The sequence below is a fragment of the Ambystoma mexicanum genome, chromosome 6q (genome assembly GCF_040938575.1).
Source record: "Ambystoma mexicanum isolate Mex_15411 chromosome 6q, UKY_AmexF1_1, whole genome shotgun sequence".
Taxonomy (NCBI): domain Eukaryota; kingdom Metazoa; phylum Chordata; class Amphibia; order Caudata; family Ambystomatidae; genus Ambystoma; species Ambystoma mexicanum.
In genome coordinates this window covers 764,140,826-764,212,914 of record NC_090937.1, presented here as the reverse complement: position 1 = coordinate 764,212,914, position 72,089 = coordinate 764,140,826, and positions in this window count along the sequence as shown.

Here is a 72,089-nt window from a genome sequence, read left to right as displayed (position 1 = left end):
CCCAAATATAGTAATATTTTCTAACATGAGACGCAACTGGCAGACAGCTAATTTGGCTCACATGGTGTCTTTCATTAATAAGACATGCCAGAATACCCCAGTACTGGATCTATGTTCCTTGTCTGAAACTTTGCATGAAGCCGCTGACCTGGTAGCCCCCTTAAAGGGCTCACAGTTGAGGAAACACCCTTCTACCCCATGGTTTTCCAAAGACCTTAGACCAACCTGCTTGAAAGTAAGGCAGGCCAAACGGAAGTGCCGGTCCAACAATCACGATAAGAAGGTGGTCTACCAGCACCTTACCCATGAATACCACACAGCCATCCGGACGGCCAAAAAGGCTTTTTTTACGCATGAAGTAGAATCAAAATTAAATCAATCAAAGGACCTGTTTTCGGTCATCAAATCCTTCTCTTCTGACACTCGCTTTGTACCTAGTGCAATGCCTACTCTTTGTGAATCATTGTCTGCGTTTTTTAAAATGAAGATTGGTGACATTCGTAATTTCATTAGAACTAAAGCTTCAAGCTCTGATTCTAGCGTAGCTGATGCCACAACCTCCAGTTCTCAACTGTGGTCTCACTTCCCTGTTTTTTCTACAGGAGAAGTTTCCAGGATGTAGCTGATGCCACAACCTCCAGTTCCCAGCTGTGGTCTCACTTCCCTGTTTTTTCTACAGAAGCGTTTCCAGGATGGTAAGCCAACTAAAGTCAGCTGCCCCTTCTGACCCGGTCCCCCTTACAGTGCTTAAGGACATCATGCCTTGGGTTACTGCATCTGTCAACCTCTCCTATCAACAGGGCTCTATTCCCAAGGAACTTAAGCAGGCCACAGTCATCCCTCTTCTGAAAAAACCCACACTGGATGTAGTGATTCTGGCTAACTACCATCCTATTTACCTTCTTCCATTTCTTATGAAACAATTAGAATCACTTATTTCCCGCTCTTCTCTCCTCCTTTCTTGAAACCTCTTGTTTTTTGTATCCCTTCCAGTCAGGGTTCCGGCTGAGATGAGAAACAGAGAGTGTCTTGGTATCAGATGTTGATGATCTCGCCATGCTGGTGGATCACAGTGGAGTGGGAGCCCTGATATTTTTAGATTTTTCAGCGGCTTTTGACACTGTCGATCACTCCATCCTTTTGTCCTGCATGGCGTCCGCCCGTCTCTCTGGTCCAGTACTGGCCTGGTTCTCTTCCTTCCTGACAGATGGGGCTCAATCTCTCTCTCCCCCCGTTTGGTTCTTCTTTCCGTTCACTTTCCTGCGGTGTTCCTCAGAGAGCCGCCTTGTCCCCGATGTTATTTAACATATTTGTTCAGCCACTGATTCAGCTCATCCGCTCCCATGGCTTCCGTTGCCTCATATGCTGATGACACCCAGATCCTGGTGCACCTAGATCTGGACCAGTCTGAAGTGCCCTCTCGGTTGTGTGAGTGCCTGGCGGCCGTGGTGGATTGGATGAGCAGAAATTGGCTGAAACTTAATGGGAACAAGATGGAGGTCCTGGTGGAGGGGTCTACAACTGATTCTGCACTTTGGTCTTCATCCTTCTGGCCCACTGCTTTAGGTGATGTTCCTGCTCCTGTGACTATGGTGAACAATCTAGGAGTCTACCTTTCTGCCCCACTTTCCACGTTGGCTCAAGTGAGTGCAGTTTGTAAAAATGGTCACTTCTTACTGCAAGTGCTCTGAGGGGTGCTGCCTTACCTACCTGTCCACCTGCTTCCTCTGGTTGTTGCATCAGCTGTGATCAGCTGGATTGACTATTGCAATGCTCTGTTTCTAGCCCAACCACTTGGGCTGATACATCGATTACAGCTCCTTCAAAACGTGGCCGCCAGGGTAGCCACTTCCACCCACTAAGCATCCCACATTAGCCCAGTTCTTTGATCCATGCATTGGCTCCCAGTGGCCAGGAGGATTAATTAAAATTCGCAATGCTTGGTTCATAGAGCTTTTTACTGTTTAGGAGCTGATTACCTGCGAGAAAAATGTCATCCCTATGTCCTGGGTTGGGACCTCAGTTCTGGAAGTGCACTTTTAGTGTTTATTCTTAGATACCGATTCTCTAGGATTGGAGGCCAGGCCTTTTCAGTCATTGCAGCAAAACTGTGGAATGACTTGCCGATTACCCTCAGACATATAGAGAATAATTTCCACTTTCGTCGACATTTGAAAATCTGGGTATTGTAGGCGATAACATCTATTTATTAGTCTCTTATGTGTTATCCTTACGCCATGATGCCCTTGGGTGAACGTGTGCATTATAAGTTCAGATAACATCACATAACATGCTTAAAGTTGTTAGATATGTCACCGGGGGCAGCATTTTTTGTTTAATTTTCTCTCTGGCATCGATTATTTTTGCTTCAAAGGCCGTCTGTACTGCTATGCAGTCTAAGGTAGAGGGTGTATAGCAAATTAGGAGAGTTTGGGTTTTTTAGAGAAGTCTGAGTGTTTCAAAAAGTTTTCTGGAGCAACTATCTGCTTGTTTAATTTCAAGGTTGTAGAAGTTCTTTTTACTTTCCACAACTTTTTTTTAATAACATTGGTCTGCCTTTTTCCATGCTTCTTTATTTTCTTCCAATTGGTGTTTTACCCAGAGTAGTTCCAGTTTCCGCTTATCCCTTTTTGAGCACACAGTTCTGGGCTAAACCATTTTTGATGCCCAGGGCTGTCTCTAACTAGTCTGATTGTGATAGGAGCAGCCTTATCAAGCATCTCTGTGAGATTTCTTTCATATGAGCAGACCAAGTGATCAACGGAGTCAGTAAAGTTTCAGTCATTAGGATGTTGAGACAATGTGATAGTTCCTTAGAATCTATACTTTTGAAGATGCAACTGGTCACTAATTTAGGTGGCTTAGGACGTTTGACGTGGCCTTGTGGGAGCTGTATATGAAATTAAATGATATGGTGATTAGACCAGAGGCGCAGTCACCTATGTTTGATCTTGACTGTGAGATTTCTGGTGGTCACCCAATCAAGAATGTGATTTTTTTCTGTGGTAGGTTAATTATTCAAAACTTGAAAGCTTATGTTGTTCAATTCTCTCTCGTTCAATAGCTTCCCTGTCTGAATTTTCACCCTTCCATCGATTAACATCGCCTAGAAAGAGTGTTGCACGATTAGGGCCCTCTAAAGGGTAAAGTATTTGAATGATTTCTTCATTGAAATTGGGCATTGCTGAAATTGCTGGTAGATCAAAACCAAGTTTAAGCAGTTATTGGGATTTGGAATGAATTTGACAAGCAGGATTTCACAATCCTGACAATCAATAGGGGAGGCAAATAAACCTAGGCCAGTTTCTGTCCGTTAAAGGTTCATGTATATCACAAGCTTGATTATTCAAATATCTGGTGTTAAGGAGTGCTATTGTTAGAGTGGTACCTGCCTTGTTTTTTTTTTATTTTAATATATAATGATAACACATGTGTTCGCAAGACATTTAGAGCAACTAGTTACGAAACTTAAACATAGGATAACCATAATAACATGTGAAAAAGTTAATAAAGCATAAAACATTAAATGTACTTTATGTATAATTTTGCAAAGTTCTCGGAGCTTAGGTTATGGAAGCAATAAAAAATTAAACATGAGTAGTTATACCAGATGTGCAATGAAAATAAATTGGGGAGAATTGGAAAATGAAAGATGGGGAAACAAACTGGTAGACAAACAGCAGATGAACAAGAAACAAATGGGAGGAGAGTAAAGGGGAAGGTGGGTATATTGTTATACTTGTTCAAACTGTTATTGCAGTTATAATAATAGTATATGACAAACATATGGATGAGATTATACGCCAATATCTAATAGATAGAACATAGGTATATAGGCTCAGGTACCATGTGCAGTTACATTGAAATAGTTAAGATATCGGATGAAAAAGGACCACTTGCCATTGAATTTAGGTATAGTATTCAAGTCATTAGCCATATATAACTTCATTTTATGTATATTACAAATAGAGTTCAACCATCCTCTGGTGGAGAGAGATCGAAAATCTTTCCAATTGGCTGTAATGCATTTCAAGGCTGTTCAGATCAATAAATCATAAAGTTTGACTGAGTCTGGTGAGATATTAGTTGATATTAGTTGTTAAGGCTATACTACCCAGGAATACATTCAAAAAGGACAGCCGAATATTAACAGATAATATAAGCTTAATAATCCTCCAAATGTCATTCCAAAATCTGAAAGTATATGGACATTCAAATAACATAAGCCTATATGAAGCAGGGTTTAGACCACATGTCCAGCATTTAGCATCGAGATTTGGATTAGCTTTTGCTAGTTTGGCAGGAGTAATAAATGCTCTATGAATAAAGAAAAAGTAATGTTGCGTTATATTTGCTGAGACAGATATATTTTTGATTTTAGAAAACAATCGGAGCAGTATATGATCATCAAATATGTATCCTAAATCCTCTTCCCAATTCAAACGAATAGTACAAACATCAAATGTTGAGGTGGTGAGCATCCTGTAAAATTCTGAAGCCCTTACATCATAACTCATGGTAAGCTGTAACAGTCTAAAGGGATCTGGAGAAAGGATCTCATTTGAAAAATGATTTAATGGATCTAGACAGGAGTTAATTAATGTATTATAGTATAGGAAGTCTGCTTTGGGAATGGCAAACTTAGATACCATTTGCTGAAAGATGAGGATTGAATGACCATCAATGATGTGTTGGATGAATCTAATACCTTTTTTTTTATCCATGATTTAAATTCCCGGACTTTAAGCTATACCACTCAACGTTTCTACTAAAAAAATCTCGCCACTGGTTTTCTGATCCCCTAATTAATGATATTCCCACATGGTGTACTTTAGAAAAATGTTCAGTTTCCCCTTATAATATCACGGACCTCATCTACATATTTAAGCATACATCTATGAATGTATTAGATCCTATTAAGGCTTCTATCTCAGCCCTACAAGCCTTTCTCTTCCCTCATTTCAAAACTCCTGCCTTGGTTTTAAGAAGATTGTTACCTTTGTTAACCGATTTTGGTTGCTGGGGGCGGTGAGAAAGCAAATGGTGTGTCACCCGCTAGTCCTCGAGGACTTGTCATCCAGGTGGCCAGGACACGGCCATCGCTTTTGGATCCAGTTCCTGGGGGTAAACCAGTGCGAGAGGATCACCTAGGTGAGGGCCTTTTTTGTTGATCTACCCCATCCTATTTCGTAGGATTATCCTAAATACCAACTCCCTCCTCCTTTTTACAAAAACACTGGGCTGAAGAAGAAGGTGACTGAGAGTAACCAGACTAACTCTCTCACATCATGCTGGACATGTCCCGTTAATTGGGTCAGGCAAAGTCAGGAACTTTACACTAAGTGCATACACTTGATACCAGTTATCTCTCCTCACACGAATAAAAGGCAACACCTAAGGACACACTCTGAGCAAGGCAGAACACGAGTATGAGCAGAACTTCCGGGACGAAGACACACCTACTGGAGCAGAGCAATGGACAAAGGGATGAGAGCAATTGGCTGAAAACCCCAAGGGTTCCCTACTGGAGGTTGGTGCCACCGACAGACCGTGGAAGACACAAGGAAAAGGCCAGATCCCACAAGTAAAGATTGCATGGTGTTTCAGGGACGCCAGCGACCCTCTCGGGTGAACGGCAGAGTTGGGGAGGCGAGGCCAAGCCAGTGTTACTCACCTTGATTCGTGAATTGGAAATCGCAAAACAAGAAAGAAGTGCACACAGCCAGTGAATTGGCAAGCGACCTGAAAGACCGGTGTGTGTTAGAACAAATTAAGTAGCAACATTATATCACAAGTGAAGGCTACAAGCATGTGGATGAGACAGGAAGAAAGGCAGACCTGTGAATAAACTTTGAAGTAAAAGGCAGCTGTGAGATCAGTGATACTAAGTAACGGAGTGGTCCAGCGAAAGGAAGTAGCCCATTCGAAAGTCTCTGTGAAAGGTACATTGTTTTAAGTTATAAAGGGAACAAACAGCGAAAGTGAATTAAGTGAGAGTCAATGTGAACTTTGAGCTGAAGTGGTCCTGTTAAGTTTGTAAAGAGAACCATGTACATTTGAAAGTCTTTGACATCCAAGAGGGGTCCGATCATGATTGAGGGAGAACCAAAGTACAATAAACTTGGGGATGGAAGCCCCGGCAAGTTTGTGTTGATCTGTGACGTGGGAGGTCTGGGAGCGACAGAGGGGGACCTACGTGAACCATGTGCTGTGGGGTCTGGCCCGGCAGAGGGGGACCTTTGTCAACTTTACGTTGGAATACACTTTTGAAAGTCAAGAAAGAGGCTTTAACGTGGAAGGGCAGGCGGGCCTCAATCCACGGTTTGGAACTGCTTAGAATGTTAGAAACAGAGCGGGAGTATATCATCCTGCCTGCAAGGGCAGCCTTACTCTGTGATGTTTAACGTGAGGAGGAGAGCTGGACCTTTAGTCTGTTGAACACTGATTTTTCCTTTGCATACATTTCTCCTTTTTACACTTTTTTTTTACAAGAGACAGGGCAGGCATTAGGTTTTTGTTAGCATAGGCCATTTCGATTTGACGGACTCTACTAGGACTGTTTTTTTATCATTTGAAGGTTGAGACTACTGCCATCTTAGTTATAGGGCAAAATAGGAGTTTCTCCGACCCCAACATTTTCAATAAAGGTTTTACAAATTGTATCCATTGTGTCAGTGTCATACTTGTGATAGCATACCTTCCCTACGGGCCTAAAGTAATGGTATCCTTTGAGCTGTCTAGTGGTGCAATTGTCCCATATGTGCTTGCACTAGAGTTTTGACCACATTGGGAGGGTTCATTTTGATGCAGTATTTTGTGGTCTGTACATCCCTTGACTCAAGAGATGTTTATATCCTAGATAGGAGATGGAGGTAGTGCATTGTTAAAGACATATGGAAAGATATGACGATTAGTAGCGATATCTACCTTATGTCTCAGGGGAGCTGTCAGGGGAGCAGTAGGAGTATTCCCAAAAAGGTTAATATCCTTATTACCTGCCGAGCCCTGAGGTTTGTCCAAGGCATCCATTTTAATTTGTTTTAGATTTGCTCTGAGTGCAGCCAGTGATAATGATTCACCTGCTAAATATCCCATTATTAAAGACTATGTAGGATATATACACAGTGGCAGGATATGTAAACTCACCAGAGATTACCTGTAATGATGGCGAGCATGTAGCGCCGGGACGCCGAGAACGTCGATGACCGGCGAAGACCAGCTGGTCGCTGGAGCGCCTGACGTTTCTTTTAATGCGACAGTTGGTGTTGTGGGAAATGTGGTTGCGGATCAGACTGCATTTCCGTTGATCTAAATGAGAGTGCTTTTCTCTCTGCATCAACAATCAAAACGATAGTATGATCCCCAGTGTCTCAGTAAACAAAGTAATAAAGCGAGAACGCAGGATGCAATATAGAAATCAAAAAATTGTAAATACTTAGCAAAATAAGCAGAGCGAGTGCCTAGCAAGAAACACTAAAGCAGCCTAGTCTATACCAGGGATATCAGCCAGGGTACTGATGGCATGAGTGGTGGCAGGGAAATCATTCACCAGATAAATCATTCATTGGGTAAATCTCCTTGTGTCCATGGAGAATGGTGGTTGTGCATGGACGTCATTCCCAGGCCATGGTCCTTGCTTTTCTGCCCTGCCACCCTCCTCTTGCTGCCTTGGTAAACGACCCCTGCTTCCTCCCATATCGTCACTGCCACTGCCAGCCCCAGAAGCATGCCTGCTCTGGAGGTGTAAAGGAAAGAATGGAAGCCAGGTATTGGCTTTGATGGGGGCAGGATGTCAGGTAGGGTTTTTGATTGGTAGACTAAGCTGCTCTCTAGCATCGCCACGTCTAATTGTAAAAATGTATTTAAAGTGCACTACAGTGCAGACACTGCGCATTCATACAACATTAATGAACGATAAAGTGTGCGCTTATCTAGAGGAATGTTGAGGGAATGGGCATGGGCCGGCAATAAAAAATGAATGAAGGTGTAAGTCCACAAATGAGTGAATGCTGCGGCAGGTTTGCTGAGTCACAAAGAAAGGAGAACAGGACCGACTCCATTGTTTACTGAGTGCAGAGTGAATGTGTACACGTGTATTACGTGTTTCATTATACCTGGCTAAATGCGAGCAAAGTCTTGTGACCCATGTCATGATTTTCCTGACTGCGCACCACTTCTCTCATTGAAAATGTGTACATGTGTGCGCTCGGGAACATGTATATTTTTTACTTTTCCGCTTGCCCATTTGTAAGGGCACTTTCCAGAATATGCACCAGCATCTGTGGTCAAACTGCTTATGTTTTTGTGAATCACCTCAATGTCCATGGGAAAATCATCACATACATTATAAACACTTACAGGCCGATTCATGGAATAATTAGCGCGGCGCAAGTGGGCAAAAACGTGCGAATCGCAGTGGAATAGCGAAAATCGCAGTGCTAGTGCGAAAATCGCACGAAAAGCAGCGCACGTCGATTCATGGAAGTCCGTGCGCGAGAAAACCAGCGGATGTGCGATAAAAAAGTGAGCGGCGCACGTTGGCGCACAGGCCATCTAACAGCGTGCGCCAGGTCACAGCGAAAATCGCACAGGCCACAGCGAAATTCGCACATAGCGCGGCGCACGCAACAAAAGTAGGCGGAACACGGGCGTAACACTCGGAATGGGGAACAACTTGCCAAAACGTGGGCGTCACGGGGGAAGTACAGGGCACAAGTGCGCGGAACGCCCACACGCTCGCCTACAACACGTATTCATGGAATAGAATAGGGCAAAAAAGCGCACGCTCAAACCAGCGCACAGGCACAAACACGACCGCCACAAGAAAGCAGGCGGTAGCGTCTCTGCGGCTGTAAGAAATGTGCGCCAAAAGGTGCGCCAACAAATAGCACCTATATACTGCCATGATGAATGTCCTATACTGTGGCCCTCCAGGACAAATGACGTGCAAAGGGGTACCCACAAACACGGACACCCGCTGACAAAAAATACGTGTGCGTGTATACCGGGGTGCGTGGGAAGTCTCACACGCGATTTGGCCGGGTACGTGGATTTCAGGGGTGAGCGGGAAGTTCCACACGCGATTTCAGCAGGGTACGTGTATTTCAGGGGTGCGCGGGAAGTTCCACACGCGATTGGCCCAGTGCGAGCAGGGTACGTGTATTTCAGGGGTGCGCAGGAATTTCCACACGCGATTTCAGCAGGGTACGTGTATTTCAGGGGTGCGCGGGAAGTTCCACACGCGATTTCAGCAGGGTACGTGTATTTCCGGGGTGCGCGGGAAGTCCCACACGCGATTTCAGCAGGGTACGTGTATTTCAGGGGTGCGCGGGAAGTTCCACACGCGATTGGCCCAGTGCGAGCAGGGTACGTGTATTTCAGGGGTGCGCGGGAATTTCCACACGCGATTTCAGCAGGGTACGTGTATTTCAGGGGTGTGCGGGAAGTTCCACACGCGATTGGCCCAGTGCGAGCAGGGTACGTGTATTTCAGGGGTGCGCGGGAATTTCCACACGCGATTTCAGCAGGGTACGTGTATTTCAGGGGTGCGCGGGAAGTTCCACACGCGATTTCATCAGGGTACGTGTATTTCAGGGGTGCGCGGGAAGTTCCACACGCGATTTCATCAGGGTACGTGTATTTCAGGGGTGCGCGGGAAGTTCTACACGCGATTGGGCCAGTGCGAGCAGGGTACGTGTATTTCAGGGGTGCGCGGGAATTTCCACACGCGATTTCAGCAGGGTACGTGTATTTCAGGGGTGCGCGGGAAGTTCCACACGCGATTTCATCAGGGTACGTGTATTTCAGGGGTGCGCGGGAAGTTCCACACGCGATTTCATCAGGGTACGTGTATTTCAGGGGTGCGCGGGAAGTTCCACATGCGATTGGCCCAGTGCGAGCAGGGTACGTGTATTTCAGGGGTGCGCGGGAATTTCCACACGCGATTTCAGCAGGGTACGTGTATTTCAGGGGTGCGCGGGAAGTTCCACACGCGATTTCATCAGGGTACGTGTATTTCAGGGGTTCTGGGGAGTACCACACATGAATTGGCCGTGTGGGCCCTCCCAGGTGTACGCTCCACAACCTCCACGGACCCTGCAGGCAGCCCACACCACGGGGGACTACCCTGCACCCCTGCTCATGTCCCGCAGGCAGCCCATCCACCATGGGCATGCCCCCCAGCCAACCCACATGTCACCTTGCACTACTGATCAACAATGCATGTCTCCCACCACCCCCACCCCCTGCCACCATGGGCAGCCTCCACCAGGCCCCCACTCATGTCTCCCACCACCCCCACCCCCCAGCCACCAGGGGCACCCTCCACCAGGCCCCCACCCATGTCTCCCACCACCCCCACCCCCCAGCCACCAGGGGCACCCTCCACCAGGCCCCCACCCATGTCTCCCACCACCCCCACCCCCCAGCCACCAGGGGCACCCTCCACCAGGCCCCCACTCATGTCTCCCACCACCCCCACCCCCCAGCAGTGCAGGGGCAGCCTCCACCAGGCCCCCACTCATGTCCCCTATCACCCCCACCCCCTTCGCCACCAGGGGCACCCTCCACCAGGCCCCCACCCATGTCTCCCAACACCCCCACCCCCCAGCCACCAGGGGCACCCTCCACCAGGCCCCCACCCATGTCTCCCACCACCCCCACCCCCCAGCAGTGCAGGGGCAGCCTCCACCAGGCCCACACTCATGTCCCCTATCACCCCCACCCCCCCGCCACCAGGGGCAGCCTCCACCAGGCCCCCACCCATGTCTCCCACCACCCCCACCCCCCAGCAGTGCAGGGGCAGCCTCCACCAGGCCCCCACTCATGTCCCCTATCACCCCCACCCCCCCGCCACCAGGGGCACCCTCCACCAGGCCCCCACCCATGTCTCCCACCACCCCCACCCCCCAGCCACCAGGGGCACCCTCCACCAGGCCCCCACCCATGTCTCCCACCACCCCCACCCCCCAGCCACCAGGGGCACCCTCCACCAGGCCCCCACTCATGTCTCCCACCACCCCCACCCCCCAGCAGTGCAGGGGCAGCCTCCACCAGGCCCCCACTCATGTCCCCTATCACCCCCACCCCCCCGCCACCAGGGGCACCCTCCACCAGGCCCCCACCCATGTCTCCCACCACCCCCACCCCCCAGCCACCATGGGCACCCTCCACCAGGCCCCCACCCATGTCTCCCACCACCCCCACCCCCCAGCAGTGCAGGGGCAGCCTCCACCAGGCCCACACTCATGTCCCCTATCACCCCCACCCCCCCGCCACCAGGGGCAGCCTCCACCAGGCCCCCACCCATGTCTCCCACCACCCCCACCCCCCAGCAGTGCAGGGGCAGCCTCCACCAGGCCCCCACTCATGTCCCCTATCACCCCCACCCCCCCGCCACCAGGGGCACCCTCCACCAGGCCCCCACTCATGTCTCCCACCACCCCCACCCCCCAGCAGTGCAGGGGCAGCCCCCACCAGGCCCCCACTCATGTCTACCACCACCCCCACCCCCCAGCCACCATGGGCACCCTCCACCAGGCCCCCACCCATGTCTCCCACCACCCCCACCCCCCAGCAGTGCAGGGGCAGCCTCCACCAGGCCCCCACTCATGTCTACCATCACCCCCACCCCCCAGCATCCAGGGTCACCCTCCACCAGGCCCCCACTCATGTCTCCCACCACCCCCACCCCCTGCCACCATGGGCAGCCTCCACCAGGCCCCCACTCATGTCTCCCACCACCCCCACCCCCCAGCAGTGCAGGGGCAGCCTCCACCAGGCCCCCACTCATGTCTCCCACCACCCCCACCCCCCAGCATCCAGGGTCACCCTCCCCCAGGCCCCCACTCATGTCTCCCACCACCCCCACCCCCCTGCCACCATGGGCAGCCTCCACCAGGCCCCCACTCATGTCTCCCACCACCCCCACCCCCCAGCCACCAGGGGCACCCTCCACCAGGCCCCCACCCATGTCTCCCACCACCCCCACCCCCCAGCAGTGCAGGGGCAGCCTCCACCAGGCCCCCACTCATGTCCCCTATCACCCCCACCCCCCCGCCACCAGGGGCACCCTCCACCAGGCCCCCACCCATGTCTACCACCACCCCCACCCCCCAGCCACCATGGGCACCCTCCACCAGGCCCCCACCCATGTCTCCCACCACCCCCACCCCCCAGCAGTGCAGGGGCAGCCTCCACCAGGCCCACACTCATGTCCCCTATCACCCCCACCCCCCCGCCACCAGGGGCAGCCTCCACCAGGCCCCCACCCATGTCTCCCACCACCCCCAGCCACCAGGGGCACCCTCCACCAGGCCCCCACCCATGTCTCCCACCACCCCCACCCCCCCAGCCACCAGGGGCACCCTCCACCAGGCCCCCACCCATGTCTCCCACCACCCCCACCCCCCCGCCACCAGGGGCACCCTCCACCAGGCCCCCACTCATGTCTCCCACCACCCCCACCCACCAGCCACCAGGGGCAGCCTCCACCAGGCCCCCACCCATGTCTCCCACCACCCCCACCCCCCAGCAGTGCAGGGGCAGCCTCCACCAGGCCCCCACTCATGTCTACCACCACCCCCACCCCCCAGCAGTGCAGGGGCACCCTCCACCAGGCCCCCACTCATGTCTCCCACCACCCCCACCCCCCAGCCACCAGGGGCACCCTCCACCAGGCCCCCACCCATGTCTCCCACCACCCCCACCCCCCAGCAGTGCAGGGGCAGCCTCCACCAGACCCCCACTCATGTCCCCTATCACCCCCACCCCCCCGCCACCAGGGGCACCCTCCACCAGGCCCCCACCCATGTCTCCCACCACCCCCCAGCCACCATGGGCACCCTCCACCAGGCCCCCACCCATGTCTCCCACCACCCCCACCCCCCAGCCACCATGGGCACCCTCCACCAGGCCCCCACCCATGTCTCCCACCACCCCCACCCCCCAGCAGTGCAGGGGCAGCCTCCACCAGGCCCCCACTCATGTCCCCTATCACCCCCACCCCCCCGCCACCAGGGGCAGCCTCCACCAGGCCCCCACCAATGTCTCCCACCACCCCCACCCCCCCAGTCACCAGGGGCACCCTCCACCAGACCCCCACTCATGTCTCCCACCACCCCCACCCCCCAGCCACCATGGGCACCCTCCACCAGGCCCCCACCCATGTCTCCCACCACCCCCACCCCCCAGCAGTGCAGGGGCAGCCTCCACCAGGCCCCCACTCATGTCTCCCACCACCCCCACCCCCCTGCCACCATGGGCAGCCTCCACCAGGCCCCCACTCATGTCTCCCACCACCCCCACCCCCCAGCCACCAGGGGCACCCTCCACCAGTCCCCCACCCATGTCTCCCACCACCCCCACCCCCCAGCAGTGCAGGGGCAGCCTCCACCAGGCCCCCACTCATGTCCCCTATCACCCCCACCCCCCCGCCACCAGGGGCACCCTCCACCAGGCCCCCACCCATGTCTACCACCACCCCCACCCCCCAGCCACCATGGGCACCCTCCACCAGGCCCCCACCCATGTCTCCCACCACCCCCACCCCCCAGCAGTGCAGGGGCAGCCTCCACCAGGCCCACACTCATGTCCCCTATCACCCCCACCCCTCTGCCACCAGGGGCAGCCTCCACCAGGCCCCCACCCATGTCTCCCACCACCCCCAGCCACCAGGGGCACCCTCCACCAGGCCCCCACCCATGTCTCCCACCACCCCCACCCCCCCAGCCACCAGGGGCACCCTCCACCAGGCCCCCACCCATGTCTCCCACCACCCCCACCCCCCCGCCACCAGGGGCACCCTCCACCAGGCCCCCACTCATGTCTCCCACCACCCCCACCCACCAGCCACCAGGGGCAGCCTCCACCAGGCCCCCACTCATGTCTCCCACCACCCCCTCCCCCCAGCAGTGCAGGGGCAGCCTCCACCAGGCCCCCACTCATGTCTACCACCACCCCCACCCCCCAGCAGTGCAGGGGCACCCTCCACCAGGCCCCCACTCATGTCTCCCACCACCCCCACCCCCCAGCCACCAGGGGCACCCTCCACCAGGCCCCCACCCATGTCTCCCACCACCCCCACCCCCCAGCAGTGCAGGGGCAGCCTCCACCAGACCCCCACTCATGTCCCCTATCACCCCCACCCCCCCCGCCACCAGGGGCACCCTCCACCAGGCCCCCACCCATGTCTCCCACCACCCCCCAGCCACCATGGGCACCCTCCACCAGGCCCCCACCCATGTCTCCCACCACCCCCACCCCCCAGCCACCATGGGCACCCTCCACCAGGCCCCCACCCATGTCTCCCACCACCCCCACCCCCCAGCAGTGCAGGGGCAGCCTCCACCAGGCCCCCACTCATGTCCCCTATCACCCCCACCCCCCCGCCACCAGGGGCAGCCTCCACCAGGCCCCCACCAATGTCTCCCACCACCCCCACCCCCCCAGTCACCAGGGGCACCCTCCACCAGACCCCCACTCATGTCTCCCACCACCCCCACCCCCCAGCCACCATGGGCACCCTCCACCAGGCCCCCACCCATGTCTCCCACCACCCCCACCCCCCAGCAGTGCAGGGGCAGCCTCCACCAGGCCCCCACTCATGTCTCCCACCACCCCCACCCCCCTGCCACCATGGGCAGCCTCCACCAGGCCCCCACTCATGTCTCCCACCACCCCCACCCCCCAGCCACCAGGGGCACCCTCCACCAGGCCCCCACCCATGTCTCCCACCACCCCCACCCCCCAGCAGTGCAGGGGCAGCCTCCACCAGGCCCCCACTCATGTCCCCTATCACCCCCACCCCCCCGCCACAAGGGGCACCCTCCACCAGGCCCCCACCGATGTCTCCCACCACCCCCACCCCCCAGCAGTGCAGGGGCAGCCTCCACCAGGCCCACACTCATGTCCCCTATCACCCCCACCCCCCCGCCACCAGGGGCAGCCTCCACCAGGCCCCCACCCATGTCTCCCACCACCCCCAGCCACCAGGGGCACCCTCCACCAGGCCCCCACCCATGTCTCCCACCACCCCCACCCCCCAGCCACCAGGGGCACCCTCCACCAGGCCCCCACCCATGTCTCCCACCACCCCCACCCCCCAGCCACCAGGGGCACCCTACACCAGGCCCCCATCCATGTGTCCCACCACCCCCACCCCCCAGCAGTGCAGGGGCACCCTCCACCAGGCCCCCACTCATGTCTCCCACCACCCCCACCCCCCTGCCACCATGGGCAGCCTCCACCAGGCCCCCACTCATGTCTCCCACCACCCCCACCCCCCAGCCACCAGGGGCACCCTCCACCAGGCCCCCACCCATGTCGCCCACCACCCCCACCCCCCAGCAGTGCAGGGGCAGCCTCCACCAGGCCCCCACTCATGTCCCCTATCACCCCCACCCCCCCGCCACCAGGGGCAGCCTCCACCAGGCCCCCACCCATGTCTCCCACCAACCCCACCCCCCCAGTCACCAGGGGCACCCTCCACCAGGCCCCCACTCATGTCTCCCACCACCCCCACCCCCCAGCCACCATGGGCACCCTCCACCAGGCCCCACCCATGTCTCCCACCACCCCCACCCCCCAGCAGTGCAGGGGCAGCCTCCACCAGGCCCCCACTCATGTCCCCTATCACCCCCACCCCCCCGCCACCAGGGGCAGCCTCCACCAGGCCCCCACCCATGTCTCCCACCACCCCCACCCCCCCAGTCACCAGGGGCACCCTCCACCAGGCCCCCACTCATGTCTCCCACCACCCGCACCCCCCAGCCACCATGGGCACCCTCCACCAGGCCCCCACCCATGTCTCCCACCACCCCCACCCCCCAGCCACCAGGGGCACCCTCCACCAGGCCCCCACCCATGTCTCCCACCACCCCCACCCCCCAGCCACCAGGGGCAACCTCCACCAGGCCCCCACTCATGTCTCCCACCACCCCCACCCCCCAGCCGCCAGGGGCAGCCTCCACCAGGCCCCCACTCATGTCTCCCACCACCCCCACCCCCCAGCCACCAGGGGCAGCCTCCACCAGGCCCCCACCCATGTCTCCCACCACCCCCAGCCACCAGGGGCACCCTCCACCAGGCCCCCAACTATGTCTCCCACCACCCCCACCCCCCAGCCACCAGGGGCACCCTCCACCAGGCCCCCACCCATGTCTCCCACCACCCCCACCCCCCAGCCACCAGGGGCACCCTCTACCAGGCCCCCACTCATGTCTCCCACCACCCCCACCCCCCAGCCACCAGGGGCAGCCTCCACCAGGCCCCCACTCATGTCTCCCACCACCCCCACCCCCCAGCCACCAGGGGCAGCCTCCACCAGGCCCCCACTCATGTCTCCCACCACCCCCACCCCCCAGCAGTGCAGGGGCAGCCTCCACCAGGCCCACACTCATGTCTCCTATCACCCCCACCCCCCCGCCACCAGGGGCAGCCTCCACCAGGCCCCCACTCATGTCTACCACCACCCCCAGCCCCCAGCAGTGCAGGGGCACCCTCCACCAGGCTCCCACTCATGTCTCCCACCACCCCCACCCCCTGCCACCATGGGCAGCCTCCACTAGGCCCCCACTCATGTCTCCCACCACCCCCACCCCCCAGCCACCAGGGGCAGCCTCCACCAGGCCCCCACTCATGTCTACCACCACCCCCACCCCCCAGCCACCATGGGCAGCCCCCACCAGGTCCTCACAATCCCCAATCATGTGCGTAATGGACAGCCTCCACAGCCAAAAAGCCCTACCAAGTAACCCATTCACCCACATGGAAATGGAAATCACATGTTACACCCCCAATGTTCATTAAGCTAATGAACCCATGTCCGTCACACACAATGGTTGCAATTGAATGGGAAAACACACAACATGACATGCATGAAACCAATGAGATGATACCACACAGTGAAGTATGGAAACAAAATTGTATTGAAAAAAATAAAGAATGCTAAAGAAAGAAAACAAACTACAATGTGAATGAGAAAAAAAAAGCTGCATGTCCGTATAAAAACACAAAACTGCAAATCAGAATCCAAAAAATATTTGGCCAAAGTCAAAAGTTAAAAAATCTCCATGCAATAAAGAACTATGTAAAAAACTACCAAGGGTCCATGAGCCCAACTGAACAAAGGAAACCTACTAAAAAACCTACCTAAAAATCAACTATATACAAAAAGTGGAGCAGTGTCCGTCGACTCCAAATCATAATAATAAAGAAAGGAAACCTAAAACTAAAGAACTATATACAAAGGCGGCGGGCAAGTCCAGCGGCTCACTCCGTGGTGTCCCGGGCCAGGGCATCATCGAACACCTGTTCGATGTCCCGGAGGCGGTCCAGTTCCATGGCCCCGAGGGTCCGCAGGGACGACGCCGTGTCCTCCACAAACCCCCTGTGGATTGCCTCGAGGCACTCGGCCCGCCTCAGGGCCCTCCGCATGGAGTTCTCCGCCCTGACCATTGTGAGCCGCGCCTCTTCCGCCCGCCGCCGCTCCGCACCTAAGGCGTGGCCCAACCGCTGCCACACGGAAGACACTCTCTGTCCTGGGTCCCCCTGCCCTCCGGCCGATGCCTGCCCCTCCGATGTCGAAAGCCCCGAGCCTTCATGTCTCCCACCATGTTGCTGCTGCTCTGCCTGTGCCCGTGCACTGCCTCCTGCTGCCTGCACATTCTCCGCCGGCTGGGGTGCAGTTGTTGATGTGGCCACCCCTGCTGGACCTCCGACTCCCGACTGTGTCAGGGATGCCTCCTCCACCAGCCTGGCCGCACCGTCAGAGGCAGCTCCACAGGGCACCCAGGTGACTGATGGGTGGGAAGATGGCACAGAGGACGACTGGCGCGTAGGGGGTCCAGTTGAGGAGGGGGTCGGAGCAAGCCCCATCAGATGGAGGAATCCGGCCTGGGTGACCTGTCCCAGCAGGCTGACGTGGTCAACGAGCCATTCGAGATGACGTGCAGTCTCTCCATGAAAAGACTGCAGGTCACCTCGCATGGCCCGTTGACGCAACGCCACACCAGCCAGGACAGGCTCAACCCGGACCTGGATGGCCACGACCGCAGGCAGAGGAAGGCCAGTTGACGTCAGCTCATCCCCTGCCTGAAAACGGGTCTGGACGTAGGCATCCCTGCTGGTGCAAGATGATGCAGGGACAGGATCGGGGACAGGATTGCACACAGGCACCTCCGCGGCCGCCTGTGCTGCCTCCTGTCCCTGTTCCTGCACTGCACCACTAGCACCAGTGGGATCCCCACCTCCAGACCCCGTCTCTGGTGCTTGCACGGCCCCCTCCTCCACCAAACCCCCCACCAACCTGGATGACTCCGTGCCATCTTCCCCTGTTGGGCCCTGTGGGGTCCCAGCTGCCCCTTCTGCTGCCGAGGAGTCCAACTGCAACCTCCGCCTCTTGGACCTCCTCCCGGCAGCTGCGGCCTGGGACGCGGCATATGGACTCCTCACTCCCCGACGAGATGACAACACGGGAGGGGAGCCGGGCCTTGCGTCTCCGGCTGGCGGTCGGATCCCCGGCGCTGTGCTCCACAGCACCTTCTCCGCCCTCTTCATCAGTTGACGCTGCAGACAGGGAGAAACAAAACACAGGCATCAGGGCACTGTACAATGGACACATACACGCATGACAGTTGCACATGAGTGGCATTGGCAAACCTCAGACATGTCATCACAATCCCCAACACACATGTCATTGCAACTCACACACATGAGCCATACCACAGCCATATCGCAACTGCCACCACCATCCCTGCACATACAACAGCATCAGCAGCCAAAGGGGAGCCAGACATCACATGCAACACAGGAAGTGCACCACACATGTACACACAGCACCACACTTGCATGCATGTCTACACCTCTGCCAAGTGTTGCACTGTTCAGACGGGCATCCATGTCACATCTGACAATCAGGCTTCCACATACCGCTGTCACATGCATCCATGTTGCATCACTGTTGCACCCTTGACAAATACACACACATGTACACAGTGCTCATACATGCAGCCGAAAACAACATACATGCCTGACATCACGGACATGTCTACTTACATACACATTCATCCAAACATGTGTGCACGCACAACTGCATTTGCCATGCAAGCCCACACACACAAGCACCATCCATGTCTCACACATTACAGCCCTCGCATGTGTCAGACCCATGGCCCTGTACACCCCCACCCATACTCAACCCCATACAAACAGATGTGCAACCGGCACAATGCCGAATGATCACCACACGCACTGCTCACAATCAGGATGCATGTACACTCACCGCTCGACTCCAGACGGGTCTGCTTCTCTAGGACCTGGACGTGGAGCGCTGGGGATATGCGTTCCAGGACCCCCATCTGTTCTTCCGACAAGTGGCCCCGGCGCCCCTTGGCATCCGCTGCCTTCAAGAGGCGCCGGGCCTTGTTCAGGGTCCTGGACCTGAAGTCCTCCCAGCGCTTCCTGACATGTTGTAAGTCCCGGACGTCCACCCCCTCCGCGTTGATGGCAGTCACGATGTCAGTCCAGATCCGAGTCCGTCCTTCCTTGTCGCCGCGGGAACTTCCGAAGAGGGCATCATACTGCCCCAGGACTTGCTCCACCAGGACACCAACTTCGGTGGCACTGAAGCTGGTGCCCCTCTGCCTCTCTGGCCGGGGGTTGTCAGTGGTCACAGATGGTGTTTGCCCCGACATGACAACCCCAGAGGCAGGAGTGGGTGGGCAACTGGGTCATGGGGCTGGGCTGTGGAGCGATGGAATTCCAGTCGGGAGTCTTCGGTTCCAGCAGGGGTGGTCACAGCAACAGCACCCCTGGCTGATGTGCAGGCAGCAAATGGCAGTGCACGTGGGCAGCAGGCAGTCAGGCAGCAGCAGATGGCAGGTGGGAGCGTGCTCGGGGCTCTGGGGGACAGTAGTCCGTCCTTCTGGGCAGGAGCGTGGTCTTCCGTGTGCTTACGCGTGGCCAGCTTGGTACGGAGTGATTTGGCACGTGAAAATCCTGCACGTCAGCGTGAAAACCTAGGAAAGGCCCTTAGCGCGTAAGTGCGTCAGCACGCATACGCGAATCTATTGGACCAAAGGCCCTCAGCGCGTAAGCGCGTCTGTGACGTGACCCGCATGGGTGTTTCCCACACAGCACGTGATGACAGAGCACACGTGGAAAGACTGCACGTCAGAGTGTCATCGCGTGTAATTGGACAGCACGGCAGAGTCTCATTGCGTGTAATTGGACAGCACGTCAGGGTGTCATCGCGTGTAATTGGACAAAAGTGCGCGTACACGCGATTGGCCTATGTACGTGTATATCAGGTGTGCGCGGACACTTACACACGCAAGTACGTCAGCGCACCTGTATCCCGGTGTGCGCGGGAATTTCCACACGCTATTGGACTGGGTACTGGATTTCAGGGGTGCGCGGGTCACACGCTCGCTTACAACACGCGCAACGCATTAATTTGCGCGCTAAAAAAATAACAAGCTCAGACCCAGGATGAACATACCGTTCCTAGCAGCAGTGGGCGTGGCCTACCAAAGGAGGAGGAGGAGGAGGATAGTCAGGGCCAGAATATTCACACCCAGAACCAGCCTTTTCGGGATGCCTGATGACCAGGTGCATGGGAGGTACAGGTTTCCACCACACATCATACTGGACCTGGTGAGTGAGTGGGAGGATGACCTCACATCACCCACCCTGTGCTCCCAAGCACTCAGCCCCCTGGAGAAGGTCCTCAATGTACTGCACTTCTTAGCCACTGGATCATTTCAGCGGACAAGTGCCATTGTGGGTGGTGTATCACAGGCCACCCAGTCACGCTGCCCACACCAGGTCTTGAACATCATCACTGCACGCCCATCAGTCCGCAGGCACATATACCTGCCCAGAACCCCTGCAGAAAGGCATGCTGCCGCCCTGGATTTCTACGCTGTGGCACGATTCCCCAAAGTGCTAGGTGCCATCGACTGCACCCATGTGGCTCTACGTCCCCCCAGGGCATCTGAGCACATCTATAGGAACCGCAAGCACTGGCATTCCATCAACGTGCAGGTAGTATGTAATGCCAAGGGAAGCATCACCTCAGTATATGCCAACTATCCCGGGTCCACCCACGACAGCTTCATTTACCGAATGTCCACCCTAAGCCGGGACCTAGAAGCTGGGCGGCATGGCGATACATGGCTGCTTGGTGAGTATGAATGCCACTGCACATGCATGCATGTCAGATACTGAGCAAGGTCACAACCCCACCAATGATACCAATCACCACCTCCACAGGGGACAGTGCCTACCCTCTCAGCCCCCACATGAGGACGCCAATTCGGAACCCCACCACGCCACCCCAGGTAAGATATAACGCAGGCCACATTACAACCCGGGGCATAGTGGAGCGCACATTCGGAGTGCTGAAGTCACGCTTTTGCTCCCTTGACCGTTCTGGCGGGCAGCTGTTGTACGCTCCCCCAGTAGTGTGCAGGATCATAGTGGCAGCATGTGTCCTGCACAACGTTGCAACACGCCGGGGCCTGGCCGTGGACATGGTGGTGCCCCCCCCATCCCCAACCACATGCACAGCCGCTGCGCATGGGAGGGGAAAGGGCACGGGGGGAGGCAGCCCGTACACAGCTAGTGGCTAATTACTTCACATAGAAATCACACCCCTGTGGAGTGCACACTGCCCTGCCACATTCCATCTGACAATCAATGATGACTCAACCTGACACTGACCCTGAATGTCTGGAGAAAGAACCGTGAAAACCATATCAGCCTGAGATTGTTCACCTGGAAGTGTCACAATGTGTGCATCCCTACCCACACAGACACCACCAATGCAGTTTTGTGAAGTTGCACATTCAAGCAGCTAAAATGAATGCCCACTTGCAAAATGCAACAAGAGGACAGTGCCATGTCAGCCAACCCAACCCCAGCACCGCCACACCACACACCGTGCCATGTCATGCTATTTGCAGGTAAACAAAGTAATCCACACAACATGACACTAGTGTCACAATGTACAGTGTCCCTATTAGATACTTGCAACACCTGAAATGCCCACAGTAATGCCGGACCAACAACAAACTTGAGCACGTACTACCATTAACATGACATCACTAATGTTAAATATTAGTAGTCTCACCACCTGGAAATGCCTGCACTCCCACCACTACCAACTGTGCAGTGTTGGCGCCATGTAGAGTTGTAGGTGCACTGCTGCCAACATGGACCACATCTCCAGACTAGAGGTCCTTGTGTAGACATGAGGAAGGGATCTGCAAATTGGGAGGTAGACACAGAAGATGAGTTACACATCAATGCAACATGCAGTGTACAACACAACAGCAATATGCACTAGGAATGTATACACAGTATTGACTACAGACTGCCCACACAGCTCATGGGAGTCCAACGTCACTGTGTAATTCACTGTCACTTGGGCACACCCTTTGCAAGCCCATGGCAACGGGAAGCAGGAGGGGTGTGTGTGACTCAAACCCAAGCATCTGAACCAAATACATTACAAGCCTGCATGTGCCCAGCCACAATGCAGCGTATGCCCACAGGAACCACGGAAGCCAACAAATCGTCCCAAAAAAATAGGGAATAAAATAAATAAAAATAAAAATAAAAATAAAAAAAAATAAAAAATGGCCATTGAAGGGCCCGGGGGGGGGGGGGGTTGGGGAGGCCACCCAGGAGGTCCGAGGACAGGATGCACACCAGAACCCACCTGCGTGGATCCTGGGGAAAAAAAACACCTCCATGGGCTCATGGCCCACACGGCTACCCTATTGTGGGAGTATCACTGCTGTCGCTATTATCACCCTGTGCAGCTGCATCCGGAGGTGGTTGCACTATGGGAGGCAGCCCACGCAAGGCCCTAGTCTGCTCCTCCATGGCTGCAAGCATGCGGGTGTGGTAGGTCTGGTTCTGGAGGATGAGTGTGCGGAGGTCCCCATGCAACAACTCACGGGATGCCCGGACCTCCGCCCTCGTTGCCTGCATCTCAGCTGAGAGCGTACGGGTGAGATGCTCCAGCTGCTGTTCTGTCCTTTGGTGTGTTGAAGCCTCAAGCTCAACAAGAGTCGTCCTGAGGTGAAGGAGCTCCTGCCTCAGGGCTTCCCTGTGGCCCTGGGACTCAATGGAGATGGCCTCCTGCAGAGTGGCCAGTGCCGCCCGCCTGTCCCTGTTGGACCCCAACATGTCCTCCCTGTGTGACTGGCAGATGGAGTCAGTTGCCTGCTCTAGTCGCTCCATCAGCCTTTCAGGGGGGACAATGGAAGTGGCCACCCTATCCATGGCCTGAGCCATCATCTCGGATGATGCTGCCTGTTGGGTTGCCATACCGTAAATGGATTGCTCCCATGCGGTATTGCCAGGTGGCGTACGGCCACCACGTCGGCGGGCACCACACCTGTCTGGGGCAAGGCGAACTGCGCCTTGCTGTGCCAGCACTGCCTGAGGCTGCAGGACTGCATTCCCCCTCTGATCTGCTGGCCCAGGAACAGGATCAGATGTCGCGGAGTGTGACCCTGCATCCGTAACCACCAAAGGCGTAGCTGCCAACACTGACATCCCCATTGAGGGTTCTGACCCTGGTGCAGGTGGGTGAGACAGAACAGAATCCCTCCCTGGAACACTCACCTGCGACGGCACGTAGGTCTCATCCGAATCAACACCCGAGTACAGCTCGGGGGAGGTGCAGCCAGAGACACCCCTTGAGAGCAGGACCTGCAGCACTTGTGGGTTCTCACCCACCACCACACCACGTCCCTCACTGGTGGTTGGTCGGCCCTCGGACCCCTCCTGGGTCTGCACCATCTCCACAACCCCAGCAGTATCAGGTGCGTCTTCCCCTGCAAAGACATAAAAACAAAGAAATGGAAACAGGCATTAGCACCATGGCACACAATGAGGGCTGAGAAGCAAGAGAACCAGTACTTGTTTGACACATGTCCCACATGACTAAAACCCTCCCATGCATGCACCCTCACTGCGTATGAAGGGCAGGCAAATGGCACACACTGATGACACCAAGATGGAAGATGAACACATTTTCTGCATGCTGCCTGGCAGTGGCATCACACATTGGCCTGTGATTGGCAGGTGAAACACACATGCCATCACACAGATGCCATGTACCATTGCTATTGAGTGAAGATGGAGAGGAGGGCAGCACCTATTCATTCAGTCCAGTTCCCGCATGTAATAGCTTTTCTAATTCAAACAGGTCAGATTCTTCACCTGGAGCTGCCAGTCCGAAATGGTGCAATTGCACAGGGACATGTTTGTACAAATGATATCCAGGTAACAAAGTCACTCCACTTTACCATAGCCATGTCAGACATGTGACTAGAGGACTGCAACATGCCTAGTAATAGTGGTGGAATGTAAACAATCTGACTAAATGAACAGTGAAAAATCAAGCAACAATGTTGTGGCAAGGTGACACTTCAAGGGCAACTGGCGTGCAGTTGGGCTAGATGTCTACTGTTGGCAGAAGAGATACTGCTATGGCCAAATGCAGCTGCGCAGGATGTATTGCATGAAGCACATGGCTGACCCATACGACTCAGGCGCACACACTCTCACCTGTCACACAAACAGAAGCCCTCACACACACCATGCACATGGATAACACACACATGCATGTGCACTCACCGGACAATGCCTCGTAATCAGCCAGATCTCCCCTGCCTTGGATCTGTTCCTCCGTGACGTAGGTCCCAGCGACTGACTCATGTGGAGTGAGTTCCATGTCTACTACTGGAGACCCACCTCCAGTCACTAGAGTTGCGGCATGACTTGAGGCCAGCTTACTCTTTGCCCTGCGCTTTAGGTCATTCCAGCGCTTATAGCAATCATTGGCTGTGCGCCTCATGATTCCAAGGGCACTTACGATGTCCGCAACGGTCTGCCAGTGTGCCTGGCGTTGTGCAGGTGTGGTCTTGGATCCTGCAACAATGACCATCTCGTTGTCATGTGCGGACACATACTCGACAAGTGCATTCAGTTCGTCATCCATGAAGCTGGGCTTCCTGGATGGGCCGGACTGTGTAGCCGTGTCTGGGGCATCAGCCTGTGCCGGACGAGCACTCTTCCTCTTCCGCTTGGAAGGTGGTGGTGATCCTGAGTGTCCTGCGCCGCTCTGGACACTAGGGGCAGGAGCCCTGGTGGACTCTGTATCAGGAGTGTGGGATTGCACACTCAGCATGGGAGTTGGGGCAGGCATTGGCTCTAGTGTGATGGTGTCAGGGGGAATGTCAGCAGCATGGACTAGGACCGACACTGTCCGGGCTGGGTGTGTGAGGGCTGGGGTGGATGGAGCCACAGCTGCCCCTGCAGCCTCTCCGCCCTGCCTACTTGGTGCAGCAGATGACCTTGCTGCCCCAGATGCACGTGGCATGGTGACATCAACGTGCACCAGCGCACGTGTCATAGGCCTGCTGACCTGGAAGTCAGCCATGGAGTCAGCCAGGTCTGGTGCCACAATGGGCTGGTCCAACAAGGGCTGAGCATGGATGGTGTCAGCCACATCAGCCTCAACAGGAGGGTGGGGGATTATGGGTGCCCTTGACTGGTCCTCCACACATGGGGGGACAGGCTCACCCTGCAAGTAACGACCACGTCCCCTACCGGATCCACCACGGCCACCACTTGTGGCTCTTCCACCTTTGCCACCCTTACGGAATCCTCGCCTCCCAGCCATGGCACTGATGTTAATGTACGTATGGGAGTGGCTGTAAAATATTGTCCTGGGCAATTGGGGGTCAAAGGGGTTGGGTACCAGATGGTAATTGTACCCTAGTGCTCTTGCAAGGCTGATTGTAACCCCTGGGGAAAGATGACGGGTCACGCTACGCACAGGAGCCCCAAAAAAGGGAGATGACGTGCACGCAACCCCTCCTAGACCACGTGTGCAGAAAGAAAAACCTGCACTACGCTGTGGCACCCAGTAACACAAGAATGAACGTATGCGTGTCACACGCAGCCTAGAATGACCTCTGAAGGGGTAGGCTACACACGGGGCAAGCACAGATGTTAGATACGTGCGTGACTCACCGTCTGCCAGGTAAAAGAGCGTGAAAAAGGAGCGCGTTTGGTTGGCAACACCCCCGTCAAAAGAAGATTTGTACGCTGTCTGAGGAGACAGGACAACAGTAGAAGGGAACACTGTTTGAGGGAACAGGCCCAGGTAAACCAGTAAAAGAGAAAAAAGAGAAAAAGCTGTCAGAGGTAACCGGGAATACGAACTTGAAACGCCGTGAAGTAAATCGCGTGTGAAACGACAAGAAGTACAGAATTCACCCACTCGCTCTCCATGAAAAGCACGTACAAGGAAATGGTGTTCTACACGTACCTTTTATACAGGCCCACACGTCCAGCGTCACTTACGCGGCGTGTATGCGCTAGGGCCATTTCCACCAATTACACGCTTTGTCACTTCTGCGTGTAGGGCCATTTCCACCAATCACACGCGATTACACTCTGACGTGCAGTCTTTCCACGTGTGCTCTGTCATCACGTGCTGTGTGGGAAACACCCGTGCGGGTCACGTCACAGACGCGCTTACGCGCTGAGGGCCTTTGGTCCAATAGAATCGCGTATGCGTGCTGACGCGCTTACGCGCTAAGGGCCTTTCCTCGGTTTTCACGCTGACGTGCAGGATTTTCACATGCCAAATCACTCCGTACCAAGCTGGCCACGCGTAAGCACACGGAATACCATGCTCCTGCCCGGAGGGCTGAACTACTGCCCCCCAGAGCCCCGAGCACGCTCCCACCTGCCATCTGCTGCTGCCTGACTGCCTGCTGCCCCTGCACTGCTGGGGGGTGGGGGTGGTGGTAGACATGAGTGGGGGCCTGGTGGAGGGTGCCCCTGCACTGCTGGGGGGTGGTGGTAGACATGAGTGGGGGCCTGGTGGAGGCTGCCCCTGCACTGCTGGGGGGTGGGGGTGGTGGGAGACATGAGTGGGGGCCTGGTGGAGGGTGCCCCTGGTGGCTGGGGGGTGGGGGTGGTGGGAGACATGGGTGGGGGCCTGGTGGAGGCTGCCCCTGCACTGCTGGGGGGTGGGGGTGCAGGGTGACATGAGCAGGTGTGCAGGGTAGTCCCCTGTTTTGTGGGCTGCCTGCAGGGGCCGTCGAGGGTGTACAGGGAACACCTGTGAGGACCCACCCAGCCTAATCGCGTGTGGACCTTCCCGCGCACCCCTGTAATACACGTACCAAGCCAAATCGCGTGTGATAATTCCCGCGCACCCCTGTAATACACGTACCCAGCCGAATCGCGTGTAAAACTTCCCGTGTACCCCTGTAATACACGTACCCAGCCAAATCGCGTGTGATAATTCCCGCGCACCCCTGAAATACACGCGCCCAGGCTATTCGCGTGTGGAACTTCCTGCGCACCCCTGAAATACACGCGCCCAGGCTATTCGCGTGTGGAACTTCCCGCGCACCCCTGAAATACACGCGCCCAGGCTATTCGCGTGTGGAACTTCCGCGCACCCCTGAAATACATGCGCCCAGGCTATTCGCGTGTGGAACTTCCCGCGCACCCCTGAAATACACGCGCCCAGGCTATTCGCGTGTGGAACTTCCCGCGCACCCCTGAAATACACGTAGCACGCTGGGAGACATGAGTGGGGGCCTGGTGGAGGGTGCCCCTGGATGGTGGGGGGTGGGGGTGGTGGGAGACATGAGTGGGGGCCTGGTGGAGGGTGCCCCTGGTGACTGGGGGGGTGGGGGTGGTGGGAGACATGGGTGGGGGCCTGGTGGAGGCTGCCCCTGGTGGCGGGGGGGTGGGGGTGATAGGGGACATGAGTGGGGGCCTGGTGGAGGCTGCCCCTGCACTGCTGGGGGGTGGGGGTGGTGGGAGACATGGATGGGGGCCTGGTGGAGGGTGCCCCTGGTGGCGGGGGGGTGGGGGTGATAGGGGACATGAGTGGGGGCCTGGTGGAGGCTGCCCCTGCACTGCTGGGGGCTGGGGGTGGTGGGAGACATGGGTGGGGGCCTGGTGGAGGGTGCCCATGGTGGCTGGGGGGTGGGGGTGGTGGGAGACATGAGTGGGGGCCTGGTGGGGGCTGCCCCTGGATGGTGGGGGGGTGGGGGTGATGGGAGACATGAGTGGGGGCCTGGTGGAGGGTGCCCCTGGTGGCTGGGGGGTGGGGGTGGTGGGAGACATGGGTGGGGGCCTGGTGGGGGCTGCCCCTGCACTGCTGGGGGTGGTGGGAGACATGAGTGGGGGCCTGGTGGAGGGTGCCCCTGGATGGTGGGGGGGGTGGTGGGAGACATGAGTGGGGGCCTGGTGGAGGGTGCCCCTGGTGGCTGGGGGGTGGGGGTGGTGGGAGACATGGGTGGGGGCCTGGTGGAGGCTGCCCCTGCACTGCTGGGGGGTGGGGGTGGTGGGACACATGGATGGGGGCCTGGTGGAGGGTGCCCCTGGTGGCGGGGGGTGGGGGTGATAGGGGACATGAGTGGGGGCCTGGTGGAGGCTGCCCCTGCACTGCTGGGGGGTGGGGGTGGTGGGAGACATGGGTGGGGGCCTGGTGGAGGGTGCCCATGGTGGCTGGAGGGTGGGGGTGGTGGGAGACATGAGTGGGGGCCTGGTGGGGGCTGCCCCTGCACTGCTGGGGGCTGGGGGTGGTGGGAGACATGAGTGGGGCCTGGTGGAGGGTGCCCATGGTGGCTGGGGGGTGGGGGTGGTGGGAGACATGGGTGGGGGCCTGGTGGAGGGTGCCCCTGGTGGCTGGGGGGTGAGGGTGGTGGTAGACATGAGTGGGGGCCTGGTGGAGGGTGCCCCTGGTGGCTGGGGGGTGGGGGTGGTGGGAGACATGGATGGGGGCTTGGTGGGGGCTGCCCCTGCACTGCTGGGGGGTGGGGGTGGTGGGAGACATGAGTGGGGGCCTGGTGGAGGGTGCCCCTGGATGGTGGGGGGTGGGGGTGGTGGGAGACATGAGTGGGGGCCTGGTGGAGGGTGCCCCTGGTGGCTGGGGGGTGGGGGTGGTGGGAGACATGGGTGGGGGCCTGGTGGAGGCTGCCCCTGCACTGCTGGGGGGTGGGGGTGGTGGGACACATGGATGGGGGCCTGGTGGAGGGTGCCCCTGGTGGCGGGGGGGTGGGGGTGATAGGGGACATGAGTGAGGCCTGGTGGAGGCTGCCCCTGCACTGCTGGGGGGTGGGGGTGGTGGGAGACATGGGTGGGGGCCTGGTGGAGGGTGCCCATGGTGGCTGGGGGGTGGGGGTGGTGGGAGACATGAGTGGGGGCCTGGTGGGGGCTGCTCCTGCACTGCTGGGGGGTGGGGGTGGTGGGAGACATGAGTGGGGGCCTGGTGGAGGGTGCCCCTGGTGGCTGGGCGGGTGGGGGTGGTGGGAGACATGAGTGGGGGCCTGGTGGGGGCTGCCCCTGCACTGCTGGGGGGTGGGGGTGGTGGGAGACATGAGTGGGGGCCTGGTGGAGGGTGCCCCTGGATGGTGGGGGTGGGGGTGGTGGGAGACATGAGTGGGGGCCTGGTGGAGGGTGCCCCTGGTGGCTGGGGGGTGGGGGTGGTGGGAGACATGGGTGGGGGCCTGGTGGAGGCTGCCCCTGCACTGCTGGGGGGTGGGGGTGGTGGGACACATGGATGGGGGCCTGGTGGAGGGTGCCCCTGGTGGCGGGGGGGTGGGGGTGATAGGGGACATGAGTGGGGGCCTGGTGGAGGCTGCCCCTGCACTGCTGGGGGGTGGGGGTGGTGGGAGACATGGGTGGGGGCCTGTGGAGGGTGCCCATGGTGGCTGGGGGGTGGGGGTGGTGGGAGACATGAGTGGGGGCCTGGTGGGGGCTGCCCATGCACTGCTGGGGTGTGGGGGTGGTGGGAGACATGGTTGGGGGCCTGGTGGAGGGTGCCCCTGGTGGCTGGGGGGTGGGGGTGGTGGGAGACATGGGTGGGGGCCTGGTGGAGGGTGCCCCTGGTGGCTGGGGGGTGGGGGTGGTGGGAGACATGGGTGGGGGCCTGGTGGAGGCTGCCCCTGGTGGCGGGGGGGTGGGGGTGATAGGGGACATGAGTGGGGGCCTGGTGGAGGCTGCCCCTGCACTGCTGGGGGGTGGGGGTGGTGTGAGACATGGGTGGGGGCCTGGTGGAGGGTGGCCATGGTGGCTGGGGGGTGGGGGTGGTGGGAGACATGGGTGGGGGCCTGGTGGAGGGTGCCCATGGTGGCTGGGGGGTGGGGGTGGTGGGAGACATGAGTGGGGGCCTGGTGGAGGTTGCCCCTGGTGGCTGGGGGGTGGGGGTGGTGGGAGACATGGGTGGGGGCCTGGTGGAGGGTGCCCCTGGTGGCTGGGGGGTGGGGGTGGTGGGAGACATGGGTGGGGGCCTGGTGGAGGGTGCCCCTGGTGGCTGGGGGGTGGGGGTGGTGGGAGACATGGGTGGGGGCCTGGTGGAGGCTGCCCCTGGTGGCGGGGGGGTGGGGGTGATAGGGGACATGAGTGGGGGCCTGGTGGAGGCTGCCCCTGCACTGCTGGGGGGTGGGGGTGGTGGGAGACATGGGCGGGAGCCTGGTGGAGGGTGCCCATGGTGGCTGGGGGGTGGGGGTGGTGGGAGACATGGGTGGGGGCCTGGTGGAGGGTGCCCATGGTGGCTGGGGGGTGGGGGTGGTGGGAGACATGGGTGGGGGCCTGGTGGAGGGTGCCCCTGGTGGCTGGGGGGTGGGGGTGGTGGGAGACATGGGTGGGGGCCTGGTGGAGGGTGCCCCTGGTGGCTGGGGGGTGGGGGTGGTGGGAGACATGGGTGGGGGCCTGGTGGAGGCTGCCCCTGGTGGCGGGGGGGTGGGGGTGATAGGGGACATGAGTGGGGGCCTGGTGGAGGCTGCCCCTGCACTGCTGGGGGGTGGGGGTGGTGGGAGACATGGGTGGGGGCCTGGTGGAGGGTGCCCATGGTGGCTGGGGGGTGGGGGTGGTGGGAGACATGGGTGGGGGCCTGGTGGAGGGTGCCCCTGGTGGCTGGGGGGTGGGGGTGGTGGTAGACATGAGTGGGGGCCTGGTGGAGGCTGCCCCTGCACTGCTGGGGGGTGGGGGTGCAGGGAGACATGAGCAGGTGTGCAGGGTAGTCCCCTGTTTTGTGGGCTGCCTGCATGGGCCGTCGAGGGTGTACAGGGAACACCTGTGAGGACCCACCCAGCCTAATCGCGTGTGGAACTTCCCGCGCACCCCTGAAATACACGCGCCCAGGCTATTCGCGTGTGGAACTTCCCGCGCACCCCTGAAATACACGCGCCCAGGCTATTCGCGTGTGGAACTTCCCGCGCACCCCTGAAATACACGCGCCCAGGCTATTCGCGTGTGGAACTTCCCGCGCACCACTGAAATACACGCGCCCAGGCTATTCGCGTGTGGAACTTCCCGCGCACCCCTGAAATACACGCGCCCAGGCTATTCGCGTGTGGAACTTCCCGCGCACCCCTGAAATACACGCGCCCAGGCTATTCGCGTGTGGAACTTCCCGCGCACCCCTGAAATACACGCGCCCAGGCTATTCGCGTGTGGAACTTCCCGCGCACCCCTGAAATACACGTACCCTGCTGAAATCGCGTGTAAAAGTTCCCGCGCACCCCTGTAATACACGTACCCTGGCTAATCGCGTGTATAACTTCACGCGTACCCCTGATATGCACGTTACCCGCTTTGCGTTCCTTGTTTGGCAGCCCTGTAAACTGGTCCAGGGTTAGCGCAGCCCTTTGCGATGATTTAGCGATTTTGATGGCTTTTCCTTGCGCGAGGGCGTTCTTGTGGGCGTTACTGCAGGGTCGCTGCGATACTCTGTGCCACGGCTGGTTTGGGAGCCTAAAATCCATGAATACGCTGTGCGCAGAAATCGGTTTTAGCGCACGTGCCTGGCGCAGACAATCGCACGCGGACACTCTGCGCCAGCCGCTTGCGACACTTTTCTGCGAAATTCTATGAATTACCCTGTTATTCTATAGTCGATACGAATCAGCAAACGTGTGCAAAGGCGTAAATTATCCATGTTTCAATGTTCTCGTGTATTTGTCTGCCTTTGTGAATCCTGAAGGTTATGCGTTGAAGTGCAATGACATTGGAAGGGCCATTGTGTGCAATGATTGGACAATTAAGGAAGAACTAGATAGGGCAGAAGTTTTTTAGTTATTTAACCAATCTGGGCTGGAAGAACATGTGTTCTTTTTCTGCTATGTGGTCTAGAAATGGGCCCCAGATCTTTTGGAATTTGGCTGACCGATTTTCTATTGCTGCCGTTAATTTCTCTATTCCCAAAAGTTCCCAAACCTTAACACACCAGTACGCTATGTGGGGTCCCTCCAATACCTTCCAAAATCGGGCTCGCGTAAGGCGGGCCGCCACAAGTAATTGTGTGATTAGCCGTGCTCTAAGGCCCGACTGTGGATAGGACTCATCATCTGGAGCGTCACCCAACAGCATCTCTAATGGGTCCATGGGGAGGAGGGTTCCACAAATGTCCTTGATTTTGGACCTAATCTCTAACCAAAAGGATTGAATGATCGGACAAAACCACCACAGGTGCCCCAAGTCTCCTTTTGCCCCGCAGCCATGCCAAAATACATCAGGGTAATCTACGTTCATTGCATGCAACCTCTGCGGTGAGAAGTACCATCAGTAGCGGATCTTAAGTGCGCATTCCCTGACTGTCATGCATCTAGAGGACCTATGTGCTCTGTCCCAGATTCTCTGCCAAGACTCCGAGGAGACCTCTATCCCCAGCTCCCTCTCCCATGCCAACATATAGGAGATTTTCTCATATTCTGGGACGATTTCAAGGAGGCGATAACATTTTGCCACTTTATGAGAACGTTGACCTTACCAAGGCCTCATGGCAGCCTTTTTAACTACAGGGTTGGTGATCCATTGTCTGAGCTCTATATATGTAAATCTCTCTGTCTCTGGGAGGTCAAACTTCTCCCTGCACTGGGTGAAGGTCAATGGGTTATTATCAGCATAGAGCTCTTTCAATCTCAGTGGCCCCGTTCTTGAGCAGTTTTTGTATGAACTGGGTTGAAGCCCTGGGGTGAAGGTCGGATTCTGCATGATTGGGGGAAGGGGACCCAGTCCCGGGGAGATCTCCCTTAACATGCAATGCCTGTCCCAACAACGGAGCGTGGATTGCGTGGTTGGGAGAATCGGCCTCCGGGAAGCCCGTGCCTCCCGCGGCATGAAGGGGAGATAAGAGAGGGGAGCCCCGGACACAATTGTTCAATGTCATGCAATTTGGGCTGCTCGGTAGTATTTCAAGATGGAAGGGAGCCCAAGACCCCCTAGCTGCCTGCTTCTGGTAAGAATCTTACGCTGAATTCTAGGAGTTCTTCGCTGCCAGATAAAGCGGCCTATTTCGTTCTGCAACTCTAGTAAGTTGCGCTCTGAAATTTGGACCGGAAGCGCTTGGAATGTGTAGAGGAGCTGGGGAAGCAAGGTCATTTTAACGGCACTTAAGCGCCCCAACCACGATATCTCCTAGAGGGACTCCTTAGCGTCTTTTAATAACAGAGGAATGTTAGCTCTCGCCAAGCCTGAATAAGTCGGTGTCAAATGCACCCCCAGGTATGTGATTTTGGAGTTTCCCCATCCAAGGGAGTAGGTGTTCTGTAAGGCATTTAACACCTGAGTTGTTTCGGACAAGTTCAGGCCAATTGATTTGGCCGTGTTTATTGTGAAGACCGAAATCTGAGCAAAGCGGTCAAGCAGACTCATAAGCGGAGGAACCGAGGTCTGAACCTCTTTTAAGAAACAGAGCACATCGTCCGCATAGAGCGCCACTTTGTGGGTCTGGTCTCCCACTTCGAACCCCTGAATTTCAGGGTGGAAACGTTTGTGTTGGGCTAGTGGTTCCATTGCTAGGGCAAAGACCAATGGGGATAGGGGGCACCCCTGCCTGGTTCCCCTGCCGAGGGGAATCTGCGGTGTCCAGTGGGTGTTGACTCGTATTCGGGTGGAGGGAATCTGAATATTGGACATGACTAGTTTAGAGAATTGTGGGCCAAAACCAAAACCCTTCAGGACCAATTGCAGGTAGTCCCATGACATGCTCTCGAATGCCCAATGGGCGTCTAGGGATAGCAGTGAAAGGGGACCCGGCATAGAGGGGGCTAAAGCTATTAGGTCTATTGTTCTACGAATGTTGTTGTGGGCTGCTCGGCCCTGGATAAAGCCTGTCTGATCCCTGTCTATTAGTGTAGGTAACACCTCCCCCAGCCGACATGCTATAATTTTGCTGAACAGCTTGGCATCCGTATTGAGCAAGGCTATGGGCCGGTAGGATGCACAGTCAGCCGGGTCTTTTCCGGGTTTTAGAAGTAGGGTTGTATTTGATTCCGACATAGATTGTGTGACGGAGCCCGTTTCCCAGATGACATTTAACAGCTTTGTAAGGTGCGGTATGAGTTCTTTAGCGAAAGTTTTATAGAACTTATTTGTGAACCCATCTGGGCTCAGAGCCTTGTCGATAGAGTGAGCTTTGACGGCAAATTCAACTTCCTTGGCTGATATTGGGGCTAACAAAGATTCTAGTGAGGACTGTGACAGCTGGGGGAGGTCAGCCTTAGCTATGAATTCTTTGGCGGACTTCAGGTCCCCCCTGTGCGTGGTAGCATGTTCCCTGAAAAATTCCTCCATAACACGGCATTTGCCCTCTTTGGAGTGGGTAACTTTGCCTGTTTTATCCCGCAGAAAATCTATTCTGTTTTGCTTAGTCTATTTACCTAATTTGGCTGCTAATAATTTGTTAGCCTTATTACCTTTTGTGTAAAAGAATTGCTTGGTACGCATCAAGCCGTAGGCCGCTCTCCCCATATGATGTGCCTCCAGAGCTTTCTATGCCATCCGCAGGTCTCTCAGTGACCTCTGTGAGGGTTTCTTCTTATGCGCTTCCTTTAATCTAAGGGCTTCCCCTTCTAAATAATCCAGAAGTAGTCTCCTAGCTCTCCCCCGCTGTGCTGCCTGTTCTATTACGTGGCCCCTAATCACTGCTTTACTTGCTTCCCAGATCGTTCCCCAGCCCACATCCTCCGTATCATTCTCTCTATAATATAACTCCATGGTTTCTCTAATGTTGGCACAAATTACTGGGTCATCTTATAGGAAGTCATTTAGTCTTCATGTGGGTTTCATGGGGGGAGTAGTTCGAAGAGGAGTCATGGACAGCGCAACCAGGGAGTGGTCTGCAAGAGCTTCTGGAAGTATATCCACTTCCACTACATTCTGGATGAGAGAGTCAGAGATAAAAAACACGTCCAACCTTGAGAATCCAGCATGAACTGCCGAAAAGTATGTGTAGTCCCTCTCCTCTTGATGACAGTATCTCGATACCTCGATCAAGGAATGTTCTTTCAACAGTGAGGTGAGAGCCTTGAAGTTGTTCCTATCATTTATTGTAGGCGGTAAAGTTTGTCGACCAAGGGGTTGATTACCGCAATAAAATCCCCACCTAAGATCACCTCCCCCTCAGCCTGGTTGTGATGCTGGAAATGCATCGGAGGGACAGGGCCTCCGTATCCTTGTCCTTTACTGCTTTTTATCGTGTGTTCTGTTGTGTTTTCCGCGCAGGAGTTCATGTGGGACTCCTAGCGGTGCAGCCCTTTCTTTTGGTTTGGTGAACGGACCCGTGGGATACCCTTATGGCACCCATGGATGGGGGTACAACCCTGTGCCCCTAGTGTATGTTTTTGGGCACCTATGGGTGGCCCGCAGAGCAGGGTATGGGCTGGTGGCAGCTCCATGCTGAATTTGACAGGTGCGCGGAGTATCCTCCATTTTGGGATACCCCAGCCCTGCCATTGGGATTCATTGATTCCTGATGGAAAACAAGATGGCCCTGGTGGCCTCTTGCTTCCTATTACCCATTACCTTGTTTCCCCAAAGTCCTGGGAAGCCCTGACTCTGTCCCTTCCCCCTGACTGACTGTTGGGTGGAAATGCCATATATGGTGTTGTTGTGAAGGCCTGGCCAGACTAGCTGGGGCCTTCCCGGTGATGTATGATGTGGGTACCTCCTGTGGGTAGGACCTGGGTGAATAGAGTGTACGACGAATATGCATTCTGTGTTGGTGGTGTCTAGTATCTGGTGGTTGACACAATGACTGCGACAGCCCTGCTCGAAACCGGTATGAATGCAGCTTGGAGTGTTGAATGGCTTGGTACTTATCCCAATACACATAACTTGTTGTGAGTGTCTGGAGAGAAGTGAATGGCCTGAATACCTCGTGTGCCTGATTGGCTGCCTGCCTGCCTGACTGCCCGTAGTCGTGATTGGATGCTTGAGTGTGACCCAGCGTAATGAATGGGAGATCAACAGTATATCTGGGGACCTCTCACTGCTAGGAATCGTGTTCAGAAGCTGAAGTCCACCATGACGAGTAACTGGAGTAACTGACGCTTGACCTTGAAGCCCTGCTGGACGAGAAGAATTGCTGTTGCTCTCCTTCGCAATCTGAAAGCTGCTGTGCCTCCAAGGACTGACCCAGAGAGGACCTGGTAAGGCGACCTCTTCCCGAGCTACGAGGGACCATCGTGCACAGCTGATCTTTGCCAAGGCTCCCTAGTAGACAGACCTTCGACAGGCTGCCGACCCGATACTGGGACTGCTGCGGAACCCCAAGGAGAAGCACTCGGACTGTTGTCCGCCACTGTCGCCGACTGCCATCACCGACCGGAGCCACCGTGCTCCCGTTTGCTAAGAACTTCAATTGATCATCGGACGCTCTCGTCTGCATCGTCACCCGCTTGTCTCCCGCTGCAGAAGGCCTGACCGTTGACGCGCCGAGGAGCATCCACCGGTGGGTTTCCCGCCACCTAAAGACCACAGAGACGCCGACAACTCGACGCCCTTGCTGGGCCACAGTTCTTCATCATCTCTTTGCGGTCCAGAACTATCATCACTGAGGTGCTCCGCACGCCTCTTCCTTGCAGGACGCCAACGCTCTGTCGTCGACGAGCACTGCTCGGAACGAAGCTGCCACTTCCCTGCCGTAGTTCACCCTGTTCACCGTCGGACGTTCAATGACCCGTGACTCCTGCCTTAAAGGGAGGGCACTCAAGAAGGGCCGTCAGTTCCCCGACACCGAACGCCAAGTTCCCCGACACCTCTCGACGATCCGTGGCTCCCGCCTGAAAGGCAGGCACTCAAGAAGGATCGGTCGACGCAACGTCGGAGAACTCTACTCCACCAGGTACATTGGGGGGGTAAAACCTTAATAGGAAGAAGTGAGACTATTGAACATATGGACTGGGCGTGTGCGATATATCTTTATTTACAGGGTGCCAGGTGGGGGGATCTCCACACAGAACTGTGCCTAATGGTAGGGGTCAGCATTCTGCCTATTGTTTCAACCATCTTACGTTCCTGCCTATCTCTATTGCTGGTTTCCTCGTTATTAATCTGTGTGGCATTTTAACCATACAGTTGATGCACTTTAATGAGATTCGATAACATTGGTGGTACCACTTTAGAATTGTATATATTTATCATTATTGACTTCCGAGTACAAAGTGCGTTATTGTGATCGTGTACATACCTTTGAATATTAATTATATAAAGACTGTGTTTTCAGTAATACAGTGTGTGGACATTCCTTTGTGGGGGTTCGGGACTACACTGTACTTAAGAACCAGCCTGCATCACCTCCTGAGAAGCTAGGCCTTGATTGCTCGACTACGTTACCAATAATAGAGAATCTTGGCTGGGGTCCTCTGTGCCTCTCCTCTACCATATAGAGAGCGGAAGTACAGACACCCCCTACCAGTCTTTACAATGGTCAAATAAGGCTTTTGATAGTTTCATAAAAAACTGGTCTTGGTTAGCATTGGGGGCGTAGATGGAAACCAGTGTAACTTTGCGGCCATCTAGTGTGGCATTAACCAACAGAAACCTTCCCTCCTCATCCCGTACCACTCCCAATGTCTTGAAGGAAATCCCTTTGCGCACCAAGATGGCAACCCCTCGTTTCTTCATCCCTTTGATGCAAAGAATCTAGTGGGATAGAGCTTATCATTTAGGCGGAATTCGTCAGCCGGCTGTAAATGGGTCTCTTGAAGAAATAAAAATGATGCCTCCAAAGACCTCATCCTATGGAGGAGTGCTTTACGTTTCAGGGGGGAGTTCAGGCCTTGCACATTAAGTGAGACAAACTTATAACTAGGGGTTGCCAAGATATGGTCGCTCAGGTTCTCGCTTCAAGCAGGCCCTCCACACAAATAGTAGTATACTTCTTTAGGTTAAACATTGCGATGCAACATGAGTAAGGACTGTGGTGAGTTAAAACATAACATCTCCCTACCAGCTTCAGGGTGGGGGTAAACACAGTAAAAACAAAAAGGAAATTAAGGTTAAAACAATTAAAACAATAGAAACAGGCTACTTTTGTCCAAAATTGCATTATTCCTAGTCCCCGAGGTAGTTTAAACCAAATTTGAAATATGTCGGGCGCCATCCATTCCGGCACCCAAGTCGGCTATTGAACAGAATTTTGAATGCCCTAAGTAGAACTATTCAGAAGAAATTCCCGTTCGACGCGGAGTTTCCATTCTTTCAACTGAATTTCGGTTAAAATGGGTTAATCCACTCCCGGCACCTCGCCATAGGCTGTAGGGTGTGCCCTCTTGGACTAAGTTCAGACGGAGGAAGAAGAAGAGGGGAGGCATCGAACGCTGTCCACCCCCTCAAGGGAAGTCGCTCCCTCCAAATAGCCCCGGGGGCCAGACTGAGATCCAGAAGGAGGGCGCCTCTCCTCAAAGAGGATTATGCCTCTCGTCGCGAGCAGCTCAAGTCGTTGCCACGTTCTCTCCTTCTGACAATGCTGGAGTTAACGCCTCTGCTGGGGCTTTGGTTGATTTCCCTTGGCCGGTTTCCTGGCGTGGATCCACCGTGGATTTTTGTCGCCATTGGGACCTCCCCCGCCTAGCCCTCGATGGGGGGCGTAAGGCAGAGCCATTCGCCTCCTGGGATTGTGAATTGGAGTCTTCGTCATCGGGAGTTTCCGCCATCAATTTTTTCGCTTCTTCTTCCGAAGAAATTATATAGTGCTGGTTCTGGTATTCGAACATCAGCTTGCATGGGAACCCTCATTGATAACGGATCTTCCGGGTCCACAACCATGATGTTACCTTCTGCAGTCTCCGTCTGCACGCCATAGTGTAGGGGGCTAGGTCCTGAAATAACTGTATCTTTGCGCCTTGAAATTGTATTGAATCTGAGTTCCTTGTTGCAGCCATGATGTCCTCTTTCTGGCGATAAAAATGCACCCGAGTGAGCACATCCGGGAGTAGGTTTTCCTCATCTGGGCTGAAGAGTACACCCGGTGGGTTCTGTCTAACTTTAGGTCTTCATTTGGCGGAAGGTCAAGGAGGGCCCTAAACAGCATCTCTACATATTCAGCCAAGTCTCGGTCCGGAATCTGCCGGGGAACGCCCCGAAGACGCACATTATTTCGTCTTGACCTGTTTTCCAGATCAGCCTGTTTCACCCAGATGTCCTCAAGGTGCTACTCAATGGCTTTCACTCTTCCCGCCAGGGCTTCATTGTCATGGGATTGCACACTGAACACATTCTCCAAGTCATTAGCTCTAGACTCCAATCCCTCAAGGTGAGACGTGAGGTCTGCCAGTGACTGGGCCAGGGCGTCTTTGGAGGTCTTGATTTCCTTTTTAATTTCCTGGGTGATGTCTTGTTTAAAGGTCTTAAACATTCCTAACAAGTCTTCCCTGGACACAGCCATGTTAGCGGTCAGCTTCGGGGCCAGAGCCAGGTGAATTTCGGCAGTGGTGATGTTTGTAAGGGGCGAGTCCCCTAACTGTGGTGTCAGGTAAGCCTGAATGCTATGTGTTCTCTTTTTAGCCGCTGTTTTGGACATTTCCTGGTGGGAGTGCCAGTGTCGCCTACTTGACTTCCCAGGGCAAACAGAAGCGCCCGAGGGGAGAGGCGCGCAGGGGCTCATTACGTGTGTTTTCTTGTTCATATGAGTCCTATAGAATGTGAGGGGCTGCAATGATTTTGTAGTGGACCCGTTCCCCGCCGCTGGGATCTCCCCCTCAGGCTCCCTACTTGGAGAGGAGGTTCCCTGCAGTCACTGCCCACAGCCCCCTCTATGTGCCTCGGGGCCCAGCACTCACCAAGGCTTTCTGTGTGGCCCTCTGGTCCTCCCCTCCACACGTCTTCTTTCTTTTGTTGTTAACCCCCCACGGGTGTTTAATGGGCCCTCACAGGCCCTCCCCGGGCTGCGGACCTCTGGGATGGTCCTTATCATGCCTAGCCGCAACCCACCACCCCCTGAGGCTGGCGCTGCGGCGCGACCGAGGCCGGCAAGGCAACAAGGACTCCTTCCCCCTCTGATGCTTCGGCAGTGCTGATAGGAGGTCCCCGGCCGCAAAGCCAACCGCCAACCGAATCCCAGGGCCGGCTGGGCGGCGGAGACCACCAATCTCCAGGACTGACGAGTCCCGACTCTTTTCTGGACTTGCCGGTGGGCTGCTCGCGCCTCATCCCACGGGGGAGGGGGATTCGTCCAGGCGCTTCCTCTGGCGTTCTCGCTTCGTTGAGAGAAGGAGCCTGCCCTCCACCGGGTAGGCAGCCTGGCTGGTCCCGTCCCCGGCATCGCTCTTCCTCCTTGCCGCGTGCTCCTCTGTTGCCGGCTCACTCTCCCTCAAGCCCGCCTCGTGCTCCCAGGGGGCTCTCTATCTGCAGCCCGATCTTCTGCGCTGCTCACCGTTGCCACCGAGGCTGGCCAGAAGGGTCCCAACACTAACGCGGCTCAATCGGGGGTTCCTCCTCTCCGGGGCCGCCCGAGATGGCACTCACCGCCATTTTGGCTTTCTTGTCTGCAGCTTCCACCACCTTAAAAATGCTCTATATGAGGGGTTTAAAGCCTCCAACCCCGTCAAAATCGTTGACAGCTCTTCATCTTCGTTCCGGTTGCAAAGTTGGGCAAAAATTCTGCAATTAAACGGGGGAAATTGTGTGACTTGGGCGCTCCGGAGAGGAGCTCAAGGGAAGCACGACTGCATGGCGTGTTGCCTAGCCACGCCTCCAAACAATTTCTGTTTTACAAACACAAAATACTCACTTTACCTTATCAGATTTTTTTAGGTACACTGCTCCAGCATTATGTCATAATTTGTTTTGAACAGCCACATTTGTGAGTATCCCCTGAATTTTGGAGGTTGATGCTTAATTTAAAGTTATTGTTGGTTCACTCAACAAACTGAAAATATTTTATTTGTGTTTTTCTTAGGGGCATGAGAAGTTCCCTTCATTTATAAAAACAACTATTATGGTCCCGATTGAATACTACTCTATCCAGTCCTGAGGAAAACAAGACCCCATTGGGACAAGGTTGAAACTAGAACAGGGTACCCAGTATCTGGGACCCTGTCAGAGCTCAGATTGAAGACCATACAGCATATGCTCTCTTCTAGTAGACTATTTAAAAAATTACAACATTGTTTTTGTTTGTTCTTGTCACATTGAGATGTGGGCCTTACAACAGTATAGATTACTAAGTTGTTTGAATGACCAACATTGTGAATTTCGGACACAATAAGAATAAGATTTGTGTCCAACCTTGTTCTGTATTTTTGTATCTTTGCATTTTTTTATATAACATCTTAACTTTGCTTCAGTGTATTTAATTACATGAATTAAAGTTTGTGTTGTGAGAGATTGGCCTAATTTTATATGGCTTTTTGGATAAAATGAACATGTTTTCGTTTATAAGAGTTGAGTGATTCATTCAATTCATGTCAACTTCAGATACACATTTTGTGTGAAAAGTAAGGATGTATACACAGTAGCAGGATATGTAAGCTCACCAAAAATTACCTGTTATGACGGTGAGAGTGTAGCGCACAGACGCCAAGAACGTCGATGACCGGTGAAGACGGCTGGATGCTGTAGCGCCTGATGTTTCTTTAAATGCGACGGTTGGCGGTGTGGGAAATGTGGTTCCCGATCGGAGCGCATCTCTTTTGATCTAAATGAGAGTGCTTTTCTCTCTGCATCAATAATCAAAACAACAGTATGATTCCCCAGTGTCTCAGTAAACAAAGTAATAAAGCGAGGATTCAGGATGCAATATAGAAATCAGCAAATTGGAAATACTTAGCAAACCAACATTGGGTAAATCTCCTTGTGTCCCTGGTGAACGGTGGTTGTGTATGGATGTCATTCCCAGGCCATGGCCCTTGCTTTTCTGCCCTGCCACCCTCCTCTTGCTGCCTTGGTAAACGATCCCTGCTTCCTCCCATATCGTTTTGGTGCCTACCCCCTTAAAGGGCACACACGCAGTGGAGTGATGCAACTCCCCTGCGTGTGCCTGCAATAAACGGGGCGTTTCCAAGGCCGCATCAGAGTGACCGTGGAGCCCGGACAGCAAGCATGTCTCTGAGTGTGCTCTGTCGCTGGGGGCTCACGGGGGCCAGAGGGGCAATCTGCCCACACACAAAAGTGGCGACGAGTCAGGGGATTGATCTGACCTGGACCCGGGCATAGGCAGTGAACGAACATGGAGGCATTTTCTCCAGTTTTCATGCTGTGGAGCCGGCAGAGTCCACGCGGTCAGCCACCATCTTGTCCATGCGGTGGTGAGGGTTGCAGCTCTTGCTAGGAGTGCCTTTGCATCCCCACATGGAATTTTTGGAACCCCTGTATGGGGCACATCATTGTGCTGCTTATTCTTCACTTCTGGAGTGTTTTCAACACTTTTTACGTGTTGCGTGTTGAGTGTGAGGAGAGGAGAAAGCAGAGGCCTACAGTGTGTTATTCTTGTCACCTGGGCACACGCGACTCAATTTTTGGGATATCTAGTATTTGGACCAGGAGAACTGTCCCGTTTATTCCTGGCTGTTTTGAAATTGGTTGAGGGGGCTACTATGATTACAAACCCTAGGGTGGAGTAGTGGCAGGTGGCTACAGGCCACATTTTTGGACCTTCTGGACTGGATGCCAGGCAGGCCATTTCGTGACTATGTGGTTTGGTGGAGAGCAATCATCAGAAGTAGCTGGAAGGGGAGTGTTTGGCCACCATCATCACGCTCAATATTTGGCGCAGTTTGCGTGGAGGAGGCCATCTGTAAGCTGCGGCCCCATTGCTCTGATGGGGTGCTTGTGCGCTTACCATCATGAATGATCAGGATGGCGGTGCAGGATCTCAAGCACCAGTGGCAGGACCAGCAGGCCCAGTGGGTGCGCGTCCACTGAGACAACAGGGGGCGCTCACACCAATGCCCGAGTTTGATATCTCGCGATCCCCATCAAGTCTTGGACCAAGGTGGAGGCTCTGAATAGACCTGCTCGACATGTTTATTTATTTATTTGCATTTTTAAAGCGCTCATACAGCCCGGGGGCATCGAGGTGCTGTTACAGGAATATGTCTCTTAGTTGCGTATTTATAACGCGCTCAGAGGTTTCTAGCGCGGACCCGGGGATCAAACCTGTGTTGCTTTGTGTCATCTTCTTTCCAAGGCAAGCAGGTTGCCTCTGAGCTATCCTCCCGGTCCTATATTTAAAGTGGCCACACTTCTCTACTCAGAGGGAGCAGCGGTGCATGAAGTCTTTCAGTCCCTGACACCTGCGGATGGATCGTTCATGGCGGCCAAGAATGCACTGCGCAAACATTTCATGCAGCTGGCCAATGTGGATTATGAAGGCTTTGTGATGTGCAGTGCTAGACAGAAGGACACTTTGTATGGACGGCTGTGCCGGATGTCCCTGTCGTGTGCATGGGAGAATCCCCAAACAATGATCAGGAACCAACTCATACAGGGCTGCTCTTCTGGAAAACTGCGCAGACAGGTGTTGCGGGAATCGGGACTCACGCTACCCCGCATATTGGAGCTCAGCCATTGCCAGGAGGTGTCGGAGGTGCGTGCCTCGAGAACAGCAGTGCATCCAGGGAAGACGGAGGAGATATGTGCTGTGGGCCGCGGTCAAGGCGGAAGATGGGCCCGACGTCCAAGTGGTGGTAAGTGTGACAGAGGTGCAAGAGCCCTCAATACCTGCATAAAGTGTAGGTATGATCTTCTGCACCCCGCAGAGTGCCCGGCACAGGGTAAAGCCTGTGGACGTTGTAGGGCACTTGACCCTTATGACTTTATGTGCAGGGCTCCATTGCCAGTGGTGGTACCAAGGGGCCGGTACGAACAGGGTTCTTTAGACCACAGAGCCCGCCCAATTTCTCCCAAGTAGACTAAGGGGAGGATGGTCTACCTCACGAGGATGAAGAGTAGGATGAGGAGGAGAATATCTTCTTTATCTTGAGTGTCAGTGCGCTACGTGCCACCACCAGAAGACAGCCACGGTGCCTCGTGAAAGTCAACAAGTCGACGATACCGGTGTTGGGGGACACAGGGGCGTCTATGACACCTTGGTGGTGGCGCCCACATTACAGAAGCCTGGGGCACGCATATTCACTTTTGGTGGTGAGCAGCCAATCGCATTGGCCGGCGCTTTTGTGCTAAACGTGGAACATAGATAGTCGTCCATCAAGGCACGGTTCTATGTAACAAGCGTCAGCAGCAATACCCTCCTGAGTTGAGTGGCAGCAGAAACGCTGGGCATTGTGAGCTTTGCCTATTCTGTGTATGTGGAAGACGTGCAGGGGCTGCTTGCAAAGTACAGCCAGCTCTTTGAGGGAATCAGCCGCATGGCCAGTGCACCAGCGAGGCTGCATATTGACGAGTAAATACAACCAATTGTGCTCAAGCACCGCAGAGTCCTATTTAATCTGTGGGACCTCGTCCACAAAGAGCTAGACAGTTTGATGGCAGTAGACATCATTGAGAAGGTGGATGGACCGACCCCGTGGGTGTCTCCAACTCCAACGCAAGGAAGCCAAAGCAACCTGATTAGGTGAGAATTTGTGTGGACATGAGGCTCCTGAACAAGATCATCAAGCGTGAAAGACACATCACCCCCATGATCGATGACATCATTGCGGAATTGTAAGGGGCACATTTCGTTTGTTGCCAGGCGGCTGCCCCAGCACAGAGTGAGCCCCTGATTGAGACGATGTCCCGAGGAACGAGACCCTGGAAAAACGTTCATGCTTACTTTGGGTCCACGGGCCGGGACACTCATTTCCTTGTGATGGTGGATGAGTGGTTGCGGTACCCTGAGGTCGAGTTCATCAACTCTGTCTCTTTTGACAAGGTGGCTGTGGCCCTAGAGAAGATCTTTGCCACTCACGGCCTGCCTCAGATCTGGTGTTCAGACAATGGACCGCCATTCCAAGGGGACAGCATCACCCAGCTGATGGTGGACTACGGGATACAACATCAGAAAATTACATCAGTCTAGCCCTGTGCGAATGGTGAAGCTGAAAGGGTCATGAGGACTCTGAACAAGGTGTTTCGCATCGCTCACGGCCAAGGAAACTGCCTGCAATGGGTGCTGTATCAGTTCCTGACGAAATATAGGTCCACCTCTCATGCATCCACTGGAGTGGCACCAGCAGAGGCAATGTTTCAGCGGTGTCCGAGGGGTCTAATACCTGAGGTGCAGGAGCGGGAACCGGCTGTCATTGATGATGCTCAGGTGGAGTGTGAAAGGAGACTCAGGATGGAGGGAGAGAACATCAGGAGAGAGCTTCAGCCCCAGGAGATGATTCCTGGGGATGAAGTTCTTGTGAAGAACCGGCATCCTCAAGGCAAGCTTTACCTAATTTATGAGCCTGGTCCGATGGACGTGGTGGCGATGCATGGCTCGATGGTGACTGCATCGGATGGGACTGCCACTGTTACCCATAATCCAGCTTCTTCTAGAAGGTGGGGGAGACCAGGCCGTAGGCAATCCTGAGAAGAGACTGTGGTGAGGTACTGGATGAGGGCAGTGGCCTGGCCCATCTGCAGCATCCCCTAGGTCGAGGGGACACAGGTGAGGAGGGCCCGATCCAGGAGGCGGGTAGGAGGTATCCCCAGAGGGTCAGGAGGGGGAAGCCTGTCCATCTCAATGACTATGTTTTGGACCCCTGAACTGGTGGGCCCAGCCCACGGGCTGAATAGTGACTTATGGGACTGGGAGGGAAGTGATTAAAGGGGTATTTTATTTTGGGTGCAGTGTAATGTTTGAAGTGTTTGTAGTTACCTTCTTTTGTTGTTTGTTATGAAAAAGGAGGAGTGTGGTGCCTGCCCCTTTAAGGGCACGGACGCGGCGGTGTGACGTAACTCTGCCACGCGTGCCTGGAATAAACGGGGCGTTTCCACAGCTGCATCGGAGCGACCATGGAGCCCGAACAGCAAACATGTCTCCGAGTGTGCTCTGTGGCGGAGGGGGTCACAGGGCCAAAGGGGCAATCTGGCCACAAACAACAATCTTCACTGCCGCTGCCCAGCCCCAGAAACATGCATTCTTTGGAGCCGTAAAAGGAAGAAAGGAAGCCAGGTATTGGCTTGGATAGAGGTTGGGTTGCGGGGGGGAAGGGGGGAGGTGGAGCGGCAAGATGTCAGGGCAGGTTGTCAGGTGCGGGTTTTGATTGGTAAGCTAGGCTGCTCTCTAGCTTCACCACGTCTAATTGTAAGAATGTATTTAAAGTGAAAAGTGAAATGCACGAGTGTACTGTGCCCTAGAGTGCAGACACTGCACATTCATACAACATAAATGGACGATGAAACGTGCGCTTATCTAGAGGAGTGTTGAGGGAGTGGGCATGGGCCGACAATAAAAAATGAATGAAGGTGTAAGTCCACAAATGAGTGAATGCTGCGGCAGGTTTGCTGAGTCACAAAGGAAGGAGAACAGGAATGACTCCATTGTTTACCGAGTGCAGAGTGAATGTGTACACGTGTATTACATGTTTCATTATGCCTGGCTAAATGCGAGCAAAGTCTTGTGGCCCATGTCATGATTTTCCTGACTGCGCACCACTTCTCTCATTGAAAATGTGTACATGTGTGCGCTCGGGAACACGTATATTTTTCACTTTTGCACTTGGCCATTTGTAAGGGCACTGTCCAGAATATGCACCAATATCTGTGCCCAAACTGCTTTTGTTTTTGTCAATCACCTCACTGTCCATGGGAAAATCATCACATACATTATAAACAATTATTCTATAGTCGATACGAATCAGCAAACGTGTGCAACGGCGTAAATTTAGCATCTTTCAATGTTCTCGTGTATTTTTCTGCCCTCGTGAATCCTAAAGGTTATGCGGTGAAGTGCAGTGACTTTGGAAGGGCCAGTGCGTGCAATGATTGGACATTCTGCGCTCTATATGAACACGTATGCCCTGCAGGTTGCCCAGCACATACTGTTGGGGCATACCAGCAGCCAATTCCCCACAACCGACCCAGGTAGATTGTTATAGTATTCACGAGCCCAAGCATACTGATTTTCATTTTTATTAACAAAGACGGTTTATCATAGCCATATAGACTCACAGCTCGGGTCTTATGCCCCCCTCACACCTTATTATAGACCATCGCTGTGCTCATGCCTTGAATTTGATGTTTGGAACCATATATATAAAAGTTAACATAGCATGCATTGACATGTTTAATCAGTGGCTCAAGCTGGGCTCGGAAGCTCGAGGAATACCACTTTGAAGTGAGGCAAGCCCTAGCCAGTGCCCCCAATCAAGAAAAGGCTTGACTATCATGTACAAACAAGGTTTAAAGACCTGGGGCTCAGGGGTGTGGCGGGGGAGGAAGCAGGCAGTGATATATATACCAAAGAAACTCATTCACCTTGCCTAATCCTGGGTGCAGGCAGTGGGGTGAGGATTGGATCCCACACGGATGGCATTTCAATGTCAACAGGCTAAATGCAGCGAGCGAATTGATCTTTGCAAACACCCATCCCAGTAACGTCAGTGGTTACCTTGGCAACCTGATCCAGCAGTACCTCCTAGTACCCAGCTCATGACTCAAGGATGGGAGCCAGAGAGGCGCAGATGCTTCTAAGCAAACTGGAACATGCAGTCTGTTTTTTGTAATAAATAAATTGAAAAAAAGGTATGGTTTATGAAATAGCCGACCAATGCCAGCAACAGCTAGGGTCGGTAGAGGCAGGTTCAGGGAAACAGTGCCGATTGTGCTCCTGGTGCCCGAGTACAAAAACCTAAAAAAGACAACCATTAGGCTAAAAGCAAAGCCAAAGAGGGGTGCCCTGTTGGAATTGGATTATTTAGTAGTGACGCCAAAGAGTAACCAATGTTTAGTGATTTATATTGATACACGAAATAGTAAAACAATAATCAAACAACAATCAAAGTAATCGTAAAAAACAGAAGATATAGAAACAGGACTGAGGGGCAGAAATGCATGTTCATAGACGGTTTACCAAAACGAGGCTGTCATGGTTAGGATGAGATCCAATGTGTCAGGATTATTGCCGTTCGCTGACTGCGTCTGGACTTACAGTATTGCTACTCGCAAAGCTTCAAATGGGTCGACGTTGTGAAAAATGCCATGAACTCAGCCCAATGACCCATGTAAAACGCGCACAATACATCTGTAGGGCCTGATTCGCAGAGCGTTTTCCTATGGGTTTGCGCCATTACAACGCGCTTCTGTGAATCAGGCCCGTGGCTGTGTGCATCGGTTTAAAGGACTACGACAGATTTCTCAGCTGAGTCTCGTTTGCTTTTATTTGTTTTCGGTTTTGGAGGTGCGCGCGCCAACAAAACAGTGAAATTATGCTGTAATTTGGCTCAGATAGATTGGGGCTCATTTTGGTGTGGATCCGAGGCTGCACTTTCCAACCAGGCACGGGCGGCCGCACCCTGACCATTTTTGGGGGGCTAGAGCAAAGTGTTAAAAGGCGGTTCGTGAGTGGGGCCATGATTGATCACACCATAACCGAATGCCCTTCCAAGGGCCTTCCCGTCCACTATCAATCGTGGCTTTGTTTTGGGAACTCTGGTCTTGGAAAGGAATTGACTCTCTGCTCACAACTGGCATTAAACTATTGAGATACAAAAGTGAAGAACATGGGTAGCTGGTGAATGAAACATAGTATCTTCTTGAGGTGTTCACAGGTCACTGCATTGCAAGCGAACCTGCATCAGCATCTCACTGAAGGAGTTGCCTGCAGGCTGCAGTAGGTGCATTAACCCATTGGACTGTCGACCCTCCTTCCTCTGGGACCAGGAGACTGAATATCTATCGCATCCCCCCTTCGCCCCTCACATGCATCTTTCACCCCAATTCAGAGGATATTTAGTTTCATTGGGAGATGTGAGCCACTTAAAGTCGATCAGAGCAGAACAGTTAAGTCTTTGGCTTTACAATGGGGATTATACTGATATGGGCAGCACTGGCATCACAGGGGCCCCGGCAGCCCCCATGCTGCTGCACCATGAGGCAGACACCTGAAGCTTCTGAAAGAAAATAAATTCTTTGAAAAGCCAGAGTCAGAGTCAGAGCGTGACTTCAGAAATAAATGACTTTTTCCAGAAAGAAACAAATGTTCCGGATGCTCTGCAGAATGGGTAACCGGAACATTTCTTTCTGATGGAGGTGCTCCGGCTCCTCTGTGGATCTCAGGAAGCAGGGGTTCTGCCTTCTGCCTGCCTTCATCGCAGAGCTCAGGGAGCAGGATTCCTGCCTGGAGAGGAGTCCCTCATCGCCCGCAAACAGCAGGTAAGCGTGCTTGCGAGGGAGGGTGTTGCAAGGGTATGATGGATGTTGGTATGCATGTATACTTGCATGCATGTAAGGGTGAGTTATGCAATGTATGTGATTGAGTGAGTGTATGCTGTATGGTGTATGTGTGCACACATGTGACTGAACAAGTGTTTGGTGTATGGGTGCTGGTGTGAATGGAGTAAATGAGAGATTGTGTGTTGTGTGAATGGGTGTCCTTGTGTGAGTTTTACCTGGGATGCCTGTTGAGGAGCTGATTATAGTGGGTGGAAGGGTGGGTGGAAGGGTAAGGGGTAGGAAGTGAGGGGAGAGATTTGGTAGTGGAAGGAGGCTGCATATTGTGGCATCCATCCATGATAAAGCAAGCTGAAAGCATGAGAAGTTATTACTTAGCTTGACTGGCATTTGGGTGCAGCTAGTCTGGCCATTTCTTACTGTGGCATGACATTTTTAATGGACAGCCATCCATGATAAAGCAAGCATGATATGTTATTACATGATTAGTATTAATACATGGGTAAACTGGCATTTTTATGCAGCAAGTTTGTGGCATGGCATTTTGAATGGCAAATACAACAGAAGTATCTCCTTAGTCGGGGATGCTGCCATATATTGGCAAAGCCAGCCTGGACATATTTTCTTATAGTGTCATTACTGGCATTATGTGCAAAGCTAACATGAGTATGTACAATTATGGGAATACTAGCATGTACATAGGTACTAAGTGGACATGTAGGAGCATAGTCAGCATAAACACGTTTTAATTCTGGCATATATTGTGGGTAAAGGCATCATGGAAATGCTCCTGTGTGCTGTTGGTGAAATGCATCTATTGGATTTTTGGATTAAAACCAATTGCAAATTGTCTGGCCTTTTAACCAATTTTTCGTAGGAAGTGTGTTAGGAAATGCACCATTTTAACCCATCATTCAAAGATATTTCTCTGGGTCAGAGGGTCCCACCCCGAACCACTTTTATTTGGTTCTGACTCCCTCGCTACAATAGCATGTTCTGGCATATTTGTGGGAAATGTCTACACCCCTGGGTGAATGGGTATGTGTCCATGCAAGGCTGCGGCCTTGGCAAGGGGTATTGGATCATGGATATTGTCTTACATTTGTTACTGTTTTTTATTTTGCAAAGCCAACTTGATGAATGTTATTAAACGGAGGAGGAGTTAGGGGTTTATAGCACAATGGGGCAGACAGACTGGATATATATCTTTCTTTGGCATGGCATTTTTTACTCACAGAAGGGGCAAGGCCAACATGATGTGTGTACTTACATGGGGAGGGTGGGGACACTTGTGCAGTCAGCAAGTGAATGTTTTCTTACTGTATAATTGCAGGTTTGACTGGTGTTAGAGACAAACTCATCATGATGAATGTTCTTACATATTGTTTGGAGGAATACGTACAGCCAAACAGGGGAGTGGTTTTACTGTAGAATTGCATGTTTTACTAACACTGAGGGCAAAATCAATATTCGCATTCTTACATGGTGGTCCGGGGCGGGTTGGGGATGCATTGGGCAAGCAATTTCTGCAAAAAACTTGTTTTCTTCTTGTAGCAGAATCGCTTTATTGGCATTAAGGGGTAAGTCAGCAAGATAATGTTCCTATAATGAACAGGGTTTCTTTTGGTATCAGTACTGTGCATATTATTACTGGCCAAGCACAGAATTGGCTAGTACATTTGGGTGTCAGGACTCAGCACCCAGGCGCAGCCCCCTGTTTTCTACTGTAGGTGAAAGATTTATGGTTTGATTAAAACACATACTTCCATCTTTCGCCTAACGCAGTGAGCGGCATTTCCCTGCAGCACAATGACCATCATGCACATTGCACATGCCTGGTGGTCTAGGCATGCCCCGAGCGTGGGCAGCTCATGCTTTGTTGCCAAGATTGGTGGGGGGCCCTAGGCATGGCTCACGGGGGCCCCCACATTTTGTGTTATGCCACTGATGGGCAGGGCAGGCTTCTGTCCTCTGCCACTATACGCTTATTGTTGCTGCCTGTTAATGATTTTTTGACATAAACACTGCTCCTTTATCCCACACAATGCACTATAAATACACTTAACAAACATGGAAAATCACACAACCTGAGAATAGTAAAAGGGAGGAAAAAAGACACGAGGCGAGAGAGGTGCTAGGAGACTTTTGCTAATTATGTCGCTTGGTATTAATCAGGGACAGGCTGATTCAGTCACAGAGATTATTGAAGCATTTAACAGGTCTAACCCAGAATAAAAGTAGGCAGGGTAGACAGGCACTTCAGAACGAGAGACCAAGAGCTGGTGCAAGAGAAGAGAAGACGAAAAGGGGCAAGGAGAGCAGCTTTCTTGGCAGTGTGGCATAGGCCAGAAACCCACAGCTCATCACCTAATAATCCAATAGGGAAAAAGGCAGCAAAGGCAGAAACAGGGTTTATTTCATATACACGTGCAGAAATGGGTCAGAAAATCATCACCGACGCCCTTGAGCAGAGGAACCTCGGGATTTTTGTATAGTTTTACAAAATTGACTCATACAGAAAGGTCAGTAGGATACTTTTAATCATTTATATTAGCAATGTAAACATAACGTTAACATAACGTAACAGAACATCTTGGGGGCAAGGCTTAGGAACACCATCTTAGCTCAATATACCACTAATCATCCCACCAACGTGACAGGAATCACCTCCTTTTCAGGAGTTTTCTATTGCACCTCAGGGCACCATAACTGCAGGCTCAGAAGTCACATGATCACTATTCCACTAAACCTGCCTCCATGATCTAATATGGGGAATGTTGGTAGGTGCACTTGGGCAATGGTGGTGGCTTACTTCAGCCTTGCATGGCCTTATGGACGTTCATTTGTTTTGTCTACAAATTGGCTCTCTATCCGTCCGGTATGAAAGCCAATTTGTAGGCAAACAATGATGAGTAAATGAGTAGAGGCACATGGATGGTGCCTTTACGTCACTGCCACAATGATGGTTGCCGCTCTACATCACCCAAGGCTCATGAACGCCCAAGGTCATACCAGTAAAATGCCACTGGTTTTCGCAAAGGACATTGTGACATGTTGTCAGTTACCTGAAGAGGGCTGTAACCCAAGTCCTTTAAAGGGCCAGAAGACGTTGCAGGGAAAATGAACTGATTGCCACCCAGTAAGGGGCGATAGCCAAGAGCCTGGCAGAAGCCAGAGACCCACAGGAAAAAGGAACAAATCTGCTGTGTGAAGCAGCTCACCTGTGTAACCCGATTGGACCAGAGCAGGGAGCTGTAGCATGGATCTCTCCGGATATTTTAGACCACAATTCCAATGATCCACTACATTTACTATGCTTAATTTTCCTTTAATTTCTAAGCTTCGCTACATCTGATAGATATGTAAAAGGAATGACAGATAGATAAAGTGATTTGACCAAGATCGCACAATTTTAGTTGAGTGCAGAAGATGAGATTAGAACCTAGATCTTCTCGTTCTAAAGTTGGCAATTTATCCATACTACACTACTTTTCCTCTCCTTTTATTTCCTGACTTCTTCTCCCTTTCCACTCTATTACCTCCCTGCCTCTATTCTCCTTGTCACCCTCTCCTCCCATGTACCTTTAGGCAGTTAGATAGCATCGAAAGAAAATGGACATGTGGCTGTGGGTGATGAATTGAAGGTGGTGCTATTTCTTACCATATTAGGATGGGGAGGGGCTTCTATGGGATTGACGGGTGAATAGATGTAGGTGGGATTATGGGAATGGACATTTGTGGTGTGAAGGAGTGTGGTGGAGTGTTGCAACGTCTGGTTTGGTTGTATAGTCTGTGAAAATGTTCATTTGGGACTGTTGGGGGATAGGGATGTGCCCGTGTAGATAGGTGTGTGTGTGTGTGTGTGTGTGATGTTTTCACCCACTCATCCAAGCCCTACAACAGAACTGTGCATTACTGGCAGCGGAAACATCATAATGGCCGCCGGAAAGCATGCTGCTCACCGGAGATCATCCAAAAATGCACAGTAAAAATCTGAAAATTAGGCTGCCACCCACTATTGCCATGTCAGTGAACACAGGAGATCACTGCCTAAAACCACCATTGGGATACCCACACAGTAGCCTGAAAGCACTTGGAAATAGCAAAACTGATTGCCAAAAGCAACCCAGAGCTGTTTGGGAATTCATTTTCTTGATCGTCAAAATTGCTAAAATCATGGCTCACAAAACCACCAAAAGGATACAACTTCTTGTTGGGTGTTCTACATTAATCCACTGCAAGAATCCACATCAGTACAATGTCAGCAAGAATCATATGTTATTAGGACAAAATCCCATGTTAAAGACATTTGATTTAAAGACAGCTGTCAAAAATGGGTGCAATACCGGTGCTCGCCACTGACAGGTGCTGGCGATTCCTAATCCTGACAGGAGAGCTGTCTTGCAGAAGCTAAATAAGCCAAAGCAGAGAGGTCTATCAAAATGCCATATAGAGTGCCACACATTGATTTAATGTGGAAAAAGACTTGATTAAAGATATGTTGCTTATTTTCAGTTTATAATGTTATATATTTTTTCACAAGGAACTCCAGTGAAATTGACTAGAAGGCAATCTGATTTAGCTAAGACTTCAAATGGCTTGCTTTTCTATGAGAACCCTTCACACCTACTCTTCTCAGGCCTCTACACCAGAAGGCAGGAAATCGCATGGTCCTGTTAATCAGATGGAGAGTGGCACCCTGGACTGATGCTCTGCTGGCAGAAAAAACAAGACAATAGACTTTTTCAATTGAATTGAATATGCTGATTTTGGGTGTAACTGTCAACACTGCTCTGGGAAAAACAAGACATGTGACCTCTGAGTCAAGCTAGATTCTAGGGGTGGAGACAAACCACTCGGTGAATTCAATTGACAGCAAATGTATGTTTTATAAAATTGCTTATAACAAATTATGCCAAGCGGACAAAAATGTCAAACCTTGAGATTCTTAAAATGAAAAATGCACTCACAGTTCAAGACTAAGTTGGACGCCGTGGGATATTCTGAGGCCAAGCCCCATAATTATTAATATTGTGGATGCAGTGTTTATGCTAGAAACGTAAGAACTTCCAATAATATTCTCAGAGAGGGTGTGTACCTCTGTGTAAGATTTGGTGCAAAACCAATATTGCGAAACCCACTAAAATCGCGAATAAGTTGTCATTTCTGAACCCAAGCTCTTAGAAAGATCAGGGTTAAACAGAAATCTGTCTTAATTAATATGTGATATATACATGTATTCTCAACAACTTGTGTATCTGGGAAACATGTTTGACTATGAAAAATTGTTTTTCTAAGTAAATGCAAAGGGGAGGGACTTCAGCCAAGCCATAAACATAGCATCACTCTGACTCATTCTGACTCACTACTCCTTTCTCCAGTCAGAGGACAGTAAATCCTTTAACCTATCAGGATCCTCAGAGGGTTTGACATAGGAAGTCAGCCTCCACACCCCCTTTGGAAACACATAAAAAGAACCACTGAGACCCAGATAGGGACACTCATTTTTCCACTACTCATCGATTCCTGCGAAACGCTCTGCCAGAAGACTCCAGATAGATCCAGAGACCAATCTCTAGACCCAGCTCTAGATCCTTAAGCAGGGGCCTAACCCAAAAGCTGAACTCTTCTCAGCAGGCCTCAGAATCCAGCAACCTAACTAAACTATTCAACAGCCTGGCAAGCTGTTTTGCTTCTGGCTTGAACCCTTTGCCAGAACCAGATCCAGACCCAGAAAGCAGAGCTGTATCCAGAACCCATCAGACCCAGACCAGACCGCTGTGCAGTGCCGATAGCAGACCAGAGAGCGTGCTGTGAGCAGAATCTAGAGGGCCTGAGACCGTCCGGTGGCAAGTGAAGTCCAAACCTGACCAGATCGTAGACGAGGCCCATTTCCCTTCCAGTCCAAAACTAGGGGTGAGTATCCAGCCTAGAACTGTACAGAACCAATCTCTTAGTTTAAAATAATCTTATTTAAACCATTTCAACCTGACAAGAATTGCATAGAAATCGTGTGTCCATTCTGTGATTTCAAATCTGTAAAAGCACCATCTGTCATTCTGAAAATCTACCTCCACAAAAACATCTGTATCTTCTGAACCGCACGTCCTAGAGATTTAACTGTCATTTTAAAGCTAAGATCCTCAGCTTTCAACAAACCTAAAACGACATTCCACTTCCTTATAGTCTTTCCGTAATCGTTATATACACAGGCGGAAAAAGTGGCACGAATTGAAAAATTAGCTCCATTTCACCACCTGTCAAAATTGCTGTCTTTTGCTTGCAACTGCTGAATTTCGTTTTCAATCTGATAATCATTCATGAATCATTGCTAGTGTTGACCTGTACCAATCTAAAGTAACTATCACCTACCCTAAATCTCCTTTAGTGAATTAAAAAGCATTTAGCATATTTTTCCATCCATTGCAATCACTTTCAAAAGCGTTTTGACCTGTGTTTTAAAATCATACCTGTTTCTCTAAGCTTGCTGGGGGAACTGCAATTGAACTGTATAGTGATTGTATTCTTGAAACCTGTGTGCTCTCCTTTCCATCTCTTCATATTGCATAAGGGGGGAGGGGGGGAGTGAGTTTTCACAAGGGAAAAAGTGATCATATTATCTCTTGTTGAAACCATTTCGAGTTTATTTCAGTGTTGCCTTCTTTCCCATCTTGCATTTCCTTGAAACCATACAAAGTATTCTCTGCTACCTTATTCTTTCTATACCAACTCCTAAGTGATTAAATAATTGTGCTATTGTAATATTATCCATTGTTGATCACTATTATATTCATAAGTGTGCTATCAAATATTAATTTATTCATAAAAGTGTGATATATATATATATATATATATTGTTTTATTCCTCAAATAAATCTTTTAATTTGCAAAACAAACTTACTTCTTGGTTCAGTGAGGTCAGGGGGATTCAAAGAGAGGGGCGTTATATAAGGGTTTATCATCCAGATTCAAAGAATTTGACATAAAAATATATTAATAAGGGCATCCACTGGGCATCCCAGACTAGGTATTGACTTAATTGGATTGCTGGATTGAAGTCACTTACAGAGTGGAGGCTCGTAGCCGGGGATTCTGGATTAGACCTACCACTTATACAGCTTAATACAGGTGCTAACTGATAGGATACATAAATCCTGTTGGATCACCACGCTGTGTTACGCTGTAAAAGCACCCCTCAAAAGGGAACACTCTCAGGAAACAGTCTGTTTTGCAAAATAAAAAAAAAAACAAAATTCTGTAAGTCTCGAAGGAAATCAATTTCCAGAATGACGACACTGGTAGACATGAAGATAGCGAGAGAGCACCTCTTACATAAGCTATTTGTGAGAGGTGAGTGGGCTGAACAGGACCAGAATGTCTGGTTGTAGGCAATCACACAACAGATCACTGCAACTGGGTTAGATACCTGGAGAGATCAGGGCCCCTTACACGTGGCCCTGAGTGAACTATACATGGCCCCTAAGGCCAAAGATGAGCATGACAAGATTGTCAGGATAGCGGCATATTTATATTTATATATGGGAGCCATACAGGACAAATGTGCTGAAGGCCAGGATCTGGCAAATAGGCAACTGATGGCATTAGAGAAGGCCCAATCTGACCTGGACTCTTCGAGCAGAGGCTGCACAGGAGTCAGGAGTCAGAAAATGATAGTAGACAGTATGTCATTAAAATAAAAGAGGATATGGGTATCCTGCAACAGGAAAAGGCAGACCAGGATACCAGATTTCTGACAATGCAGAAGGAGTACCAAGAAGGTTTGGACTCCCTACTGCAGAGCCAGAAAAAGCTGGAGCAACAACTGGACTTCAACAGGGCATGCGCAGAGCAGGTAGTCACCCTGCAAAGCCACCTAGATAGGGAGAAGGCAGACCTGGATACCCAGGCAGAGTTTGATGAAGAGCGCCAGAAAGCTGGTGCCCTTCAAAGGCAGAGGGACAACCTGGCGGCACAGATGCAGGCTCTTACTCAGAAAAGGAATACCTTAGGCCAGGAAGTCTGCCACTTAAAAAAGAAAATGGAAGAAAATCATCTGGCCCTCCAGGGACTGGGTGACCTCCAAAAAGAGCACCAGAACTTGTTAGAGCAAACCAGGAGGGTGGAAGATGCTCTGGCAAGAAAAGAGCAGGCCGGTAGGGATGGGACTCAGGAGGTAACCCTCCTGCAGCAAAGACTGGCCCAGTACTCCAAGACTAACCAGAAAGCACAGAGAGAGAATGAGGCTTGCTGCCAGCACAATGATAGGCTCCAGCAACAGGTAGCCATGCAGGAGAGACTGATAGAGTCTAGTAAGGCCTTGATTGAGGAACTGAAAGCACAGGCTCTTGCAGGGCAACAGGGAGCAGGGGCTGATAGAGATGAGGTTTGCTCGGAAAGGGAAACACCTGAGCATAACCTCAGGAACCCTAGTACCAGAGGCCTCCATCTCTCCCAGTCCCTGGACTCTGCCACCCCCAGGTCCCCTGGCGCACATGAGCCCAGGGCCACGGGGATGGCAGATTACTATCCAGTCAGAAATATGGGGCTCATAGGCCAGTACCCACCAGGAATGGATGGGCGAGCATCCGGGTATGGGCACCCAAGTACAGCGTAATTTAGTGGGGAACCCCGGGAGAGTAGGCCCTCTAAGGGCATTCTGAAAACCTCTGCCCAGTTAGGTCAGTGGGGGGGGGGGGTACCCATCAAATCTGGGCAGCAAGGAGGAATCTGAAGACTCCCCTGAGCATCACAGGGCACAGGAGACCAGATCCCCACATTCTGCCAGCCATTCCCAGGCTCGCAGAATCGGGGAAAACCTGGAAGATCAGACGGGCACCTCCGGCGGCAGTGCTTCTGAGTCAGAGGATGGATGGACCAGGGTTACCCGAACCAAGAAGGCCAATAAGGCAACAATGGCCTTGCGTAAGGACCCCTTAAAACGGATCAAAGCAATAAGGAGCGTCATCACTCCTTATCATAAGAACTCCAAGCATTCTATTTGGGAACACTTGGAGCTCTTTCAGCAAATGATGGAGACTTTCCATTTGAAAGACAGCAGTAGCTGCATTCAGTATGTAAAATGGACATTCTCCCCAGAATACTCCAGTTTCTTTGCGGGGCTGGAGGACCAAAATCATTCCAGATGGTCCACATATACGGCGGCCATCTTGAAATGTTTTTCTGTTCACCGGAATCCCCAAGAGGCTCGCAAGGCAGCCTACAATTTGCAATGTGGTGGAGGATCAGGCCCCACAAGAATTTGTGCAGGAGTTGAAGCGTGCCTTTGCGCAGACTACCAAAAGGGAGCGCAGTGATAGCAAAGAATTTGTTAACACTTCTTTCCATGCCTTACCCAAATACATCATGACCCAGCTAGTGAGAGATTTTCATGAGAAAAGGTCACTAGACTGGGTCATTGAACAGGCCACCCGAATCTATGAGGTGCAGAAGCCTGTAGAAAATAAAAGTAATGCTCAGAAAAACCACAAACCAACCAGCACCCCTGCTGCTGCCAAGGTGGAAGAGGTAAAGGTTGCCCCCATTTTGGATTTGGAGATGGGGGGGCCTAAAAACCTGCCTGCACAGAATAATTCCAAGCCCAGAAGGCCCTCGGGCCAGTCACAGACAGGGAGCCAAGGAGGTAGTCCCACACTCCCCTGACTATGTAATTCCCCGCTATGAGGGAAACCGACCCATCCTGGGTTATGTGTGGACTCCTCCAGCCCAAGGGGTGGGGGGTCCAGCCAAGCACCTAACCCAGGGAACTTCCCTCCTAACTTTCCCCAGGAGGGCAGAAATTCACCAAATCCTGGGCAGAACTTTTTCCCTAGGTATCCACCCAACTTCCAACCCCAAATCATCCATCCTTCTTTCCCCACTTCCCTGAGCCCAGACCACCTAATCCGGGAGAGGGGAGGCCAAGGGTGGAGGGGTACCCAAATCTTCCCAACCCAGGGTACTACCAGAAAAGGGATAGCTACCCTTCCTGGGATCAGCCCAGGGGAGAAAACAGAACCCTGTATCAGCCTGAGCGGGTTTCACAGTTAGAGCGCCAGGTCCAAAATATGGCACAGGATCTGGGTCGCATGCTGAGGGTGCAACAGAACCCTCAGATGTGCATGCGGGCACAGAATTCCCCAAACTCTGGACCTGGTGCTCCAGAACAATGACGGGGCAGCACCCTGATAACCCACCGGTTCCCAGGGAGGAGGCACAACTGGAAGGGGGTTGTAAAGCCTCGGAGGAAGCTTCCTTCCCCACTTGTGAACAGCCCCTGGAAACCCAGGAACCGGAAACCAAATCTCCTACCCCTGAAAGTCTGCCACCCAAGGAGCAGAGAGGAGGTAGGAGAAACAAAGGACCCAAACAGACCCACTTTGAGGAGGAGGTACAGATCTTCCATTTTGAGGGAGAGGGATCCTCAGAGGATCCTGGGAAAAGGATCTTCTCCTTCAGAGATGGGGGAACTCCTCCCAAAGAAAAATGGGTCCCAAGGGATTCACATCCAGACTGGGTAGATGTGGGGATGAGCTAGCGCCGCCCATCATCTCATCACAGAACCAACAGCATCCCCTGGTTCAAACCCATTCTGGTGACTGCCTCCAAAAAGGGTGTGGGGGGGTGGCCCAGGACCGGAACCAGGGGAACCCAAAACTTTTCCTCCAGTTGCCAACTTTTTCTTTCAGATTCGAAAGACTCTCCACAGAATTCTGCCCAAATCTCTTCTCTTTCAATGTCCAAAACCAGAAAATTAGCCCACCAGTTGTCCAAAAAGTGTGCATCATCTGTGCCCCCTTGAGGAGAAGGAGGGAAGATACTATGCCCCGGTACAAGTACAGCAGCAGGGTACAATTTTGGCACTGGTGGACACTGGATCCCAAGCTACCCTTCTGTCCAGAAAGGCCTTTGATGAACTGAATTCGGGGAGGGGGGAGAATTACCAAATTCCTCTCACCTCTCTTCCTGGACAACTTCAGAACTTTGACGGGAAGGAAATTCCCGTCGAGGGGACTGCGGATTTGGACATTAAAATTGGGCGAAACAAGGTGAAACACCCAGTCATAGTAGTGACTCCAGAGGGCACCCCTTGTTTACTAGGGAATGACCTCCTGAGAAGGTTGTCGCCCCTAATAGATTGCGTAAACAAGGTCCTCTGGACCCAGACTAGCTGACCAATAAAATTAAAACAGAGTGTCAACCATGTTAGTTTAAATGACACATGCCACATGGTTGAACACAATTCTGACCAAGTAGAATTTCACTTCCAGTACAACCAAATTCCAGATGTGACAGTAATAACAGTAGGACAACAGACTGGTGATGGGGGTCCTCTCTATTTCTGAAAATCAACCTTCCTTCCAGTTTAAGGTGATATTCCACACTGGAAGGAAACACTCTGAAATTCTTTACCAATCCACAATCCGACATTCCCACTCCAATAGTCCAGAAAGAGGTGAAATCAGCTCAGAGCCTGGCTGATATTCAGCAAATTGGAGAGCAGTTGTTCATCCCTGTTCAGTTAAATGACGGGAATGACTCTGTTCTCACCCGAGTGTGTGTGAACAATGGTAAGAGCTTCATCAGCGAAGCCATGTTCCGCCAACTCCCAAAGGATCCAGCCATTCCCACATTCAAACTGATAGACACATAGGAAATGGATCTGGAAACACCCAATTCCAAACATCTGCCAAGCAGGTGTATGCTCAAAATCTCCATTGGCAACAACAGCATAGTCCATAATTGTTGGGTCGTGCGAGACGTTACTGCCGCCTTTTACTTAGGCAGTGACATTCTCAATCGCTTTGCCATTAGTTTGGACCTAATGAACTTCAAAGCTTGGTTCTGATTAGCGGATAATCCCATGGGCTTTGATGACCAAGAGAAAGCATTTAGGTCAGCTCAATTGCTACCTTATGCATTTGAAATCCAGATTGGAGAGGAAGTCACCATCCGAGAATGGACCCGACAATTCTCCCTGGAAGTGAAAGTTAAAAGAGGACAAAAATTGAAAAACCCTGATGCTTATATTCATCTAAATGCTTCTCTCCAACAGCAAGGGTTGGGGGTAAACCCAACACCATTAGTCAATATAGAACATATCACCATTCCAATAGAGGTGGATAACAGTGACTTAAAAAGTATCACTCTAGCCGCAGGCACCATTATTGGAATGGCGGTTGATGACCGACATTTTTCCATGGATTTAGGAAATGAACTGTTAGGACCAATCCCCAAGGACTGTTTTGACAGTGACAGTGATGACCATACAACACCAGACAGGATTGTTACCCGGCATGGGGGGAACCTCCTGGTGTACACTTCCTGCCCTTATGGTAAGGAAGATGTGACTTGTGACTTCAGAGGGGATGAGGTGATTTTCCAGGTCCATGAGGGCTGTCTTTCCCACCTGAAGCCACCAGTCCAAATCAGCACTCTGACCAGGGACTTCTCCACCCAGCTGGAGGATGCTGCTGAGATAGCAAAACCAGAAGTCTTTCCAGGCTTCAGGCAGATGGTTGAAGAGAGAGTCAACCTAGCTGATGCCTGTGTGACTCTGGAGCAGAAGCAAAAGTTGAAACAAGTTTTCTTGGATTTTCAAGATCTCTTTGCGGTGGACTCACATGACTGTGGTCGCACCGACATCCACACAACAACAATCCCCACGGACCCTGGCATGACTCTAGTGTTTGTGAAGCAATATAGCTTGCCTCTCTTATTCATGGAGTCCCTTACTGAAATAATTAAGAACCTTGAGTCCCGGGGGATAATCCATCCAGTCCACAGCACCTTCAATAATCCGGTGCTTGTAATATTAAAGCCAAACAGCCAGTGGAGACTCTGCGCCGACCTTAGGGAACTGAACAAACGGATCCATACTTCCCGATGGCCTCTTCCCTACATTGACCAAGGGCTGGCCCATATCCAGCGGTCACAGGTCTTCACTGCAGTAGACCTGACCAATGGATACTGGACCGTGCCTGTCAGTAGAGAGGACCAATACAAGCTGGCTTTTACCTTTGGGGGCCAGCAGTACACATGGACCCGGGCTCCCTTCGGATACCTCAACTCCGGCAATGAATTCAACATCTTCCTACACAAGGCCATGCCCGACCTGAGTGCGAGGGGTAACCTGGCTTATGTAGATGATGTCCTCATCAAAAGTTCATCTGTGGAGGAACACATAGCGGAGATCCGTTATGTTCTGACACAGTTGAGGGCCGCCAGAGCAAAACTTTCCTTTCAGAAAGCACAGTGGTGTAGAACCTGTGTTAATTTCTTGGGGCATGAGATTACTCCTCAGGGTCTCTGTCCCCGGGAAAAGAAAGTGGAAGCACTTCAGAAACTGAAAGACCCCACAACTCTGCGGGAACTAAGGAGCCTCCTTGGACTGACTAGTTACAGCAGAAAGTTCATTGAGGGCTACGCAGAGATCACTAGACCCCTGATTCATCTTTTGAAGGGGGGGTCAAGTGGGAATGGGGAACAATCTGAGGCAGTAAGACAACTCAAAAGACGCCTCTCACAAGTGCCCTGCCTAGCTTACCCTGTCAGAAACCAGGAGTTTTTCTTGGAGACAGGGTTCTCTAATACATGCTTGACTGAAGTATTATATCAAAAGCATGACAAGGTCAATAAAGTAATCTCCTATGCGATTAAAGCTTTATCTTCTGCGGAGGAAAAATTCAATGATTGTGAGAAGGCACTCCTGGAAACGGTGTGGGCATTGAAGAATTACCACCCGTTTATCCAGGGGGAACACATCATAGTGGAGACTCCGCACCAGCCTCTGCAATATCTCCAAAGTGACAGAATCCGGCCCAGAAATGTGAGTAATTCCCGAATTACTTCCTGGATCCTGTCAATGCAAGGCTTTCCTGTGGAGGTCAGATATGGCCAAAACAAGAAGAGTCCACTCGCGCAAGGTCTGGCTGACTTGCATGATTGTGCCAGAGAAAACTGTCTCGAGGACGAAAGTCTAAAAATCAAGGACAACATGGAGGCATACCTCAATTCCCCCCACAAAGTCTTTGAAGAGGACAAGTGTGAGGGAATGCCCACTGTCTATGTGGATGGATGCTCTTACCATGTTGACAACAATGGGGAAAAAGAACTTGTGGCCGGAGTAGAGAATGCATGGGTGAATGAGTCCCCAGAACCCTCAGCTGGGTACAAGATTGGTCCCCGAAGTAGTCAGGTGGCAGAGTTGATGGCTGTGCATCAAGCCATCCTCACTGCTATCCAACATCAAATCCATGAACTGGTCATAATCACAGATTCGGATTATGTACGTAACGGGTTCGTGGAGCACCTGGTTGATTGGAAAACCAGAGGCATGCTATGTGCTAACAACAAACCCTTGAAACATGGGAAGTTAATCCAAAATATTGATGATCTGGTCACCTCGAATCGGATGACCATCTACTGGAAAAAGATCAAGGGTCATTCTAAAGTAGAGGGACCAGACAAACCTGGAAATGACTTAGCGGATCAGCTGGCCAAAACCAGGGCCATCCAAGGGGATCTAATAGAAATTGAGTCCCTGTTGGGGAAAATCCAGGTCACTGCTATCATTAGGTCCCAGACAAATGCTCACAATGATCTTTCAACTGCACAATGGAGTAAGGAGACCCCAGATGCGAATTTCATTACGGCTCAGAAGGGGGATCCAATAATTGGTAAGTTTTACCAACACATTGAGGACCCTGAGAACTTTCCCCTGACGCATACCATTACATTGGGAAAGAGGATCTCAGAGTGTTGATGAAATGTCCAAAAAATGTTCTGAATCCAAGACGGTTTGTTGGTAACGAAATCCCAAGCTGGTCATGATCAGTGGGTGGTTCGTACCTCATTCCGAAGCCTGATGTTAAGTCACGCCCATGATGCGGCCACAGCCGGTCATCGAGGGTTTCAGACAACACTTGAAATCTGAAGAGAGGTTGCATACTGGCCACATATGGGGCAGGACCTCGACCAATACTTGAAGGGGTGTCTTGTGTGTGCACAATTTCAGACAACATCCCTCACACACCGTGCGCCTCTCCAAAAGAAGGGGATGACACTGCCAAAGTCAGATTTGCAAGTCGACTACATAGGGCCCGTGATTCGCTCCTCTAGGGGGAATAAGTACATGTTGACGGTGACATGCTTATTTACTAAATGGGTGGAATGTCTCCCGGCCCCAAACTGCAAGGCAGAAACAGCAGCGGCCTTGATGATCAATCACATCTTTTTCGCGTTTTGGGCTACCCCAAAGGATTGAGTCAGACAGAGGTAGCCATTTTACCAGCGAAGTAATGACAAAGATGTGGGAGATACTGGGGGTTAAAAGGAAGCTACACATTGCTTACCGGCCAGCCTCTTCGGGTGCAGTAGAACGTTACAACAAAACCATTGTGAGCATTTTAAAAAAGTTTGTGGCAGATTCTGGGCCAAGTTGGGATATCCGATAACCTCTTGTCCTAATGGCCATCAGATCTACCCCTTCATCTGCAACTAAAATGTCAACATTTGAGTTGATGACTGGACGCAGGATGGTGCTTCCCCAGCATCTGTTATACAGGACCCAAGATCAGACATTGATCAATGCCTCCACAACTCATGAGTATGTTGAGAATTTAAGGAAACACCTTCAACATGCTTTTGCCTATGCTAAGCGAAATCTAGAAAGATGAGCTGATAGCATGAAGACCCACTATGACTTGAAGACTACTAGGAAAGAATACAATGTAGGAGACCGGATGTATCTATACAATTTCCAAAAGAACCAGGCCAAACAGCGGAAGTTTCTGCCTACCTGGAAGGGACCTTTTGAAATTGTAGACAAGATCTCACCAGTCACCTACAAGATCCAAATCCCCAAAGGCAGTTTGGCGGAGGAGGAAGACAAGTGGGTCCATATTAATCAGCTAAAGTGTTGCCATCCCAGGTACAATCTGCAGCAACTGGAGCAGTCCTCTGGAACCCCAGTGGGGGCCACTCCAGAACAATAACATTTCCAACTCTAAAATATCCCACACATAGTCCATAAAATACAATGATAAGAATGTAAATGTCTCCTGATTTATAAAATGTATATGCCCACCCCAGAGAGAGATAAACCATGGAGACTGACTAAGGAGGACGACCCGGGGACCGGGTGCAGAAGATCTGAGGGGCCCGGGGTATCACTCAATACTCCCATCAGGACTGGCGAGGAGAACCGATCGATCCACCCCTGATGGAGGAAAATATGCAGAACTTGCCATCTATGGAATCCGGAGAGATGATGCGGACATCGCAGTCTTGCGAAGTTCCATCGATGAAAGATCAGAATGGCCATCGCAAGAGGGGGGCTTGTGGGATGTTTTAACCCACTCATCCAAGCCCTACAACAGAACTGTGCATTACTGGCAGCGGAAACATCATAATGGCCGCCGGAAAGCATGCTGCTCGCCAGAGATCATCCAAAAATGCGCAGTAAAAATCTGAAAATTAGGCTGCCACCTACTTTTGCCATGTGAGTGAACACAGGAGATCACTGCCTAAAACCACCATTGGGATACCCACACAGTGGCCTGAAACCACTTGGAAATAGCAATACTGATTGCCAAAGCAACCCAGAGCTGTTTGGGAATTCATTTTCTTGATTGTCAAAATTGCTAAAATCATGGCTCACAAAACCACCAAAAGGATACAACTTCTTGTTGGGTGTTCTACATTAACCCACTGCAAGAATCCACATCAGTACAATGTCAGCAAGAATCATATGTTATTAGGACAAAATCCCATGTTAAAGACATTTGATTTAAAGACAGCTGTCAAAAATGGGTGCAATACCGGTGCTCGCCACTGACAGGTGCTGGCGATTCCTAATCCTGACAGGAGAGGTGTCTTGCAGAAGCTAAATAAGCCTAAGCAGAGAAGTCTATCAAAATGCCATATAAAGTGCCACACATTGATTTAATGTGGAAAAAGACTTGATTAAAGATATGTTGCTTATTTTCAGTTTATAATGTTATATATTTTTTTCACAAGGAACTCTATTGAAATTGCCTAGAAGGCAATCTGATTTAGCTAAGATTTCAAAAGGCTTACTTTTCTATGAGAACCCTTCACACCTACTCTTCTCAGGCCTCTACACCAGAAGGCAGGAATCGCATGGTCCTGTTAATCAGATGGAGAGTGGCACCCTGGACTGATGCTCTGCTGGCAGGAAAAACAAGACAATAGACTTTTTCAATTGAATAGAATATGCTGATTTTGGGTGTAACTGTCAACACTGCTCTGGGAAAAACAAGACATGTGACCTCTGAGTCAAGCCAGATTCTAGGGGCGGAGACAAACCACTGGGTGAATTCAATTGACAGCAAATGTATGTTTTATAAAATTGCTTATAACAAATTATGCCAAGCGGACAAAAATGTCAAACCTTGAGATTCTTAAAATGAAAAATGCACTCACAGTTCAAGACTAAGTTGGACGCCGTGGGATGTTCTGAGGCCAAGCCCCATAATTATTAATATTGTGGATGGTGTGTTTATGCTAGAAACCTAACAACTTCCAGTAATATGCTCAGAGAGGGTGTCTACCTCTGTGTAAGATTTGGTGCAAAACCAATATTGCGAAACCCACTAAAATCACGAATAAGTTGTCATTTCTGAACCCAAGCTCTTAGAAAGATCAGGGTTAAACAGAGACCTGTCTTAATTAATATGTGATATGCACATGTATTCTCAACAACTTGTGTATCTGGGAAACATGTTTGACTATGAAAAATTGTTTTTCTAAGTAAATGCAAAGGGGAGGGACTTCAGCCAAGCCATAAACATAGCATCACTCTGACTCATTCTGACTCACTACTCCTTTCTCCAGTCAGAGGACAGTAAATCCTTTAACCTATCAGGATCCTCAGAGGGTTTGACATAGGAAGTCAGCCTCCACACCCCCTTTGGAAACACATAAAAAGAACCACTGAGACCCAGATAGGGACACTCATTTTTCCACTACTCATCGATTCCTGCGAAACGCTCTGCCAGAAGACTCCAGATAGATCCAGAGACCAGACTCTAGACCCAGCTCTAGATCCTTAAGCAGGGGCCTAACCCAAAAGCTGAACTCTTCTCAGCAGGCCTCAGAATCCAGCAACCTAACTAAACTATTCAACAGCCGGGCAAGCTGTTTTGCTTCTGGCTTGAACCCTTTGCCAGAACCAGATCCAGACCCAGAAAGCAGAGCTGTATCCAGAACCCATCAGACCCAGACCAGACCGCTGTGCAGTGCCGATAGCAGACCAGAGAGCGTGCTGTGAGCAGAATCTAGAGGGCCTGAGACCGTCCGGTGGCAAGTGAAGTCCAAACCTGACCAGATCGTAGACGAGGCCCATTTCCCTTCCAGTCCAAAACTAGGAGTGAGTATCCAGCCTAGAACTGTACAGAACCAATCTCTTAGTTTAAAATAATCTTATTTAAACCATTTAAACCTGACAAGAATTGCATAGAAATCGTGTGTCCATTCTGTGATTTCAAATCTGTAAAAGCACCATCTGTCATTCTGAAAATCTACCTCCACAAAAACATCTGTATCTTCTGAACCGCACGTCCTAGAGATTTAACTGTCATTTTAAAGCTAAGATCCTCAGCTTTCAACAAACCTAAAACGACATTCCACTTCCTTATAGTCTTTCCGTAATCGTTATATACACAGGCGGAAAAAGTGGCACGAATTGAAAAATTAGCTCCATTTCACCACCTGTCGAAATTGCTGTCTTTTGCTTGCAACTGCTGAATTTCGTTTTCAATCTGATAATCATTCATGAATCATTGCTAGTGTTGACCTGTACCAATCTAAAGTAACTATCACCTACCCTAAATCTCCTTTAGTGAATTAAAAAGCATTTAGCATATTTTTCCATCCATTGCAATCACTTTCAAAAGCGTTTTGACCTGTGTTTTAAAATCATACCTGTTTCTCTAAGCTTGCTGGGGGAACTGCAATTGAACTGTATAGTGATTGTATTCTTGAAACCTGTGTGCTCTCCTTTCCATCTCTTCATATTGCATAAGGGGGGAGGGGGGGAGTGAGTTTTCACAAGGGAAAAAGTGATCATATTATCTCTTGTTGAAACCATTTCGAGTTTATTTCAGTGTTGCCTTCTTTCCCATCTTGCATTTCCTTGAAACCATACAAAGTATTCTCTGCTACCTTATTCTTTCTATACCAACTCCTAAGTGATTAAATAATTGTGCTATTGTAATATTATCCATTGTTGATCACTATTATATTCATAAGTGTGCTATCAAATATTAATTTATTCATAAAAGTGTGATATATATATATATATATATTGTTTTATTCCTCAAATAAATCTTTTAATTTGCAAAACAAACTTACTTCTTGGTTCAGTGAGGTCAGGGGGATTCAAAGAGAGGGGCTTTATATAAGGGTTTATCATCCAGATTCAAAGAATTTGACATAAAAATATATTAATAAGGGCATCCACTGGGCATCCCAGACTAGGTATTGACTTAATTGGATTGCTGGATTGAAGTCACTTACAGAGTGGAGGCTCGTAGCCGGGGATTCTGGATTAGACCTACCACTTATACAGCTTAATACAGGTGCTAACTGATAGGATACATAAATCCTGTTGGATCACCACGCTGTGTTACGCTGTAAAAGCACCCCTCAAAAGGGAACACTCTCAGGAAACAGTCTGTTTTGCAAAATAAAAAAAAAAACAAAATTCTGTAAGTCTCGAAGGAAATCAATTTCCAGAATGACGACACTGGTAGACATGAAGATAGCGAGAGAGCACCTCTTACATAAGCTATTTGTGAGAGGTGAGTGGGCTGAACAGGACCAGAATGTCTGGTTGTAGGCAATCACACAACAGATCACTGCAACTGGGTTAGATACCTGGAGAGATCAGGGCCCCTTACACGTGGCCCTGAGTGAACTATACATGGCCCCTAAGGCCAAAGATGAGCATGACAAGATTGTCAGGATAGCGGCATATTTATATTTATATATGGGAGCCATACAGGACAAATGTGCTGAAGGCCAGGATCTGGCAAATAGGCAACTGATGGCATTAGAGAAGGCCCAATCTGACCTGGACTCTTCGAGCAGAGGCTGCACAGGAGTCAGGAGTCAGAAAATGATAGTAGACAGTATGTCATTAAAATAAAAGAGGATATGGGTATCCTGCAACAGGAAAAGGCAGACCAGGATACCAGATTTCTGACAATGCAGAAGGAGTACCAAGAAGGTTTGGACTCCCTACTGCAGAGCCAGAAAAAGCTGGAGCAACAACTGGACTTCAACAGGGCATGCGCAGAGCAGGTAGTCACCCTGCAAAGCCACCTAGATAGGGAGAAGGCAGACCTGGATACCCAGGCAGAGTTTGATGAAGAGCGCCAGAAAGCTGGTGCCCTTCAAAGGCAGAGGGACAACCTGGCGGCACAGATGCAGGCTCTTACTCAGAAAAGGGATACCTTAGGCCAGGAAGTCTGCCACTTAAAAAAGAAAATGGAAGAAAATCACCTGGCCCTCCAGGGACTGGGTGACCTCCAAAAAGAGCACCAGAACTTGTTAGAGCAAACCAGGAGGGTGGAAGATGCTCTGGCAAGAAAAGAGCAGGCCGGTAGGGATGGGACTCAGGAGGTAACCCTCCTGCAGCAAAGACTGGCCCAGTACTCCAAGACTAACCAGAAAGCACAGAGAGAGAATGAGGCTTGCTGCCAGCACAGACTGATAGAGTCTAGTAAGGCCTTGATTGAGGAACTGAAAGCACAGGCTCTTGCAGGGCAACAGGGAGCAGGGGCTGATAGAGATGAGGTTCGCTCGGAAAGGGAAACACCTGAGCATAACCTCAGGAACCCTAGTACCAGAGGCCTCCATCTCTCCCAGTCCCTGGACTCTGCCACCCCCAGGTCCCCTGGCGCACATGAGCCCAGGGCCACGGGGATGGCAGATTACTATCCAGTCAGAAATATGGGGCTCATAGGCCAGTACCCACCAGGAATGGATGGGCGAGCATCCGGGTATGGGCACCCAAGTACAGCGTAATTTAGTGGGGAACCCCGGGAGAGTAGGCCCTCTAAGGGCATTCTGAAAACCTCCGCCCAGTTAGGTCAGTGGGGGGGGGTACCCATCAAATCTGGGCAGCAAGGAGGAATCTGAAGACTCCCCTGAGCATCACAGGGCACAGGAGACCAGATCCCCACATTCTGCCAGCCATTCCCAGGCTCGCAGAATCGGGGAAAACCTGGAAGATCAGACGGGCACCTCCGGCGGCAGTGCTTCTGAGTCAGAGGATGGATGGACCAGGGTTACCCGAACCAAGAAGGCCAATAAGGCAACAATGGCCTTGCGTAAGGACCCCTTGAAACGGATCAAAGCAATAAGGAGCGTCATCACTCCTTATCATAAGAACTCCAAGCATTCTATTTGGGAACACTTGGAGCTCTTTCAGCAAATGATGGAGACTTTCCATTTGAAAGACAGCAGTAGCTGCATTCAGTATGTAAAATGGACATTCTCCCCAGAATACTCCAGTTTCTTTGCGGGGCTGGAGGACCAAAATCATTCCAGATGGTCCACATATACGGCAGCCATCTTGGAATGTTTTTCTGTTCACCGGAATCCCCAAGAGGCTCGCAAGGCAGCCTACAATTTGCAATGTGGTGGAGGATCAGGCCCCACAAGAATTTGTGCAGGAGTTGAAGCGTGCCTTTGCGCAGACTACCAAAAGGGAGCGCAGTGATAGCAAAGAATTTGTTAACACTTCTTTCCATGCCTTACCCAAATACATCATGACCCAGCTAGTGAGAGATTTTCATGAGAAAAGGTCACTAGACTGGGTCATTGAACAGGCCACCCAAATCTATGAGGTGCAGAAGCCTGTAGAAAATAAAAGTAATGCTCAGAAAAACCACAAACCAACCAGCACCCCTGCTGCTGCCAAGGTGGAAGAGGTAAAGGTTGCCCCCATTTTGGATTTGGAGATGGGGGGGCCTAAAAACCTGCCTGCACAGAATAATTCCAAGCCCAGAAGGCCCTCGGGCCAGTCACAGACAGGGAGCCAAGGAGGTAGTCCCACACTCCCCTGACTATGTAATTCCCCGCTATGAGGGAAACCGACCCATCCTGGGTTATGTGTGGACTCCTCCAGCCCAAGGGGGGGGGTACAGCCAAGCACCTAACCCAGGGAACTTCCCTCCTAACTTTCCCCAGGAGGGCAGAAATTCACCAAATCCTGGGCAGAACTTTTTCCCTAGGTATCCACCCAACTTCCAACCCCAAATCATCCATCCTTCTTTCCCCACTTCCCTGAGCCCAGACCACCTAATCCGGGAGAGGGGAGGCCAAGGGTGGAGGGGTACCCAAATCTTCCCAACCCAGGGTACTACCAGAAAAGGGATAGCTACCCTTCCTGGGATCAGCCCAGGGGAGAAAACAGAACCCTGTATCAGCCTGAGCGGGTTTCACAGTTAGAGCGCCAGGTCCAAAAT